Raw genomic sequence first — 72,089 nt, forward strand, 5'->3', positions numbered from 1 at the left:
GGATAGAGTTAATAAAAAGAAGAGAAAGTAACCAAACCTAGTTATAGTTAGTGAGAGTGGTGAGGATTAAATAGAAACTGTGTCACCCTTGGTTAAGAAGCCAAGGAAGCAAAAGAAAACTGAGCTGACTACTCTTGAGGGGAAGCTACTCAAATCCTCTTCAATTTAATTGGAGGTTTCTCATGAAGAAACAAATTCCCTCAAAACCCTAGCAGAAATTGCCTTGACAATTGAAGCCAGTAGTTCAATTTCCAATAATCCATCTATTAGGGAGGTAACTACTCAAGCACATTCAAGTGCCAGTTCCCTCCAAGAGGAACAAGGGTTTGAGGCCATGGTACATGAAAGTTGCCTGGTCAACTCCCCTATAATTTCAATGGAGGTTCACTTACCTAGTGAACAACATGTTGTTACAACCACAACTACAGCTGTGAGTTCTACTGTGACTCCAGTCACAGGAATTACCCTACCCTCAATTCCATCCACCTCAACCCAAACCACAACTGATCCTAACCAACCTTCAACTTCTACATAACCTTCTCACCTCTTATCACAATGACTGCAAGGTACTCAAACTGTAGATGAGATGCTGGTAGATCAAATTGAAGGGTTTGCTAATATTTCTCAACAACAGCTCACATCCAACATGACAAACCAAGACTACCAAGCCATTATTCTCACCTACAAGGAGGAAGTTGAAAAACAGCAAGATAAAATTATGGATGAAGCTGACAGGGATGGCAATGTCGATTCCTGGCTCTCCAACACATTTTCTATTGACATGGAGGAGGCACTAACTAGGTTTAGGGAGAAGTACATCATAATTTTTGGAAGTAATGCTAAGGTGCTCACTCCACAGGCAGAGTTTGATGCCATCGCAGAGGTCTATAAAGCTCAGCTAAAAACCTTTAATTTTATTGGCAAGGCTATAGAAAAGAGTCTAGATGGTCATCAACGTGAAGTTAAGAAGATGGTGAACAAGAAAATTGATGAATTGATGCCTACACTGAATGAAATAAAGATAAAATACATTAAGTTCTTAGACAAACTTCAAGCCCTCCACTCACTCCAGTTGAAGAGAGTATCCAGAAACTCAGGGACTCCTTCATTGCTCTGCACAATATGATTCAATAGCAAATCACAAACAACAATGATAGCAAGGTCAAGTTGGAGCAGCTATACAAAGCTAGATTTGAACCATCTGCATTTAGGGATGGCAATCGGGTCGGATCAGATATGGTTATATCCAAATTCATACCTGAAATTTTATACCGAACCCAATCCAAACCCAAAAATTACCCGAAAATTTATATCCAAATTTGATCCAATGGATTTCTGATCGAATATACCCGCAACTCGAATTTTTTTGGATTAGATTTGGATATACCTGAAACCCAATAACTGGAACCCGATACCCAAAAATCCAAAACTTTTAAAATTCACTTTTAAAGAAACACAACATACTGAATATGTAAAGTGCATGTCAGTAGTCCAGCTTAAATTATCAATTAAATCCATCACGATTTACAAATCATAAAGCAATAACAGGGCTACAAGTTTTACAACTCAGGAGACTAAATAAACATAAAACTAAATTCTTAGAAATGGTCCACAAAATAGTACATCAACATAACATTATGCAATCCTTCATCCTTACAAATATCATTTGTATGGATTTGCATATAGTCATATCTGATCTGATCCGACCCGATTGTCATCCCTAAATGTTACATAAGAAGTTGAATATAGTAAAGAGAATATGAATAACAAACAAACCAAATATTAAACAGAACAAGCCCTAATTTTAAAAAATTAATTTTAAACATAAAATTCACCACCGAAGTACAATTTAATAACTTCAGGTAAGAACAAGTAAGGAAATCTTGTTAATTAATAGTATATCTTTCACCTATTTTATTTCTTTTTTGTAATGTCGTCAATACATTGTGTTCATCTTATACAGTTAATGGTTTTAAAATTACCAGATTAAGCTTTAATTTCACTGATACTAATAGAAAGGAAGATCATACTGATGGTAGTTGCATTCGTGAACCAAACACAAACCTGGGAAGGTTAAATTGAACTTCCAGCACTGCTTGCATGAAGCATGAATATAGTTTATCAAATATTTTTAAAATAATTAATGTTTAAAGATAAACAACATAATATTTCTACAGACTGCATAGAAAAATGGAATGTATTTAAGCTCACTGTTAATCCTAATACCTTGTAATCATTTAAAATGCAAAGGAATCTACTAAACATTGACCAAATTGAGTTTATTTGCTTACTTTTGGTTTCTGCCTCTTTACATAAATGTCAATTGCCTTCGATTACTCAATATAATAGATATAAATAGCTTAGCTTTTAGAGGTATTTTAATTTTTTTTTATTTTCTGTTTTTATATTGATTCTCTCTTGAACCCAATCGATTGAAAACATCTATATACAACAAAGCAGTTTCAAGCATAAAGTAAGTAGAATTCCACCTAGTGGCACAATCAAGTTCTAATTTTTTAGTATTCATATTACGCAATTTTCTAGTCATTTCTTCACATTTTTCTTCCCTTTTAGGGGTGGATGTCCAATAAGCAACAGAACCTCTAAATTTTCCAACTCCAACTCTAATCACCTCTAATGCGTCTTTCACAATTAAATTTAAAATATGTGCATCACAACGCATATGAAACAAATTTTCATCGTCTATAAGTGAAGAACTATCCAACTTCCCTAACAGATTCTGAACCATGGCATCATTAGTTGTACAATTATCAACCGTGAGACGGGATATTTTTCTATCCAAATTCCAATCCATCAAACAGTCAAGCAAACTTTCACAAAGGATTTCTTTTGTGCGTGGACATGGAACATAAATAAACCTAAATAGAAAAACTGAATTACTAACACACAACATAAACTTACTAAATCTAAAATAAAAATAAACAACATCTTTATTCATAAATATACCTCATAATACGACTTTGAAAATTCCAAGAAGCATCAATAAAATATGTTGTGACTGCCATATATCCCTTCTCTTGGTTGCTAGCGGTCCATATATCAGTGGTGATGGCTACCCAACTCCTATTTCTCTCTAACAAACTCAAGGTCTTGACCTTCTCAAGTTCATAAATCTAAAATATCTCATTCTTTATGGTGTTTCTACACGGAAGTTTGAAAAGTGGTTGAAGATATGATTAATACCTCTTGAACCCAACATGGTCCACAATAAAAAGAGGATATTCATGTATAATTATCATCTTTGCAAGCTCTTTTTTCCCCTCAGGACTGAAATTGTAAGAGGCTAACACTGGATGATTTTTGTTAAAATCGCTTGATAGAAGCTTTTGCCTTATATTACTTTTACCCTTTTAATGATGCTTCATTTTGTTGTGACTATTCAAATAAGAAGTCCCCACATTCGAATCGTCCATAAGTTTGGCGCCACAATATTTATACACAGTTTTGATAGTACCTTCAATTCTCACTTTATCAAAGTACAACCATACTTCTTTCTTGCCCTTTTTCAGTTCTTTATCTTCAACCTTAAAATCATTATCAATCATTATCATATCTGGTTCTCGGATCGAAATACTTATTTTTTCATCTGGGGCTGATTGTAGCTCTGGTGTCGTCGATGGCTGAGAATTTGCATCAGGAATGAACTCGGAGTTAGGGACGGACTGTGAACTTGTCATGGCTGCAAAAACATAATAAAAAATATTATAAAGACGACCCATTTAACATATATATAACTGATTTAATCGACCAAAAAATCAATTACTGCAACATATTTAACAAAGATAAAGGATTAACGATTTTATACATGAAAGAATGCCTAATTAAATATGAACGAATCAAAGATTCTTGTTTTTGATACAAAGATTCGATGATAAAGTTTGAATGATTTACAAATAGATCGAGTAATTAATATATGATGTAAGTCGTTACCTATAACAGAGAATCTTTCACGAACAGAGAATCGATCAATCGAAGTCCGAAACTTACTGAATTGGGATGGTCGTGGAATCTTGCTGCTTGGTAGGCGCCAGTAGTTTTTTTCTTTCGACCTTTGGTGTTTTGTGTTCTAACTTCTAAACCCTAATAGCTAATATGTTATATGTGATGTGAATGTGAGTCGTTAGATGAGATTGTAACACTGATTCTATTTTACATTTTTTTAATTTATTAAACTTAAAGTGTTTGATAGATATTAAATTGGGATATTACACATTACATAAATTTCCAAATAGTATATATGCATATAGTATATTATAATATATATATATATATCGGGTTTTTTTTTAGATTTCGATTTCGGATCGGGTTTGGATCAGATTTCGGATTTCAGATCGGGTATCAGATCGGTAAACACTAGATCCAAATCCAAATCCAAAAAATTTCGGGTCTAAAGATCAAATCCAAATTCAAATCCATAAAATCAGGTTCGGTATATCGGAATTTTCGTGTTTCGGATCGGATATCCATCGGATCGGATTATTTTGTCATCCCTATCTGCATTGATAATGGAGGAAGTCAAAAATGCAGTGCTAAACACTCTTGGTACATCTCTTTCAACAAGCTCACAGATAGCTCCCTCCATGTCGACAAATCTTCAAATTCAATCTCTCTATCATCAAGTGACTGAGCTACAAGCTTCAAATGCTTCTCCCACTACTCAAGTTTCTCAACTCACTTCTCTAATCCAAAGTCAACAGCAGGATACCAAGTCCCTAATAGACTCCCAAAATTATTTTCAGATGCAGACCAATCTGTCTCTAGAAGCTATTAAAGGTGCTTTAAAAGTTCCACTTCAAGAAACACCTCAAATAGTATGGGTCCAGATCCCTCAATACTCAACCTTGCCTGCTACCAAGCCTAAGGGGGAGATGATGGAGCCCAAACTAAAATCCAGTGAATCAAGAAAAAGTGAAGATGACACTGGACTTGAAAGACTCAAGATGGAAGCTAAAGGCCCTTTCCTTGACAAGGAGTTTGCTGAAATTTTAGAAGTCCTGAGAGTCTCCCTCAATTTCAATCATTTTACATACAAGAAGGTTGTGGAAAAGACCATAAATTCCCTGAGGGTGGTGCTAGTGACCAGACAGAATTTCAAAGAAAAGAGAGTGGTTGTGAATGTAAATGACTCAAAAGTTGACAGGTGTATGTAGTTATCCCTTTCTTTTCTGCAATCAAGAAAGGCATTTGAACTGAATGTATTCATCAACAAAGTAAAGGTGATGTGTTCAGAGGACGCTCTTTTGCTCCGTGATCTCAAAAATGGTCAAATAGGTGCTTTTCCTGAATCCTATCTACAGCCAAGCAAATGAGTGGCCTACATCCGCCCCAATACTGGAAGATGCAAGCACTTGCAACTGCCTAAACACTGTGTCATGGGAAATAAGAAGCTGATGATAACTTTGGAATCTGAATCAAAGACCAAGAAGAACAAAACCAATGAATGTATGGAGATGATAAAGATTTTTGCTAAGTATTTGAAAAATGCAGACCCCGTGCTACAAAGGACACAAGTAAATTAAAAAGATGATGACTTGGATGATGAGCAAAAGAAATATGAGCATAAATATTTTGGCTCAAATCCAAGTCAATCAAACAAATGTAGTGTTAGTCATGGGGATGATAAGAAGAAGGGAAAAGATGACCACAAGAAAAAGAAGAAGGATGGAGGAGATGGAAGAGATACAAGGAACACACCCTTAACCCAAATATCCAAATCTTTGCCAATTCTAACTCAAAAACCTAGCCAAATAATATTTCAAAATATCCAAACCTCAAAGTCCAAGTACCTGTATAAACCTACTGCAAATTCTTTACTCAAAATTCATATCAAAGCAAACCAAAATTCCTTAAAGAAACTTTCCAAACCACCTTCATTCAAACCTCCAACCAAAACCCAGTTTAAGTCTGCAAGGAGAAAACCAAGAAAATTCAAGTTGAATCTGGTACACTTTGGGATTGCTTTAATCAAAATTACTTTCTATTTATCTCAGAATATATAACAGATGATGACTACAATAAACAACTAGCTGAAGGTATAGTCAAAGTTCGTGTTGTATCTTTGGAAGAAGTCATAATTTACTTCAACGATGGTAACTTCAATTTGTTGAATACAGAATTATTGAGAACTACTCAACTGCAGAACTTGAGAGGGTGATAAGTTTGATAAATGCAAGGGATGCTTTTACAAGAATGAGGAAGGCTGAGTTAGCTGAGAGGGTGAGAGAGAAATGAAAGACATGCAAGGGAAAAAGCTGAGAGAGAAGAAAATGAAAGGAAATATGCTCAGGAGACTGAGATGTTTGAGAAAAATTCAAATGAATTAAAGGATAAAGGATTGAGCAGGGTGTCTCATAATGGTGTATTTTTATACATCAAGACTCACAAGCTATCAAGGTACATAATAAATCATCTTGACAGTTACTCCTTAAGTTAATGGCTCGGGCTGGTAGAAGCTCTAAGAGGAACATAAATCATTAAAGAACTTGGGTGCCTATTCAGACTCAAAGATCTAGTTAGAGAACAACCAGGCTATGAGAAATTCGGATAATCATGTACTTCAATTCTGTATGTAACTGCAAGAATGTATAGAAGTTGTACTTTGTAAATTTTCCAGTCTTATTTTTTTAATGTTAGCTTGGGGTTGGTCTTGTTATCAGGATGGATTTGTGATAAGTAATCTTCTCATAAATTGGGGGTAATTGTTGTGCAAGACATGCCTGTACATAACAAGACTAAGTCATCTTGACAACCCTAAGGATAAGTTGTATGATAATCTAATTGTATTCTGAAATTATATTTCTTGAGTCTGTAAAAATGTTAAGTAGCTTAGACTAGAGGATTTTTCTATGAAAAATTATCAAGCTAAGGAATAAACTATGGAAGAAGATCATTCATGATCATGCCTCAGAGAAAAGTATAGAAGCTTGGAGTTGAATAACGGTGTTCTAAGAAAAATGTTTTAAGTCAGATATCGACAAGTCACAGATCAAGGAATATCGAGAAGTATGTTGAGAAGTCTAAAATGGATTGTAGAGAAGTGTTAGGAAATGAATAACACACAGAGGCGGGGGGGGGGCAAATGTGTTTTACTGTTTTTGTGCTTTTCTTGAATGTTTATGGTTGAACAAAGTAAATTAAATCTTATAGCGAAATGTGTTCATGCAGAATTTAAGCTTACAGAAAATAAAGAACACAGATCTTCAAAACTCACTTAATTTTATATTAAAATTAAGACTATTTTGCTACAAAATTTCTAGTCTATTTGTTGATAAAGAGCTTAGCTTCTCCTTTAAAGTGTTACAAGAAATTTGATCTAAATTGTTACCACTAAATAAAGGACAAGTGTTAACTTTATAACTTAGTTAACTGCTGGTTTACACATTATGTAATAAGACATGCTATTAGCTTTTCTTAACTGTCACTTGTCATTTCTATTTATAGAAAAGTAGATCTTCCATTTCTGGCTTAGCATATCTTTAGCATCTTGTGTTCACTTAGATCTTCCTTTGTCATTTAATCTTTACCATTGATCTTACACATTCTTCAAGCTGCTTTTTGTAGACCTGTCAATCTAGCTGGTTGGATTGTTTGTTGATTATTTATCTTGAATATTGAACTGGTCTGTGATTCTATACTTTGAGAATTTTAATCGAGATCTCCAGTTTAGGCACATAGAGATCTTGACATCTCGATAAGTATAATGACTTATCGAGATCTCTAATGCTCTGTAAATTTGACTTATAGAGGTCTCTGAGTTCTCGAATGAAACTTTAGCTTGTCGAGATCTCTCAGCATCATGTTTTCACTTTATCTTGTCGATAACTTAGAGTTCTCTAGTGAATTTTGACTTATCGATATCTCTGAGTTCTCTAGTAGACTTAGACTTATCGATAACTCATAGTTCCTTAATGAATGTAGACTTGTCGATAACTCTAAGTCCTCTAGTGAAGAAATGACTTGTCGATATCTCCAACCTTCATGTCTTCTTGACTTGTCGATATCTCTCTGAGTTCTCTTGTAGCTTTCCTGACTTCTCGATAAGTCATTTAGAGTTCTCGAATGACTTCTCTATAACATTAAATCTGTGACTTGTATAGATCTTGACTTAGAGTATTTTTCCTAAAATAGCTTTATTCAACTCCAAGCTTCTTTATAATTCTTCTGAGGCATGATTTTCTTGATCTTCTTCCAGATAGAATTCCTAGGCTTAATACTGTTTATAGAGAAAGGCTCCAGTCTTCTCTTTTGACATTTTTACAAACTTTAAATGTTACAAGTACACAATACAAATTAAGATTACAATACAACTTACTTAGGGTTGAAAAAATGACTTAGTCTTATTTAGATTCAGGCATGTCTTGCACAACAATCTCTCCCAATTGGTGAGAAGATTGCTTAACACATATTCATGCCTGTTAACAAGACTAACCCCAAGTCTAACAGATTATGAAAAGTACTAGTTCATTATTCTCCCTAAATCAGATGTCCATTTGGATATGCTTCACACTTTGGCCAGGGCCACTAATGATATTGTTATCTTCAGTAATCTTTGACATCATCACTTATATATTACAATCTCCCCCAACTTGTTCATTATGAAATTATGCACAAGTTCAGATTGATGATGTCAAAACTCTAGCTAAATGCAGAAGTCAATCTCCCCAGTGCATTTCGATTTACTCTTCTCTCCCCTATCAAGAAGAGAGTACTATTGTCTGGCAACATCCAACAGCTGATTTTGTATTTAGATATATTCTCCCTCTTTTTGACATTATCTCTAGGTGGAAGGATTCATCTAGATGCACATTGTTCAAGCTTTTGTTATTTTTCATTTAGAACAATATCTGCAGCTTCAAGCTTCAGTGATTGCTATAGTGATGAGTTCATCAAGTAGAATAGGAGTCTTTACTTAGACCTGCAGAAGAAGTCTTTCAGTAATAAAGGTCCTAAACTCTCTGTTCTTTTTACTAAGTAGTCTCACTACTTGTCACTGTACTAGTCTCATGACTTTTAAGAGTCAGAGGTGCCTCACAAGGATTACTAAATCTAGACACTCATCTACCTCTCCTTTTTCCAGGAAGGATCTTGCCTCTCTTATTTGCTGTTTTTCTTACAATCTTTTCTCTCATCCTCACATGAAAGGATCAAATGCTATTTGACCTACATAAATAAGAGGTGGCTGAGAAGAGTTGTTTGTGATCATATGATTAGGGGTGATCCATATAGGTCTAATCATACTCATTTCATCATAAGAGTAGGTATGCATTTTATACCTTGTGAGATTCTGAAGAAGTAGCTGATTAACTTAACATTAGTATACAGCTACATCTTTCATCAGTTTTAATTGTTCTCACAGTGTTCTCAGTGATTCTACCTTCATCACCGATTTGAGGTAATGGTTCTTGTGTGGCTAGAGATTTAAGAGTTATTGTATGACTTTGACATCCAGGTTCTTGTGTACTCTACTCCATTATCTGAATTCTGAGCTTCTGTTAACACTATTTATTATACAGTTGTGTCATGTTTTTCAAGAGATTCTTCCTTGTCTTCTATATTATGTGAAGTATAGGTTCTTGTGGAACATGGATCAGGAGATGATAGTGCTTCTATACCCCATTAAGACATAGGTTCTTATATGCATGATCCAGGAAGTAAGAGTCTTCTGATAGTCTCATCTATATGTCCAAGAGTAATCACCTTTACTCTCTTTTAACTTTGCTGTTGTAGGAACCTTTGACAGCTTCCCTTAACAAATCTTCCTTAAGGTTGACATAACAAGATTGATGAGCTACTGTGAAGACCATTATCAGATGAGGTTCTGGTCCTTTCTTTGGAGATGAATCAGAATAGCTTGTAGCAGTTTTGATTTAGTAAGCACAAGTATCCATTCATGAATTCTGAAAGTTTTATATAAGCATGAGGATCTTGGCTTATAGCATCCTTCTTTTCTCAAATAACAAAACAAGTGAAGAACATTTTGTGAGGTTTCTGTCCTTTTGTAAAACAAGTTCCTTTCAAGAGTCACCTGAGTGGGATTGTGTTTGAGTTTGTGTTGTTGTGCCTGGGTGAACTACAGTTTGGTTGTGAAAGATATATTAACTGTAGTTTAGCACAACTGCCTGTTGAGGGATCCATAGATCTCAGATATCTTGTAATTAACATGTTTCTTGCAATTTTTAGGCAAATTCAGAGAATTTTGCAAAAATTTGATTTTCAAAGATGTTGACATACAAAAGTTAAGAGATTTAAAACATAAATCAAGAGTGATTTTGTGTAATACTCTACTTTACTTATCCATTGATATGTCTGATGCATCAGATGAAATCAAATGTTTTATCTCTGCTTCGAGTGATTTGTCTGAGTTCCCTGTTGTTATCTTGAAGAAATTGTGTTTACCCTGTACTGCATTGAACATATGTAACTTTATGATGTTTAGTTAGACATATGCAGAGAGATTTTCAGTTGCATGCAATATTACAAGAAATATGATACTCAGATAAATTGTAAACACATAGCAAACAAGACACAAACAGCTTCAAAATAGAGAAGTTGAAATATTTTCATTAACATAGAAACAGATTACAGGAAGATTTAGATTTTAACTATTTAAACCTTAATCCTAACTATTCTAGTTTATGCCTCTTCTCTGCTTCAATCCTCCTTGCCTGCATTGTTATGCTCTGGACATGGAGTGTGCAAGAGAAATGATTCTCTCTTGCAGCTCCAGAGCGGCAAGGCGTTCCTGCTCAGCCACCAAAGCACATCTCTCTTGCTCCAGAGAGACTTCTCCCTCAAAAAATAGAAAGTTTATATGATTATTCCAAGAGAGTTTGTCAAAAACTTCAAGGGGAAAATCAAAAGGGCTACAAATGATCCCTTTGATATGGAATTGAAGCCCAAAGGGGTCATAGTAGACATGATTATCATCCAAATGAAGAGCTAGTAGATAAACGCCATTGTTAAGCTTGTATAAAACAGGAGTAGCCATTGGAGGGATTTGAACAAGATGAAGGTTTGGAGTTAGGATGTTTATTGAGAAGAAGAAATAATGATGAATAATGAAGAGAGAAGGATTTGAATTTATAGAGGGAGAAAAGTAGCCAAAGAGACACTTGAGTTTCCCGGTGAATAAGTGTTTTAACCACACACACTACGCGAATCTAGGCAGTTAAAAAGTGACTTAACTTTCTAGCTTATCTATTCCCCATGCAAGTACTCGAGAACACTTATATAAAAGGTTTAACTATTCCCCATACAAGTACTCAAGATCACTTCCTAGCAGCAAAAGATATTTTACTAGCTCATTGATTAAATCAATACTCCGTACTAAGAAAGATTTATTTTGAATAAATTCAAAAAAAACATAATTAGCTCACAGTCAAATAAATTCAACTATTATCAGTATTCTCAAAACATCACATATAATATACTAGTCTACTTACATTAGACTAATATATTCCACATTTGATCAAAAATATGCATAGAAGCATGTAAATGTGTCAATAAGTCTGAGTAATTATAGACAAAGTATGTTAAAAGTATTATGCTGAACATAATTTATGATTTAAATTAAATCCAGTTTTTCATACTTTTTGCTTCTTTTGATCTGTTATTTATTAACTTCATATATTTAGGATATGAATTAATAAATATACAGTTTACTTAGAATTTTAAAAAATTCCAAGTTAAAATATGTATCGAGAAGTCTTTGTATTTATAGAAAAGGTATATGACTTGTTGAGAACTCAAAAATAGACGTTTGGAGTTTGTCTATCGAGAAGTCATTTTAAGAAATGAAGTACATATCGAGAAGTCATTTTAAATTACTCTTTTAGAGAACTCAAAATTGACTTATCGAGAATAAAAATTAGAATAAATTTTATAAGAGTATTTTACCAAAATAATTTATTGATTTAAATTATCTCAGTTCTGAGTTATTGATAAGTCAACAATTGTACAAGTAGAGAACTCTGTAAACTATCAGTACTAGAGAACTCTTCAAGGACTTATCGATAGGTCATTGTTAAGCCTATCGAGAAGTCACTCGAGAAGTTAGTAAATTGACTTATCGAGGACTCACTAGAGAAGTCCTAAAATGACTTGTCGAGAAGTCAATTTCGACTTATCGAGAACTCAGTTCTCTATATAATTTTGTTTTTATAATTATGCCCTGTGTTAATTTTACATATTAAGGATGTAAATTAACAACTGAGCAGTTTACTTAGAATTTGAAAAATTCTAAGTTGAATTTGAATTTGAAAAAGAAATATGCAGAGATTTCTAAAATATTTATAATTCACATTTTAGTTAATTTCCAATAAAATTAAATTAATTTTTCTTTACTGGAGATTAATCTGCTGCAAAACATTAGCTGAGTTCTTGCCTTAGGAAGAAGAATTAAGCATTCCAATTTCACCTACAAGTCTAGTGAAAGTTGCTTCATCCAAAGGTTTAGTAAAAATGTCAGCTAATTATTTTTATGTTGGAACAAAAATGAGCTCAATGGTACCATTTGTAGCATGTTCTCTAATAAAATGGTACCTTACATCAATGTGCTTTGACCTAGAATGATTAACTGGATTAGCTACTATAGATATAGCACTACTATTGTCACACATAATAGGAATTTTGTGTAACACTAGGCCATAATCCATTAGGTGATTTCTAATCCAAAGCACTTGAGCACAACAACTTCCTGCAGCTATATATTCAACTTCAGCTGTAGAAGTTGATACAAATTGTTGTTTCTTTCTATACCAGGATAAAAGTCTTTATCCAATAAATTGATAGCTTCCACTGGTACTCTTTCTGTCAACCCTGCATCCAGCAAAATCTGCATCTGTGTAACCAACAGCTTCAAAACCAGTTCCCTTGGGATACCATAACCCCAAGTTTGGAGTCCCCTTCAAGTATATGAAAATCCTCTTTACAGCCATCAAATGTGATTCTTTTGGATTGGCTTGAAATATTACACATAGACATGTTGCAAACATGATGTCTGGTCTACTTGCTGTTAAGTAAAGCAGTGATCCAATCATCCCTCTATAGCTTGAGATATTTACACTTTTGCCCTTTTTATATTCATCTAAATTTATTGCAGTAAACATAGGTGTAGATGCAGGTGAACAATCAACCATACCAAACTTCTTCAATAGATCATTGACATCCTTAGTTTGGCTGATGAAGATACCATCACTTCTTTGACTGACTTGAAGTCCAAGAAAGTAACTTAGTTCCCCTATCATACTCATTTCATATTCACTTTGCATAAGCTTGGAGAATATTTGAAAAAGCTTTTCATTAGTAGAGCCAAAGATGATATCATCCACATAAATCTAAACTAGGATCATATCATCGCCATGTCTCTTGAAAAAGAGAGACTTGTCTATGGTACCTCTAGTAAAACCATGCTTCAGTAGGAAATCTGACAGTGTGTCATACTGAAAAGTGGATTTTATATCCACTTATAATACTTTATTACAAGCTTAAATTGGTGTTTTAGACTCAAGTTGTTGGTATTTTGATGTGTTTTTGTGTTATTGCATTCCACGTATCAGTTAAATGAAGAAAGAATCTTTTAAAGGAAATATGATGAAAAGTGATCAGATTTGGAAGCCAAGTCCATTTTCAAGTTGTAGAGAATCTCGTTAGCTTTGCGTGGGCAGTTGAATCACCTAATTCTGACGAGTAGAACTCAAGTTATGGCAAAAATAAGATTCATCAGAATTTTCCAGAAGCCGCCCACGCGGTCGCATCAGAAGTGCACGTGACCACATGCCGACCCGCGGCCGCGTCAGACCCGCACGCGACCGCATGCTGATGCGCGGCTGATTTCGCCGAAAAAGCATTTTTTGAGTGGAATTTGATAATTTTAAGGGTACAGGTCCACTAGGGGCTTATATATACTTAAAAAAAAAGGGTTTTCATCATCCTGGAAGATTGGGAGATCAAGCAGACCTAGAAGCACAAAACAACTCTGAAAAAGAAGATCTTGTTTTCTACTTGTGATTCTTTTAAAATAGTTGTAACTTTGGATGCTCATTTTAATTCTTGTTAAACCTAGACCTTTTTTATTCATACTTTGATAATTATTCAGTTTATTAAGACCTTGTTTTATACCATGCTTTCATTGGAACCCATGATGATGATGAGTTCAATTATGGGCTAATCGTTATCATGGGATTCTAGCGGATTTACTTATGGATTTCAATAATTAATTTATTTCGATATCTTGGTGTGTGGTGATTGATTGATATCCTAGTATTGGTTGTGCTTATTCATCTTATGTGCGTATCTAACATATAAGATAGCGTGTTAATCTCTATTGAAGCGACAGTGAATATAGAGGTTTAGAACTTGCCATGCTAGCATAGGTTCATGTATTTGTTATGCATGATTCATAGGTAATTTTAACCATCTTACTTGCCCTATGTAATCATGATAGATAACTTGCGCATTAAACCGTTATGTTTTCAATACTTATAGACATATAAGGACTAAGCATAATTGGTGTCTATTCAACTTCTCTCTCTTTTGTGGATGCTTGGTAATAGGGTATTCGTATAACGAAAGTTGGTATTTACTAGTTTCGTGTTATCTGATTAGTGTCATCACCATTACATGCTAAGGTTAAGAATAATAAGGCTATTGAATGAAGTATTTAATGAAGTTAGAATCCCATGTTTGTCATATATAGTAATTCAACCTCAATTCTCTTAGTTAATGTTATTTAGTATAATCTCTTAGTTTAATAAAAACCCAATTTGTTATTTGTCTTAGCATTGAGCGATAATCATACATTATTGCATAGGTGCACAAATTGAACTTAACCTAAACCAGTCTTTGTGGGAACAGATTTGATTTATATTTATACTACTTGCGAACGCGTATACTTGCGTAAATTTTAGCGCGTGTTTTCGCCCTAACAAGTTTTTGGCGCCGCTGCCGGGGACTCGGTGTTAATTTTTAGTTTATGTGCTTGTCATCAGTGGTCGTTAAAGTTCACTGACTTAGATTCTTTTACTTTCACGGTTTATCTGTTTGTGTTTCAGGTACTCATTACAATGGGAGATCCAGCAGCACGAACGAAAGCCTTGATGGATTTTTCTCAACCCAAGATCAATGACATTCAATATAGCATTATCAGGCCAGCTATCACAGCTAATACCTTTAAGATCAAGCCTGGCATAATTCAATGGGTGCAGAATTCAATCCAATTTGGGGGTTCTTCAACGGAAGATCCCAATATGCATATTAAGGATTTCATTGAGATCTGCGACACCTTCAAGTTCAACGGTATTTCTGATGATGCTGTGAAGCTGAGACTGTTCCCATTCTCTCTGAGGGACAAGGCTAAGAGCTGGTTACACTCTCTACCAGCTGGTTCGATTACCACTTGGGAAGATCTTGCTCAGAAGTTTCTTACTAAATTCTTCCATATGGCGAAGACAGTTGCACTCAGGAATGCTATTACTCAATTTACACAGCAAACGGGAGAATCACTATGTGAAGCTTGTGAGCACTACAAGGAGATGCTTAGGAAGTGCCCTCATCATGGAATGCCTAATTGGATGATCATCAATTGTTTTTATAATGGGTTGGGAGCACAGTCTAGACCCATGCTCGATGCAGCATCAGGCGGAGCATTATGGGCAAAGAGTTATGAGGAAGCTTATGATCTAATTGAACTGATGACTACTAATGAATATCAGTATCCAACCCAGAGATGTCCAAAGGGCAAGGTAGCAGGAGTTCTTGAAGTGGATACAGCTACGGTTATCACTGCTCAACTAAAGGCGTTGTCTATGAAGATCGATTCTATGGCTAACTAAGGTGTTAAGCAGATAATTAGTGTTTGTGAGCTGTGTGCAGGTCCGCATGTGACGGAGCAATGCGCTATATCTAGTGACTCAGCTCAGTTTGTGAGCAACTTTCAGAGATCACAACTGTTCCAGACACTTATCATCCTGACAACTGAAATATTCCTAACTTCAGCTGGAGCAACAATCAGAATACGATGCAACAGCCATTCTAGCAGTTTGGAAATAAGCTATTCAACCCTCCTGGTTTTTAGCAACAAATTACACCAAAACAACAAACTCTTGGTGCATGTCTATCTTCGAATGAAAAATCTGAATTGGAGGAGTTGCGGCTTATGTGCAAAAACCAGGCTCTTATATGCCAAAGCCAGGTTGTTTCTATCAAGACTCTGGAGAACCAAATAGGGCAAATTGCTAATGCCTTATTGAATCGACCACCAGGAACGCTTCCTAGTGATACAGAAACAAATCCAGGCAAGAGGGAAGTTGAAGAACAGGTGAACGCCATCACCTTAAGGTCTGGAAAGGTCGCAAGCCCCCAAATTCAGCAAGATGAAGAGCCTGAAAATCTCAAGTTTCAGAAAATACAGTTGTGGCTAAAGAAGAACTGCAGAAGGAAGCAGAGGTGGAACCAAGGAAGACTACTATGGAACACACTCCTCCTGAGGGAAATACAGGGGAGAAACAGATCTATCCTCCACCTCCTTTTCCTAAGAGGCTGCAGAAGAAAAAGCTGGATAAGTAGTTTGAGAAGTTTTTGGAGGTGTTCAAGAAACTTCATATCAACATACCTTTCGTTGAAGCTCTTGAACAGATGCTTAGCTATGCGAGGTTTATGAAAGGTATTCTTTCTCGAAAAGTGAAGCTCGATGACTTAGAGATTGTTGCTCTAATGGAGGAATGCAGTGCTAAATTGCAACAGAAGTTGCCTCCGAAGCTTAAAGATCCTGGAAGCTTCACTATTCCTTGCACCATCAGAAACTTATCGTTTGACAAGTGTTTATGTAATTTAGGAGCTAGCATCAATCTGATGCCCTTATCTATCTTTAAGAAGCTTGGTCTGCCTGATCCGAAACCAACATACATGTCATTGCAACTAGCTGACCATTCCATCGCTTATCCACGAGGTATAGTGGAGGATGTCTTGGTCAAGGTGGATAAACTCATCTTCCCTGCTAACTTTGTAATTCTTGACTTTGAGGAGGATAAGAAGATTCCCATTATCTTGGGGAGACCATTTTTAGCTATTGGCCGAACTATGATTGATGTACAAAAAGGAGAGCTTACGATGAAGGTTCATGATCAGAAGGTCACTTTTAATGTGTTCAAGGCAATAAGGTTATCTACAGCTAAAGAGGAGTGCTTTAAAGTAGAGTGGGTAGACTCTATCGTGAATTCGGAACTTGAGCAATTGCCAAAGTCAGAGACCTTAGAGAGATCCTTAATGGGGAAATCAGTTATTAATGACAAGGAAGGAGCAGAGTAACTGCAGGTTTTGAATGCACTTCTGTGGAAGAGGAAGTTGGATATGCCATTCGATTCTCTTGGGTTAGTAGAGCTGAAAATTTCTCAGGAGTGTCTCGAGCCGTCTACTGAAGATGTTTCCACACTTGAGCTTCACCCACTACCGGATCACTTGAGTTATGCATTCATTGGTGCACCACATGATAAGGGCTTGGGATATATCTTTGATGATGTAGAGGGTAGCCGAACGAACTCTCCAATGCCTACAGAAGGTTCTTCTCATGTGCAGCAGGTAGTTGATAGGACTGGTTTTGGTGATGAGTAGTATAGGTGAGTAATTAGGTGTATGAAAGCCATGCACGACATTCACCGTCATTTTGATGTAGATTTGACACAGGCTTTGGGCACTATCTTCCGAGCCACTGGTGTCAAGGTTGATTGGCCACCTGATCCTTCACCCGAGGAGGGTGATCTTGCTGACGACTAGGTATGCCTGAAATCCTTATTATTACCTTCAATGAGGAGATTGAAAATTTTAAGTTTGGGGGGGATAATGTAAGGATTAGTAGTGTGTGTGTGTCCATATAGATTCATATAGATTCATATTGCATGTTTAGTTGTAGTTCATTCATATTTTTGCATGATTGTTCATTTAGGACATATTTGTTTGTTTTTATGTGATTTCATATAGTTGCATTTGCATGCATATTTAGCATGATCCCTTAAGATGAATTATGATATTTGATAAGTTGATATTGATTTGAGTGTGGTCATGACGAATAGAGGGATGTTTAAGTCCTAATGAATTGATTTGCATGCCAGAAACAAATATTTTCACAAAGTCTTATAGGGTTGCTTTTGATCTAGATCATGATCATACTTGTTTGTTGTTGAGATTTAATCACTTGGTTATATTTAGAATTCGTGATATTCTCATAATGACGTAAAAACACTGATTTTTTTATCTGGGGAAAAACTTGGATTTCATTGCAAGGCTAGGCGTCAAATGGCTAGTAGCCGGCTCATATTTTTATGAGTAGTCTAGGGTTGAATGAGATGAAGTGAAACGCACTCATTCAGAAATTATTGGAAAAAAAAAGAAAAAAAAAAGAGAAAAAAAAATTATGTGTTTATGCATAATTGATCAAGAGTGAGCTCTTTAATACTCGAGTTATTAAGTTCTAGGGGACTTTGTGCCTAGTGACCTAAGGCTTTTATAGTATGGGATCAGCTAACCTAACGCTCGCTACATGGGTATTATTGCATAAGTCTTTTGGGACCTCATTCATGACACGGTCAAATAAACATCTTTGTTATGTGTTCAAAAATAGTGTGAATCCTTGTATAACTCTAGTAGAAAGGAGGTGTTGTGAGTCATAATGTGTTTATTGTCTATTCTGTTTATAAATTTTTGATTGTTTCAATGATAGATAAGTTATGGTTATTGATCTAGTATCGAGAGATATCTGTTAAGCATTCCACACATACACGTTTCTGGTTTGTGAGTTGGTTTGTGGGATTTATTCGAACTCTGTTTTAAGTCATTGCATTCTTAGAGGCATTGGCTTATTCATTTGGTTATGGTTATTCTAGGGGATCGATTGAATTATCATTTAGTTGCATTCACGTAGTTGCATTCATGCATTAGGTTTGTTTTGTAGTTTTGAGTCTGTTTATGCTTGAGGACAAGCATCGATTCAAGTTTGGGGGTGTGATAAGTGAATTTTAAATCCACTTGTAACGCTTTATTACAAGCTTAAATTGGTGTTTTGGACTCAAGTTGTTGGTATTTTGATGTGTTTTTGTGTTATTGCATTTCAGGTATCAGTTAAATGAAGAAAGGAGTTTTTAAAGGAAATATGATAAAAAAGTGATCAGATTTGGAAGCCAAGGCCATTTTCAAGTTGTAGAGAATCTCGTTAGCTTCGCGTGGGCAGTTGAATCGCCTAATTCTGACGAGTAGAACTCAAGTTATGGCCAAAATAAGATTCATCAGAATTTTCCAGAAGCCGCCCACACGGTCGCGTCAGAAGGGCACGCGACCACATGCCGACCCGCGGCCGCGTCAGACCCGCACGCGACCGCATGCTGATACGCGGCTGATTTCGCCGATTTCGCTGAAAAAGCCTTTTTTGAGTGGAATTTGATAATTTTAAGGGTACAGGTCCACTAGGGGCTTATATATACTTAAAAAAAGGGTTTTCATCATCCGGGAAGATTGGGAGATCAAGGAGAAGACCTAGAAGCACAAAACAACTCCGAAAAAGAAAATCTTGTTTTCTACTTGTGATTCTTTGAAAATAGTTGTAACTTTGGATGCTCATTTTCATTCTTGTTGAACCTAGACCTTTTTTATTCGTACTTTGATAATTATTCAGTTTATTAAGACCTTGTTTTATACCATGCTTTCATTGGAACCCATGATGACGATGAGTTCAATTATGGGCTAATCGTTATCATGGGATTCTAGCGGATTTACTTATGGATTTCAATAATTAATTTGTTTCGATATCTTGGTGTGTGGTGATTTATTGATATCCTAGTATTGATTGTGCTTATTCGTCTTATGTGCGTAGCTAACATATAAGATAGCGTGTTAATCTCTATTGAAGCGACAATGAATATAGAGGTTTAGAACTTTCCATGCTAGCATAGGTTCATGTATTTGTTATGCATGATTCGTAGGTAATTTTAATCATCTTACTTGCCCTATGTAATCACGATAGATAACTTGCGCATTAAACCGTTATGTTTTCAATTCTTATAGACATATAAGGACTAAGCATAATTGGTGTCTATTCAACTTCAATCTCTTTTGTGGATGCTTGGTAATAGGGTATTCGTACAACGAAAGTTGGCGTTTACTAGTTTCGTGTTATCTGATTAGTGTCATCACCATTACATGCTAAGGTTAAGAACAATAAGGCTATTGAATGAAGTATTTAATGAAGTTAGAATCCCGTGTTTATCATATATAGTAATTCAACCTCAATTCTCTTAGTTAATGTTATTTAGTATAATCTCTTAGTTTAATGAAAACCCAATTTGTTATTTGTCTTAGCATTGAGCGATAACCATACACTGTTGCATAGGTGCATAAATTGAACTTAACCTAAACCAGTCTCTGTGGGAACGAATCTGATTTATATCTTATACTACTTGCGAACGCATATACTTGCGTAAATTTTAGCGCGTATTTTCACCCTAGAACATACCAAGCTCTAGGTGTCTGTTTTAGTCCATATAGAGCCTTGAATAACTTGTACACAAAATTTGAAAATTCTGGATCTTTAAAGCCAAGTGACTGTTGCACATAAACTTCTTCTTCTAGCTCACCATTCAGAAAGGCACTCTTGACATCCATTTGATACACTTTAAAATTTGAATGTTCAGCAAATGCTCTGAAAATTCTTATTACTTCAAGTCTTGCAACTGGAGCAAAATTTCATCATAATCAATTCCTTCTTCTTGTGAGTAGCCTTTTGCAACCAACCTTGCTTTGTTCTTGGTAACTACACCATTTTCATCCATCTTGTTCCTGACACCCATTTTGTTCCAATAATGCTTTTATTATTTGGTGCAGGAACTAACTTCCAAACTTTGCTTCTTTCAAACTGATTTAGCTCTTCCTGCATAGCAGATATCCAATCAGGATCCAGTAGAGCTTCGTCAATTTTCTTAGGTTCTACTTGAGACAGAAAGCATGCATGTAGGCAATCATTAGTAGTTGCACTTCTAGTCCTCACACCAGCAGTAGGATCACCAATAATTTCTTCTCTAGTGTGACTTATATCCCACTTCCTCATATGAGTTTGTTGACTTGTGCCTTCATTATTTTCTTCATTATTGGTATGACTGTTGGATCCTTCTTCTCTTTCTCTCCCTGAGTTTGCGCTCTCAAATTCAGGTGTTTGAGATGAATTTCCATTTTCATGATTTTCCTATTGAGTAGTCTCTTCATTTAATGTATGTTGTGCATCAACTTCATCTTCCCCATCAGAATCACTATCAATGTTGAGGTTTTCAAATGCCAGGGCTTCAGCTTCATTATCATCAAGGCATTTCTAGCCTGGACACTTGTCATCATCAAAGGTCACATTTGTGCTCTCCATAATCTTCTTTTGATCAATCACATAAACTTTGTAGGTTGTTCTTTCCAGTGAATATCCCATAAAAATTGCTTCAAAAACCTTTGAGTCAAATTTTCCCACATATTCGGAGTTGTCTTTCAAAATGTAACACTTGCTTCCAAACACATGAAGATGCTTTACAGTAGGCTTTCTTTTAGACATGATTGAGTAAGGTGACTTGCCATGTGCCTTGTTAATGAGATATCTGTTCTGAGTATAACATGCAGTTTTAACAGCCTCTTCCCAGAAACTTGTTGGCAACTTGGCATCTTGCAGCATTGTCCTGGCAGCTTCAACCAATATTCTGTTCTTTCTCTCAACTACTCCATTTTGTTGAGGTGTTCTGGCAGCTGAGAATTCTTGAACAATGCCTTTGCCTTTGCAGAAATCACTCAATGTTGCATTTCTGAATTCTGTTACATTGTCATTCTCAATCTTTTCACACAATTATAATCTTCAGCCTATTTTTCTATCTTCCTGATGTGCTCAATTATGATGTGTGGAGTATCATCTTTAGAGTACATGAACTCTACCCAAGTGTATCTTGAGAAATCATCCACCATCACAAGTGCATATTTGTTTCTTGAAATTGATAAGACATTCACTGGCCCAAATAAGTCCATGTGAATAAGTTGCAATGGTGCACTTACAGAATTTACAGTTTTTGACTTGTGACTAGATCTTTTCATTTTCCCTTTTTGACAAGCTTCACAAACTTTAACTTGAGCAAATTCCAGTTTGGGCATGTCTCTTACTAACTCCTTTTTGACTAAGGTGTTAATTGCCTTGAATTTCAAGTGAGACAGCTTCTTATACCATAGCTTGCTTTATTCTTCTGATACCTTGGTGTAGAATCAGCAAATACCATCCTTATTTGTTGAGTCCAAGTCTACAACAAACAAGCTTCCTTTCCTTGCTTCTTCCAGAGCAACTTCACCAGTTTTTTTGCTGATAAAAGTGCATTCATCTTTGTAGAATAAAACTTCAAAGCCTTTGTCTGCAAATTGGCTAAACTGAGAACATTCACTTCAAAACCAGCTATAGTGCTACATCATCAATGAAAACATTTTCAGAAACAATCTTGCCATATCCCATTATGAATCATTTGTTGTTGTCTCCGAATGTCACCAATGGGCCAGCTTTCTCCTCAAACTGTGATAGCAGGGTCTTATCACATGTCATATGTCTGGAGCGTCCACTGTCAATGATCCACATGACTTTCTTCACTTTGCCCTGCACACAATGAGATTCAGGTGTGTTTAGTGACCCAAGCAGTGTTGGGTACTTTCTTCTTGTTAACCGATCTAGTAGAAGTAGAGTGAATTGTGTCAGATAAAATAGATTTCAAAGATTTTTGTGCATTTTCCCTATCTTATGTAGACCCAATTTTTATTTCTTTAAGGTCTACTCTCAATATGTGGCAACTCTTCATCACTTTCAAGTTGCAAGGAATGCAGTCAAACTTGTCACAGAATGAGTAGGGATCATTTGAATCTGCTTCATTGTATTTGCAAGTTCCTTCAGTTGGCTTGCTAACAACCTTTTTACAAAGATGAGTTAGATGCTTTACAACATAAGCAAAATTATTGCTTTTGTTTATCCCTGTTTTCCCTTATCTATTTTTCTTCTTCTTTCTTGCATCTTCAATCTTTATTTCTTTGACAAGAGTCTTGGTGCTTTGATTGTCCATGAGATTTTCTTTAGAATTAGAAGATTGAGTTGAGTTTGCATTTTTCTTTTCATTATCTTCATCTGCAATTTCTTATTTGATAATCAATTCTTCTTCACTGAAGTCTACTTCACAAGCCTTGAACACGGGTGACCAAACCTTTTCAGCATTGCTGGAACATTTTCATTCTCTATTGCTTTCCCTTTGTCCCTTATGTTTTTCTTTTTGTTATTCAAGGCATCATAATCAAGACCAATAGAAATGTTTGCATATAGTTTGTTTTTCTCATGTTACTGACCAACCAATTCAGATACATTCTTGAAAGACTTCAACTTTACTTCATTTTCTCCAATTTTTCCCTTAGCACAACCTCAATCTCATTTGCACACTTGAGCTTGTTCTTCAGATAACTATATTCTTGTTTCAGGGCTTCAAGCTCCACTATCAACAATTTAGTTCCTTGTTTTTATTCTCAAGCTTCTCATTCATTTTTGTCAGTCCGCTCACTTCTTCATTTACAGCCACCATGCTTGTATGAATGTGAAATATTTGTGTGCTCATCTTTTCAACAGTTTCCTTATATTGATTCACATTTAAATCAGTGGTGGTAAGAGTTGGTACCTGTTATTTAGATGAGGATGATCCTCCTTGCTCCAAGGCCATGAGTGCATAGTTACCAAGTTCTTCATCTTCATCATTTTCAGAGTCATCCCAACTTTTATCTTCTACAATATAAACTTTGTTTTGTTGTTTCTTCAGAAGAGCTTCATACTTTGCTTCAAGTTCAAGATAAGCTTTATTGTTCTTTGCCTTCTTGGGTTTCCTGCATTCTGTAGCAAAGTGGCCTAATTCATCACAATTGAAGCACCTTATCTTAGATCTGTCAACAGATTCAGTTTTGTAGCCATTCTTGCTATCAAAATTCTACTTCCTTTTTTCCTTCCACCTGTTGTCTTTATTGGAAGACTGTCCTTTTCTCTTGAAGTATCTTGGATTCTTTCCTCTAATGTTAAATAATTTTCTAGCCAAATAGGCCATTGACTGATCTAGCTCATCCAGTTCTTCAAGAGTATAGAACTCATATTTTTCCAATTCCAGAATGACTTGCTCCTGTGAATCATTTTTTTTGCTCACTTGTTGAGGCAACTGGAGTTTGAGATCTTGGTTCATCATTGGATATTGAACTTTCATTTAAAATTAAAGCACTTGAGCCATCCACAACATGTCCTTGACCAGATCTCAATGATTGCCTTTGAATCCTCTCTAGTTCATATATTTTGAGAATTCCATATAGAACTTCCAGAGTTATTCTGCTCAAGTCTCTCCCTTCCCTGATTGCTGAGATTTTCTGTTCCAAATGATCAGGGAGAGTAAGCAAGAACTTTAGGTTCATTTCTTCAGCTTCATAGTATTTGTCATGAAGCTGCAAGTCATTTATCAACTTGTTGAATCTTTCAAACACATCAGTAATGCTTTCCTTTGGCTTTTCCATAAAACCCTACTGTGAAATCAGTATTCTTCTTTGGTTTGACCTAACTTCCCCAGTTCCCTCACAGAGTATCTCAATCTTTTCCCATATTTTCTTGGCAGTGTCACAATTGATAATGTTGTTATACATCACATTGTCAAGTGACTCAATCAATATTAATTGCAAGCTACTATCCAGGGAGACTTTCTCCTTTTCAGAGTCAGAATACTCAGAAGGATCTTTTGGAGCAAAATGAGCTGGGATAACCATGTCTCCATCTGTAGATTCCTCAACTCTAACCATAGGAATGAAGGGTCCATTCTTGAGGATCTAAATGTAAAGTGGATTGGTCATCCTGATAAACAACATCATTTTCTTTTTTCAAAGAGTATAGTTAGCTTTGTCAAAGGTAGAAATTTTGATGTTGCTGATTTTATGTGTATTCATTCTTCCAAGATCTTGAATATATTTACTTCTAGATTTTGCTCTGATACCACTTGTTAGGAAATGAATAACACACAGAGGAGGTGAATGTGTTTTACTGTTTTTGTGCTTTTCTTGAATGTTTATGGTTGAAAAAACTGAATTAAATCATGTAGTGAAATGTGTTCATGCAGAATTTAAGCTTGCAGAAAATAAAGAAAACAGATCTTCAAAACTCACTTAATTTTATATTAAAATTAAGACTGTTTCGCTACAAAATTTCTAGGCTCTTTGTTGATAAAGAGTTTAGCTTCTCCTTGAGAGTGTTACAAGAAATTTGATCTAAATTGTTACCACTAACTAAAGGACCAGTGTTAACTTTATAACTTAGTTAACTGTTGGTTTACACAGTGTGTAATAAGACATGCTATTAGCTTTTCTAAACTGTCACTTGTCATTTCTATTTATAGAAAAGTAGATCTTCCATTTCTGGCTTAGCATATCTTTAGCATCCCGTGTTCACTTTGATCTTCCTTTCTCAGTCAATCTTTACCATTGATCTTGCACATTCTTCAAGCTGCTTTTTGTAGACTTGTCAATTTAGCTGGTTAGATTGTTTGTTGATTATTTATCTTGAATATTGAACTGGTCTATGATTCTGTACTTTGAGAATTTTACTCGAGATCTCCACTTTAGGCACATAGAGATCTTGACATCTCGATAAGTATAATGACTTATCGAGATCTCTAATGGTCTAGTGAATTTGACTTATAAAGGTCTCTGAGTTCTCCAATGAAACTTTAGCTTGTCGAGATCTCTCAGCATCATGTCTTCACTTTGTCTTGTCGATAACTTAGAATTCTCTAGTGAATTTTGACTAATCGATATCTCTGAGTTCTCTAGTAGACTTAGACTTATCGATAACTCGGAGTTCTCTAATGAATGTAGACTTGTCGATAACTCCGAGTTCTCTAGTGAAGAAATGACTTGTCGATATCTCCAACCTTCATGTCTTCTTGACTTGTCGATATCTCTCTGAGTTCTCTTATAGCTTTCCTGACTTCTCGATAAGTCATTTGGAGTTCTTGAATGACTTCTCTATAACATTAAATCTGTGACTTGTAGAGAACTTGACTTAGAGTATTTTTCTCAAAATAGCTTTATTCAACTCCAAGTTTCTTTATAATTCTTCTGAGGCATGATCTTCTTGATCTTCTTCCAGATAGAATTCTTAGGCTTGATACTATTTATAGAAAAAGGCTCTAGTCTGCTCTTTTGACATTTTTACAGACTTTAAATGTTAGAAGTACAAAATACAAATTAAGATAACAATACAACTTACTTAGGGTTGACAAAATGACTTAGTCTTGTTTAGATACAGGCATGTCTTGCACAACAATCTCTCCCAATTGGTGAGAAGATTGCTTAACGCACATTCATGCCTGTTAACAAGACTAACCCCAAGCTTAACAGATTATGAAAAGTAACGATTCAATATTCTCCCTAGATCAGATGTCCATTTGGCTATGCTTCACACTTTGGCCAGGGCCACTAATGATATTGTTATTTTCAGTAATCTTTGACATCATCACTTATATATTACAAGAAGTCCCAAGAGATATCGACAAATCAATCTGCATGTAGAGAACTGAGATATCGACAAGTCAAAAAGTCCATATAGAGAACTGGAGATATCGACAAGTCAATTTTTCATGTAGAGAACTAGAGATATCGACAAGTCAAATCCTCATATAAAGAATTAGAGATATCGACAAGTCAAAAGCTTATATAGAGAACTAGAGATATCAAAAAGCTATTCTACTTATAGAGAACTGAAGACCTCATTAAGTTAAAAATATATGTAGAGAACTCAAGATATCGATAAGTCATTTTATTTATCGATATGTGATATCTCTATAGAATAAAAGAGATCTCAATAAACAACTTCATAATTCATGCAGAAAACTTGAAGATCCAAGATTATCAGTCAACAAACAATTCTATCACTGAATTGGAAAGCCTACAAATGCAGCTTGAAGAATACAAGATCAAGGGCCAAGATGATCAGGACAAAGGAGGATCACATACCTAAAAGATCCTGCACAGATTTGCTAACACTGGAAATGGAAATGTGCAGAATAGCTTTAGAAATTGTGTTAGTCCATTTTAGTGCAACTTTTGTAAACCCATGCATGTTAATCAATAAAGCATGTCACGGGTTCTTTGTTTAGAAGTAATAAACAGATCTAGAAAATATCTTGTATTCTCTCAAGAGTAGAAGTTGTGTTTGTATTTCTAAGAAAACATATTTATAGCAAGACAAATTTGATTAAATATAAATCAAGTGAGTTTTTGATAATTTGCTTGTGTGTTTTGCATTTAGTATTTTATCAACTACAAGTTCATACAACTGTTTTATTCCATAAGCCTAAAGATAATTCAAAATCAAGAAAACACATGCACCCCCTCCTCTATGTTGCATTTCATACCTAACATACTTGAACCTTTGTAAGGTCAAGAGTGATAAGTTAGTTATTTACTTATTTTCTTGTGTGTTGTGCTTATACTTTATAGATCAACCAATTTACACACTCAATTAACAAGTTTCAATTATTTTGGTAGAAACATACTTATTCTTGAATTTATTCGTATAGTGTGTTTCGAAACCATTGTCAAAACTTAAGTGGTGAATAATCTTTTAAATCTTCACTCTTAATTATTTTCTACCTTCAATAAATGAATAAAGACTAAGTAAATCATTCTTGATTCGAACCTAAGATCTTGTATCTTATTTTTAGCTTAAGTGGTTTAAACTTGATCTTTAAGGATCAAAGAAAGTATACATTTAGTGCAACTTGTTATAATCCATTACTTTGTTATTAAATTAATCTTGAAAAAAAATTAAACAAGATAGACCACTTGAACTTGAAAGATCAAGCTCAAGAAACCATTCGGCCATTCTTATTCATATTCGGTGGAATACAAGTATACAAGCCAAGGTTGATTTTTGTTGAATCTTAAACCTTATTCCAAGTTCTTATGATATTTGTTTAGTCTTGAATATTTAATTTCATAACCTATACTTGGTTGAATGTATCAAGGACTTGAAGAAACAAGACTAGAGAACTTGTTTTTGAACAAAAACAAGCAAGTAGTTCCATCCAGCTTATTACATTTCTATTCGGACGAATAGACTACAACCCGAGGCAAACAAGTTTTGATACTTGTCTTGCTCATTTTTGTGTGAAGAGTCCCTTGTGTGAATCATCCCTAATTTTTTATATATTTTACGCACTTATATCTAATACATATTAGCGCGGTGACCACAAAATTATTTTAACGTGTAATAGTATACATATAATATATATCTCGAATATTTGTGTGATCGTAGCTTGTAATATATTCTTTGCAGGGAGGTAAAGTGAAGTGAGGTGATCCTTGTTCTAAGACCCAAGTCTTAGGCATACTAACGGGGAGTTAGTAGTCTTCGCACCATGAGAAAGAGTAAAGACTCGAGACCTGAGATCTAAGAACTAAGACCGGCAAAGAAGTAGAAGTACATAGTCTAAAAAAGGGTATGCAAGCGCTTGATGAGGTGACTAGGTTGTTACGCTCTGAGATAGTCTTATACATTGTATTTAGCTACTATGTGTAACAATTCGAGATAAATAGATAGTGAATTATAAAGTCTTCTCCGCATACTATAAAGGATGATCTTTATAGTAGAGAAAATCTCGAGTCCGGAGAGGAGCTCGGGGTTTAGACTAGGGGTGACTGGACTTCGCCACCGCGAACCAGGATAAAATCGAACGTATCGTACATTACTTTTTTCATATCTTTACTTCTTGCACTTGAATTAATTATTTTAAGTCGTCTAAGTAAACGAGGACAAAAGAAAGTTTCAAAAAGCTACGCTCAAAATTTTAAAAAAAGGTGGTAAGCTATCCAATACTCCCTTCTAACTTATCTTACCCTTAAACGATACCTATCACCATAAGATGGCACCACAATATATGCATGTGTACATATGTGGTCCAAAGTTCAACGACTTTTTGTAAACTGTTAATCACATATTGTCAATAAACATACCGACAATTAGTCTTATAATTATATTATAATAATTTTTGTAGATATGTCAATGATTTATTGTACACTGAGTAATATACGGGTATTAAATTGGTAAATAAAATAGAAGATAATTAACAGGAAGTTGTGAATATACCTATTAAGTCTAGATTTTATTTTTTTTGCACGTTAGGATGCAATGGCTTCCATTGGTGCGGTATCATTTATAACAACACATGCATTACAATTACGAATTTTTATATCATGTATGTATATATTTATTTATACTTATGTCATATGTGTATGTAAATAACTTTGTGGCACATAGAGATTTTTTATGGCATATAAGATAACATGTAATCTTGATAAGAATATTACCATTCATTTGAAGTGATTCCCAAGAAGTTTGAAGTTTGACATTACAATTTTAACTTTAAATGTTCCACTATAATGTTAAATTTATATATCGAACAAATGTCAAGGTACATAGTAGGGTGGATAAAGGTGCATCTTAGAAGAGGTTTGATTTTGCATTAAAAAATACTATACTTGCAGTTGTTTGTGCTGGTAAGTTTACATCCTTTATTATTTTATTTAAACTTTCTTGATTGTTACTCCTTCCGTCTCGGCCAATTCTTTACATTTGGTTTCGGCACGGAGGTTAAGAAATATGTATAAAGGAGTGGAAAAGAGAAAGAAAAGTGGATGAAGTGGTGGGACCCATTGATTTTTAATATATAAAAGGGAGATGGTGGAGTAAAAGTAATGTGAAAAGAGAGGAATAGTGAGAAAGTGGTGGGACCCATTGACTATTTTTGGTAAGTTTTGAAATGTAAAAAATTGGATGGGACATCCCAAAAAGGAAACTGTAAAGAAATGGTTGGGACAGAGGGAGTATTTCTATTATGGAAAGAGGTTCTCAATGAAAATAAAGTGTTCCTTGGCAAAGACTTTTGATTTATGATGAGTAATCCACTTGTATGTTATGTAGAAGTTAAACAAACAACATCATATTGGCGAAATTTAGACCATCATCAATGGATATAGAAAATCTAGGTTTTTTTCTTATCCGACCAAGTTTTGTAAGCACATATCCACGTTTAAATTAGAATAAATAGTTAGATTTAGAACATCTTCAAATTCAACTATCTTTTCCTCCAGAAGTTCAATCTTGTGCAGTTGTATCATATTAATCAGTTATTGTAAAAAAGAGTATATGTAAAGAAAACCAAATTGTAAAACATCAATCAATTTAGGTGTACAAAGAATAAAGAATATATTTGTACATAAAAATAATTGTGAAAGGTAGACAAACAGAGAACTAAAGTAATTGTTAGATTTTTATAAATAAATGATAATAAATAAAAAATAAACTAATAGTAAAACAAAAGTAAAGCAGAACAAAAACTATTTTATTATCTGATTCCATTCGTACAAAATCATAAGCCTTTTGTATAAGCTAAACATATAATAATACACCTAAAATACATGTAATCATAACCACTAAAATCTGATCACCAATTTAAAAATTACATTATCTAAAAATTATTCAAAAACTACTTCTAACAACCTATTCAAAAAATCATTCATATAATTTTGAATTTTTATTTCTAACACTCTATTTTAATTCAATTTTTTTTTTAAATTTGAGTGACTAATGATGTACTTCTCATCACCACCACCATTGTTGTAAAGCACTTCTCTCCATAATTTTTTCAAGGAGCACTTGTCTCCCTAATTTTTTGAATGATCACTTCTCTCCCTTTTTCATGTTTCAAGGATTACTTATCTCCCTATTTCATGTTGATGTACTTCTCACCAACTTACACGTTCTTCAATAATTTCTGTTTGTGCATATAATCATCAATAACTCTATGTTGCACATGACCACCAATAAATTGAAAGATATCTATTTTTTATAAATTAAGACACGTTATTCATGAATCTCTAGCAGTAATACCATTCATTGTTTTCCATTTCTTCATTCATACGTAGCTATTTTTTGACGCCCAGTTAGTTACTCAATCAAACATAACTATTATACATTAGATTTTTATAAATAAATGATAACTAATAAAAAGTAAACTAAAAGTAAAATAAAAGTAAACCGGAACAAAAACTATTTTATTATCTGATTCCATTCGTACAAAATAATACTTTTGTAAGCCTTTTATATAGGTTATTGGAGTCAAGTTCTATGAAGACCACATTTTCGTTGGAAACCTTGGAGACCACCTATGTTCTTCTTATTCCCTAACAATACAACAAGAATTATAGAAGAAGGGTTGAATGTAATTCTGGCTATTTTTCAAGATTTTAAAAATGTTCTAACTTGATAAATATAACAGTGTTTGATTAGCAATGGTGCGAAATAAAAAAGTGATAGAAATCAAAATACTAAGTAGTAAAAATACAAGTTTTTGAAACTTTCTGGTGGATTTGAAAGTATCCCCCAGATATATATATATATATATATATATATATCAAATAAGAACCCTGTTTAGCTTTGAATAGCTCACAGCTGCTTTACAAGTTTGAACAAACAAAACTACAGAGGAATGCTTACGGAATACAGCTTGATATGTTTCTCTGGAAAATGTATTTGCTTAGTTAATTGTTCTACTTGCTACACTTGGTTTATATATCACCAAGTTTACATGACAATAAGACAATATAATAAAATAAAACATATATAGTCTAACTCCATGCTACTTCATTACTCTATTCCAGCATCTTTGAATATCTTCACAATTGCATAAAAATGGTAATGCTTCTTTGTTCTCGAAATCCTACTTAACAGGCTGCCACATTCCATTTGCAAACACCCAATGCATGTGACTGTGTTGTCACTGTCAATAACTATTTGAATTTGATCATCCGTCGAGACTATGTTTGTCATCCGTCGGGAGCTTTGTTGATCATCCGCCGGGAGTCTTGTAGATCATCCGTCGGGAGTCTATCTGCCACTTGACTCTATTTCACTTATACAGAATTACAAGACATCTCATATTTACAATTAATCAACCTATTCTGCATATCCAACTAGTAGTCAACATCACTTAGAAAACCCTACGCAATCTATTTGACTAATACATGTTGTTTGCAGAAATGTGCTACAGTACTTATTTGTTACATAAGCTACTCACTCGATGGATGTCAATTTGTCATCCGTCGGGACTATAAAGTTCATCCGTTGGGACTATATTAGATTATCCGTCGAGTGCTACAAATTTCACTAAGTTAAATCTACTAAGATGTTTTGTTTACTTATCATCAAGTTCACAACATATTCCTAACAATTTCCCCCAATTTATGTCTACTGGAATTGTAGCCATAAATTAAGAAAGACTTGAAAAATAACAAAACACCCTAAAAATACAGATTAAAAAGTAGTAGATAAAATTGATAAGTGCTACAAAATTTATTGAAAATTGAACAAAGCAAAGTGTACAAAGAGTTATCACGATCATTTTCAAGGTGCTCCTCTAGCCTGAGCAGATGATTCTATTTCCTTGATTGTCTGGATTTCTTCCCAAGCTTCCTGTTGTTTTCTTCTATTTGATTCTGGAGTTGTCTGTGGAATTCAAGTTCATCAGCTTCAGATAGATCCAGCATTTCTTGCATTTCCAATAGAGTCTCATTTCTAGAGATACTCAATTGATCATCCAGTCTGAAGAATCTTCTTACTCCCTTATTATCCATGAATTCCATCAGCCAATAAGGCCACAAATGCACTCTCTTTCCTGTCAAGGGGATTGTAAGAGTTCTTAGAAGTGCATTCTTGGCTTTATTACTCCTCAGTTCTTCTATCTTCTTTAGAACCAGTTTCCTTGCAGTTACATTGAACCCAAAGTTCTTCTTGAAGGATGAGAAGACTTTTATCAGAACAGATTGGCTTTCTTGAAGAATCCTGTGAAGTGGCCATGTGATTTCTCTCCCTCCCTTGTACTTGAACACCAGTCTTTCAGGAAGATGTCTGTGAGCATCAATCCCTCTTACTTCTTCCAATTCATCCAAGTAGAGGTTTATTTCAGAGAACTCCTTTATGTCACAGATATATAAAAGATCTCCCTTATTGACTGTAGATTGAGATTTGGTTAGGGTCTTGGATCTAAGAGTCACAGGCTTTACTTTATTGATTACTCTAGTCTTTATTTTCTTTGGCTTGTTGAAGATAGGTAAGTTGAGTTCAGGAATTGGCAAACTTTCCCAGTCTATTGGCTCATCCTTGGGAACTATGGGCTCACCATGAAAGTTCTTTATAGGATCTACCTTGAATTCTTCATGTACCACTGGTGGCTTGGATGACTGAGTTGTAGATGTAGACTGTTTGGGAATGTAGTCTTCCATTTCCTCATCACTAAAGTCCAATTTTCTCTTGATTCTTTGCTTGTACCTTGGTTTCTTTATCTGTTGGGGTGCATCTTGCACTTTCTGTTCTTCAGCTTCAGTAATCGCATATGGTTGTGTAGAAATCTCTGTTGTAGTCTTCACAGCTTGAAGTTTGGCCAAGATAGCATCTTGCTCCTTCTTTTGTTTGAGCTTCTTAGCATCTAGAGTAGCCTGCTTCTTTTCTTACTTGATCCTTTCTTTTTTCTTCCTTCTTAGCTTCCACAAACATAGTGTGTCCAGCCATCACACAGATTTCCTTACCATTTCTGTAGATTTTGGCAATTCTTCTTTTAAGTATTGAATCAGTTGGATCCTTAAAAAATGCAATTGACCTAGCCAACAACTTCTGTTCATCTGGTCTAGGTATCTCAAAACAAGATCCACAAGATTTTTGTCTGAGAACTTTGAGTAGTTTTTTTAGGCTTCAAGACCAGATTTGCCTTTGGAGATTTAATGCAAGAAGTTTGGCCTTTTTCCAAGTTGCCTAGACTCATTTCATGCACTGAGATGTGTTTGACTTGAGAATGGTGATGAAAAGTCTTGTCTGGCTTCTGTAGCTAATCAAATTTCTCCTGAATAGCTGCATCAATCTTCTTCCATTTCTCCTCTAGTTCCTTCTCAAAAACTTCAACATCAAGCATCTTTGACTCAAGTTTAGCAGCTGCTATTTGGATCAGATCAATGTTGTCCAATACTGATGGCTTTGGCAGAGTAATTTCTGGAACAATTACTTGACTGATTTGAACATTTACCACATGCTCCCCCTCACTGGTTGGCTCTGCTTGATTGACTTGGATTGTTGATTCTTTCTCCCCCTTTTTGTTATCATCAAGTAGAGTGGAGGTAGAGGTTTATGCAGCCACCAGCTTTTGCAGCAACTGAGTTTATTGTGCTTAATGAAGATGAATAGTTGTTAGAGAGGCTTCCATTTCAGTTAGCCTTGCATCCAGGGAATCCACTTTGGTGACAAGATCAGAATTCTTCCTCAGCTGTCTTTTAATATCAAGCATTGATGCATCTGAAAGTTTAGCATCCAATCTTTCAGAGACATCCTTCTTTACTTGGTTAATCTCAGTTTTGATAGAAGTGACATCCTGATTGTGTTGAAGAGCTTGGATTTGATGAAGCTGCAGAGAGTTGAGATGTTCCTGTAGAAGCTTTTTGGTGCTAGCATTGGTAGTGGCTTGAAGAGCATTGTTTGTCTGTTGTATGATGTGAAAAAGAGTTGTCTTGAAATGATGCTCATCACACTCTTTATAAAACACCCAAGACTGAATATTTGATCTAGAGCTAGGGCCTGCTCTCCCCCTATGTCCATGAGCTCTTCACTATCATCACCATCATCTCCAAAGAAATCCGCAGACTCACCAGTACCATAGTCAACATCATCACCAGCTCTAGGTGGCATGGTTGTGCTGACATCCTTTGCTCTTTGCATTGATTGAGTAGTATGCACCAAGTTCAACATCTTTTCTGCATTTTCATTGCCCTGTCCAGCCAAAAGTTGATATGTTGGAATAGGATGAGTAAATGTCTCAGCATCCAAAGAGATGGAATCAATGACAGCTTGATCATGCTGAGATAGTTTATCTCTGTCTACATCATTGACATTCATTGACTCACTAACAATGATGTCCATCCTTATTTCTCCTGTACCTGCATTTCTCTCATTTTCTCTCTGTTCTTGCATCAAGGGCTCCCCTTGGCTCACCACCCTCACACCCTCACCTTCACCTACTAAGGTGGAACTCCCCTCACTCACTTTTTCTAGACCTGAAAAAATGGTCTGCATTGGTTCACTCCTTTCCTCTCCTTTTGCCTTTGAGAAACCCAGCCTCTCACTCAATTCACTCCCTGCCCTCAGTCCTAAGAGTGATTGTACTAGTACTAGATCATCTGCACTTATAAAATTTTTTGGGATTTGAAGTTATGCAGAGAGTAACGACGGATGAGGAACATCCATCGGGATAGTAATTAGGCTAGCCGACGGATGACTGCTGTTAGGCACATCCGTCGGGATACAATCACTACCCGACGGATGAACAATATCCGTCGAGATAGAAGAAATGAATGAGTTTGGAGTGGAGACTACTGTTGCATCTATGGTGATTGATTTGAGATTTGGCACAGATGTTTGAGTAGACTCAGAAAGAATTGGCAAGTGAGCCAACAAATATCATCTAAAAGATGATGCTCAATTGCTTGGATTTTTTGCTTCTCCAATAAAGTTAAAGATGGAGAATTTGGAAATGATGTATGAATCATGTCTACATCCAGTGAGTGTGTGGGTGAATTTGGTGTTTCAGGTGCTTCAATTGTTAATGATTTTGGCTGTGACTTCACATTTATTGGAGCCACATCAAGCTGACTTTGAGATGGTACAGTCTCTGAGTCTTTAGCTCTAGTTTGCACTGTGGGTGTTCCCTATGCATCCCCAAGGGTTTTAGATCTTTTCTTTCTGGCATAAGTCTGTGGTGAACTTGTGTCCCTAACCCTCTTAGCATGTGCTCCTGGTTAGGAGCTTGTTTCAATAGTAACATCCTTTTGGGAGGATGAAACTAGAATTGAGCTGATTTTCTTATTAACAACTACAGTTTGTTGGGAAACTGTGGTGTGTCTAGGCTTGGGTACACTAATCTCACCAGCCTTATCCTTAGGGTTTCTTTGATTTTCACCCTGTCCCTCACCTAACTCACTCTCATTCACACTCCCCTCTTTGTGTTTGATAGTTTTTGCAACTGGTTTCTTTTGAGAGAAACTAGAGGGGGCTTTCTTAGCTTTAGATTTTGAAATTGTTGTTTTGGTAGCTTGGGTAGGCATCTGTTGAGTCATTAACACGGATGTCATAGCTACACTTGAAGGCAAAGAAATTTGTGAGGTTGGAAGAGCAGAGACATTGGTGCTTACCTCACTTACCTGAGGTGTCCCCCCATGATTGGAAAGTAGAAGAGGGGCACCTCTTTGTGGTGACTTACTCTGTTGAGATCTGCAATGATTCTCATTTCTTAAACCCAACAATTCAGTTTATTGGTTGGGTTCTCAACAGCAATATTCTCAATAAGGTGGTTAGCAAGTATAATAAAGAATCTAGCATAATAGACACTTTTACCTCTCTTATTAAGTTCCCCTAACTTATAACCTAACTCAAACATGATCATGTCACTGAAATTAAAGTACTTATCAGTAACTAGCATATAAATCATGTTAAGCATGGCAATGTTAACAGAATCAAAATTACTCACTTTACCAGAAAACACTTTGGTAACTACATCACTCAAATAACTCCACTCTTTTCTAAGACCTAGCCTCCTAATCTCACTTAATTTAGAGGTAGAGAGAGCATAGCCAATAGAATTAAGCATGGTAACTAAATTAGCATCAGTGTGTGGAACAGTAGTAGTGTTATCTGGAATTTTAAAGAGTGAAAGTTATGGTCTTGTCAGTAGACTGGTACACAGAAGTTGTCCATATCTCCTTGTTCACAAGAGCTACGAAGTTGTTCTTTTCATAGATGAATCCAGAATGGGACATGATTTTGACTACTGGTGCCATTGTAGAAGTATGGAAATTTGCAGAGAGAGTATTTGCTTTGGAGAAGAAAAGAGTTAGAGCAATTGATTTGAGAATGATAAAAGAAAATAGTGAAAATGAATTTTGCTTTAATATTATCTCAGAAATAAACTGTCAAAAATAATAAAGTGAAATAAAGTAACCAATCAAAATAGCCCAAAATAGTCATTTAAAATAAATAAACTGTCAAAATTCTGTCAATTATTCGTCGTGTTATACTTACAAACTGTAAGTATACCTGATGGATAATGTTCAGAGTTTTAACAGCTAAGATTGAGAAAATTCGACGGATGGGAATAAAACAATTATCCGTCGGGTTATAAAATAATCTAGAAAAGTAATAGATTTTTATTAATAAATATTATTCCGACGGATGATCAAACCTGATGGATAATGAGCATCCGTCGGGATGTAAATTTTGACTTAGCCAAAATTTCATCTAAAACGGAAAAAATCAATTAAGTTTCTGGCTGCATTATAAATTGCAAAAATATATGAAATGATTCAAGAATAATTAAGCATACCTAACTCACTTACCAACCTTGAAAAAGTGGATTCATCAAGTGGTTTGGTAAAGATATCTGCAAGCTGCTTTTCACTTGGAACAAAATGAAGTTCCACAGTACCATTCATCACATGTTCCCTAATAAAGTGGTACTTGATGTCTATGTGCTTTGTTCTTGAATGCTATACTGGATTTTCAGTGATGGCAATTGCACTTGTGTTATCACAGAAAATGGAAATTCTGCCCACTTGTAGACCATAGTCCAACAATTGGTTTTTCATCCACAAAATATGTGCACAGCAATTACCAGCAGCAATATATTCAGCTTCAGTTGTAGAAGTAGAAACTGAATTTTGCTTTTTACTAAACCAGGACACAAACTTGTTCCCTAGAAATTGACAGGTTCCTATTGTACTTTTTCTCTCTATTTTACAACCTGCATAATCTGAATCTGAATAACCAGTTAGATCAAAACCAGAATCTCTAGGGTACCAAATGCCAAGTTTTGGTGTTCCCTTAAGATATCTGAAAATTCTCTTTATAGCTACCAAGTGAGATTCTCTAGGATCAGCCTGAAATCTAGCACAAAGACAAGTAACAAACATTATATCTGGTCTACTAGTTGTTGAGTACAGAAGTGAGCCAACCATGCTCCTATAGCTTGAAATATCCACAGACTTTTCAGTAGTGTTTAATTCAAGTTTAGTTGCAGTGGCCATGGGAGTTTTTGCATATGTACAATCCATTAGATCAAACTTATTTAAAAGATCATAAATATATTTAGTTTGACTAATGAATATTCCATCACTAACTTGCTTAACTTGTAAACCAAGAAAATAAGTTAGTTCTCCCATCATGCTCATTTCATACTTACTTTGCATCAATTTGGCAAACTTTTTGCAAAGTTTTTCATCTGTAGAGCCAAATATAATATCATCTACATAAATTTGAACAAGTATACTAGAGTCATTAACATTTCTAAAGAATAAAGTTTTATCAACAGTACCTCTTGTGAAGTGATTTTCCAAAAGAAACTTTGATAAAGTGTCATACCAGGCTCTATATGTTTGCTTCAGTCCATAAAGTGCTTTCAAAAGATAGTAGACATATTTTGGAAATTTTGGATCTTCAAAACCAGGAGGCTGACTGACATAGACTTCCTCCTCCAAATCTCCATTCAGAAAGGCACTTTTGAGATCCATTTGATAGACCTTGAAATTGGCATGGGCTACATAGGCTAAGAAAATTATGATGGCTTCAATTTTTGCAACAGGAGCAAAAGTTTCATCAAAATCTATTCCTTCTTGTTGACAGTAGCCCTTAGCAACCAATCTAGCTTTGTTTCTGACCACTATGCCATTTTCATCCATCTTGTTTCTGAATACCCACTTGGTGTCAATTGGATTCTTTCATTTAGGTTTGGGTACCAGCTTCCATACCTTGTTCTTTTCAAATTGGTTTAGATCCTCCTGCATAGCTGAAATCCAATCAGGATCCAACAAAGCTTCTTCTACCTTCTTTGGTTCTTCCTTAGAAAGGAAGCTACTATATAGACATTTTTCTTGAGTTGCTTTCCTTGTTTGAACTCTAGAAGATGCATCACCAATGATGAGCTCAAAAGGGTGATCTTTAGTCCACTTTCTTTATTGAGGTAGATTGACTCTAGATGAAGAGGCCTCATTATTGTCTTGATGTGTGACTGAGTTTTGATTATGAGAAACTCCCCCTGAATTTGTGAATCTTTGATTTGAGAAAGGGGTACTTTCGGTAGGTGATCTATTCTGACTCTCGGCTTCTCTCATTGTTCCGACGGATGATGCACTTTGTATCTCGGCGGATGAAGCTGATTGTCTCCTGACGGATAAGGCAGATTATCTCCCGACGGATGAAGTATTTTGTAACTCAACAAATGTTGAGTTATGTGCGTCATTAGTTGTAGATTTTTCTGCATTATCCTTACTCACTATTTCTTGATCACTTTCATTATCACTGTCATCACTAACCATCTCCACATTATCAAACTTGAAGCTTTCATGGAAATCCCCATCTTGCAGTCCTTCAATCTTTTTATCATCAAACACAACATGTACTGATTCCATAACAATGTTGGTTCTTAGATTGTAGACTCTATATGCTTTTTCCACAGCATATCCAACAAAAATTCATTCATCTGCTTTAGCATCAAACTTTCCATGTTGATCATTTTGATTACTTAAGATATAACATTTGCAACCAAAGATATGAAGAAAATTTAGAGTTGGCTTCCTATTCTTGAACAATTGGTAGGGTGTCATGCACTTTGCTTGATTAACCAAAGAGATATTCTGAGTGTAGCAGGCAGTATTCACAGCTTCAGCCCAAAAATATGTTGGTAACTTTGATTCTTCAAGCATTGTCGTTGCAGCTTCAATAAGAGATCTATTCTTCCTTTCCACTACTCCATTTTGTTGTGGAGTTCTTGATGCAGAAAACTCATGCATAATCCCATTCTCTTCACAAAATGATCTCATCACAGAATTCTTGAACTCAGTTCCATTGTCACTCCTGAATCTTCTTACTTTAAAGTCAGGATGATTGTTGACTTGCCTTATGTGATTGATGATGATTTCACTAGCTTCATATTTAGACTTTAGAAAATATATACAAGAGAACTTTGAGAAATCATCTACAATTACTAGGCAATATCTTTTTCTTGAGATGGACAACATATTGACTGGTCCAAATAAATCCATGTGCAACAGTTGCAAAGGTTCTTCAATTGTTGAATCAAGCTTCTTTCAGAATGATGCTTTGATCTGCTTTCCTTTCTGGAAGGCATCACATAATCCATCCTTAGTAAACTCCACTTGAGGAATACCTCTAACCAGTTCTTTCTTGACAAGCTCATTCATGGTCTTGAAGTTTAGATGGGACAACTTCTAGTGCCATAGCCAACTTTCATCTTGACTTGCTTTACTGAGAAGACAAGTGATTGATTCTGCATTTGATGAGTTGAAGTCAGCTAGGTACACATTTTCTTTTCTCACTCCAGTGAGAACTACTTTGTTGCTCTTTATGTTTGTCACAACACAGGCTTCCGAATTGAAAGTAACTGAGTTGCCCTTATCATAAAGCTGGTTGATACTCAACAGATTATGTTTGAGTCCATCCACTAGGGCAACCTCTTCAATGATGATATTATCCTTGGAAATCAAGCCTTATCCCACAGTATAACCCTTGTTGTCATCTCCAAAAGTGATACTTGGGTCAGCTCTTTCCTTGAACTCAGTGAGCAGGGTAAAATCTCCGGTCATGTGCCTTAAGCAACCACTATCCAGATACCAAAGATTCTTTATGTTTCCCTGCACACATCAAAATCAAATCAAGTTGATTTTGGTACCCAAGTTTCCTTGGGTCCTGCCTTGTTAGCTTTCTTCTTTGGTTTCTTAGGTTTGATCTCATTTAACTTAGGAATTTATGATTCATCCTTAGTCATTTGAGTTGGACCTTTGAAACCAGTCATTAGAACAGAATTATCATGCACATTTTGATTAACAGGAAAAGGCATGCTATTTGCAAATATGTTATTCTAATAAGGCATGCTAAATGGCATTTGAGGCATATTAAATGCAACATAATAAGGATTAGGTGCAAATGGCATATTAGCAAATTGTGCATTCATATTCTGAGTAGACATAGCATTCATAGGCATGGTAGGCATGGCAGTCATGTTAGGAAAAGAAGATGATGCAGACATGGAAGTAGGCATAACAAGTTTGCAATTAATAGACAAGTGATTAACACTACCACACTTAACACAGATTTTTCTTGGTGCATATTTATAAGGTGTGTAGTTGTTATGTTTGTTAATTCCTACTTTCCCATTTCTATTGTTTTTTTTATCTTTCATTTTAACCTCAATCTTTTCTAATCTGTCATTCAATTGCTTAATAGACAGATGACCAATATTAACTTTCTTTTCCTTCCTGACTTGACTAGATTCTCCTGGAATAAAGTTTTTAGAAACTGATCCATATTTCTCATTTAACTTGGCTATCTTAGCTTCACTAACTGATTTACTGACAGTCGACGGATGTGGCTCCTTGTCACTCAACATATAATCCTTTTGATTATCCGACGGATGATTTTCATCATCCGTCGAGTCCACATCTGTCAACAATCCTTCAACCAAATTGGACTCAAGCTTCTCTTTACTCTTCTTCCAGGCTACATCACAAAAGGACTCAATACCTTTAACTTTAGTGATTCGAGCATGAACATCTCTGGATGATTTTCATGCCTTAATCACTTCCTGTTCTCGTTCAAACTGCTTCTTTAAAATCTCTTCTATCTTCAAGGAATCGGTTAATTCATCCTTAGCAATCTTACACTCAATTCTCAATTTTTCAAATTCAATAAATTGAGACTCTAGAAAATTATTTCTCTCACTTAAAAACAAATTATTTTCTTTAATTTTAGCATTTTCCTTAGTGAGAGACTTAAGTGTAACACGCAGGTGATATAATCCTGTAGACATGTCATTTATTGCATCATTACACTCAGCTTTAGATAAATGTGCTAGGTTAGTGGTGATTACCTGATTGCTTGAAGAACTTGTTTCTGTTTCATCAAATTTGGCCACTAGATTGACATAGCTTGTTTCTTCATCTTCATCCAATCCATCTGCAGCCCGGTCATTCTCCTGTGTGATAAAAGCCCTTTCCTTTTGTTTGAGCGACTCAAAGTATTTCTGTTTATAATCAACAGGCTCAAACTTCTTTTTGCTGGAATCAGACTTTCTACATTCACTGGCAAAATGACCCGCCAAGCCACATTTGAAACATTTAAATTTTGACTTATCAACCATGTTTTTGTTTGGCTTAACTGCTCCAAAATTCTTTTTGAATTTGAGCTTGGAAAATCTTCTGGAGAGGAATGCTAGATGTTCATCAATATCATCCATGTCATCTTGGCTCATCTGATCTTCATTTTCAGCTACCATCCCTTTACCCTTGTTTTCACAGACCTTTGATGTAGACTCAACAGCTTCCACCTTCATCTTTTTCTCCTTCTCTAACTCAGCAACCAGTGCTATGGACCCTCCTTTCTTCCTTCCTTTCTCCATCCTTTCATCTTGCTCTATTTCAAGCTCATAGGTTTTCAGGATATCATACAGTCTCTCCAAGGCGAACTCCTTGTAATCCTGTGAATTTCTAAATGAGACTGTCATTGGATTCCACTCCTTTAGAAGAGATCTAAGGAACTTGAGGTTAGAGTATTTTGTTTGATAGACTTTTCCATGCAACTTCAGAGCATTTAGTAGCTTTTGAAATCTACTAAAAAATCAGTGAGAGACTCACTTTCTTCACAGTGGAACTGCTTATATTGCTGAATTAGTAGCTGCATCTTATTCTCCTTTACTTGCTCATTACCATAAAAAATAATCTAGATTGTGTCCCAAACCTCTTTGGTTGTTTTACAATTAATGATGTTGTCAAGCATATCACCATCAACTCCATTGAACAATATATTCATGGCCTTCTTGTCCTTCCTGACTTGTTCAATGTCAGGATCTGACCATTCATGCCTAGGTTGTGGAACAGATGGTTCATTGCCAGTTGCAGCTCTCATTGGTACATGAGGACCTCTCTCTATGCATTCCACATAGTCCTCATCTTGAGAGAGAAGATGTAGGTGCATCTTCACCTTCCAGTGGTGATAGTTGTCTTTGTCCAGAAATGGATTCTTCACTCCAACATCCTTTTTGTTCATCTTGTTGTTTGTTGTGATCTTTATACTCTTTGTTCTTCCAGAGCTTGCTCTGATACCAATTGCTATTCCCTAACAATACAACAAGAATTACAGAAGGGGGGGGGGGGCGGTTGAATGTAATTATGGCTATTTTTCAAGATTTTTAAAATGTTCTCACTTGATAAATATAACAGTGTTTGATTAGCAATGGTGCGGAATAAAAGAATGATAGAAATCAAAATACTAAGTAATAAAAACACAAGCTTTTAAAACTTTCTGGTGGATTTGAAAGTATCCACCAGATATATATATATATATATATATATATATATATATATATATCAATTGAGAACCCTGTGTAGCTTTGAATATCTCACAGCTGCTTTACAAGTTTGAACAAACAAAACTACAGAGGAATGCTTACAGAATACAGCTTGATGTGTTTCTCTGGAAAATATATTTGCTTAGTTAATTGTTCTACTTGCTACACTTGGTTTATATATCACCAAGTTTACATGACAATAAGACAAGATAATAAAATAAAACATATCTAGTCTAATTCCATGCTACTTCATTACTCTACTCCAGCATCTTTGAATATCTTCACAATTCATGGAAATGGTAATGCTTCTTTGTTCTCGAAATCCTGCTTAACAGGCTGCCACATTCCTTTTGCAAACACCCAACGCATGTGACTGTGTTGTCACTATCAACAGCTATTCGAATTTGATCATCCGTCGGGACTATGTTTGTCATCCGTCGGCAGCTTTGTTGACCATCTGTCGGGAGTCTTGTAGATCATCCGCCGGGAGTCTATCTGCCACTTGACTCTATTTCACTTATACAGAATTACAAGACATCTCATTTTTACAATTAATCAACCTATTCTGCATATCAAACTAGTAGTCAGCATGACTCAGAAAACCCTACGCAATCTACTTGACTAATACATGTTGTTTGCAGAAATGTGCTACAGTACTTATTTGTTACATAAGCTGCTCACTCGATGGATTTCAATTTGTCATCCGTCGGGACTATAAAGTTCATCCGTCGGGACTATATTAGATCATCCGTCGAGTGCTACAAATTTCACTAAGTTAAAATCTACTACGATATTTTGTTTAACTTATCATCAAGTTCACAACATATTCCTAACAGTTCTGCAACTAAAATCTTGCATAAAAACATTGCAAAACGTATTATCTCGCGATTTATGTTCTTTAAAGATCATTATTTTATTCAAAATTTTGAACATAATCCATGTACTGCATGTAGAACATTAGAAAATGTTTTATCGTACAAAACATGTTTAATTTGCAAAACATTTGTTCAAATTGCAGAACTTCTACATTATATTTATTAAACTTAAATGATCTTCAACCATTTTAATAAATTAGTGATATTGATTGAATATACCTCACAAAATAATATATTTTATAGTGTTTTGATTTCAAAACATATAAAATCCCCTTAATTTTTGCTTTTTTACTTATAAAATTTTTGGATTTAAAATCATATAAATGTAAATTTAAATCCAATAATCCGACAACCCACTTCAATTTAATCTCACCGTCAAAACCACCGCCGTAACACAAACCCCGGCAACCCCCGCCAGCACTCCACAGCCCCATGACGCGCCGCCGTATTTCCCTCCTCACTCTCTCCCTCTCCCAGCCACTGAAAACCCCTCAAATCCTTTCCTCACATTTCTCAACAAAACCTCCTCTAAACCCTCCCCAAACCCCACTTACTCAAAACCCTAATCCCAAAACTAACTTCACAACAATCACTGACCTTCTCGCAAACCCCAACATTCCACCAGGCAAGCCCCTGGAAACAGCATTGGAACAAACAGGGATCAAATTGACCCATTCTCTGTTTCTTGAAATTTTCGAGCACTTCGATTCGTCTCCAAAGCCTTTGTTTGCTTTGTTCCGATGGGCGGAGAGGACGAGTGGTGGGGAGTTTCCGTTGACTGTGTTTAATTCTATGGTTAATGTTCTTGGTAAAGCTAGGGACTTTGACTCTATTTGGTCTTTGATTCTTGAAAGGAATGGTGGTGTGGAAAAGCCCGATTTTGATACTTTTGCTATTCTTATTCGACGATATGCCCGTGCAGGTATTGATTACTTACTCGCTTGCATCCACATTTTGAAACTTGATATATTTAAAAGCTTATTATGATAGTAATGGCGATATGTAGTTTACATTTTCATTGTATTTTAGGAGAGCTTGTGGGGAGTTTTGGGTTTCTCATTGTGTTCTTGAATGCAGACTTATCTAAATTTTACATTATGTTAATTAGAATTGTAAAGGCTTAAGAGAATTTTTGTGAAGGAGTCATTTCTAAGGTTGATTGTGTTGTGTTACATATAGGTTTTGTCTCCGATAATCGATACTATAAGTACAACTAGGTGTTGTACTTTGATTTGTGATTTTGTTGTTTCTGATGTGTAATTTTACTTCTGTACACTCAATTATTGTGATTATTGTTGTGCTCGATGCTCCTAGGAAAAGACTGCAGTAAAACTTGTCTAGAAATTCATATTCAAATGAATGAATTGTTTTTGGTCCATACTTCTAACATATTTGAATTAATAGGCTGATACAGAAGTACATTTTTTTTTTGCTAAATGACACAGAAGTACATTTGAATCTACTTTGTATATCAATTTATGATTAATGCCGTTACTGGATTCGCAGGTATGCTCTTACCATTGATGCGAACATACGAATATGCTACTAATCTAGAATCAGTATCTCATTCAAAATCAGATGTGAGCTTGTTTGAGATTTTATTAGATTCTCTCTGTAAGGAAGGACATGTAAGAGAAGCTTCAGATCAATTTGATAGAAAAAGAGAACTAGACCCTAGTTGGCTTCCCACAACAAGAGTTTACAACATTCTATTGAACGGTTGGTTTCGGTCAAGAAAACTTAAAAAGGCTGAGAAACTCTGGTGTATGATGAAAAAGATGAATATACCGCCGACTGTTGTAACTTATGGTACACTTATTGAAGGATATTGTCGAATGCGACGAGTCGATATTGCAATTGATCTGGTTGATGAAATGCAGAGAAAACAAATTGAGCCAAATGCAATTGTCTACAACCCCATAATTGATGCCTTAGGAGAAGAAGGTAGGTTTAAGGAGGCATCAGGGATGATGGAGCGGCTTACAGTTTTGGAATCAGGTCCCACTATTTCCACCTATAACTCTCTGGTCAAGGGTTTTTGCAAAGCTGGAGATCTTGCAGGTGCTAGTAAGATCCTAAAGATGATGATCAGTAGAGATTGTGTGCCAACTTCTACGACATATAATTACCTTTTTAGGCACTTCTCAAAATTTGGAAAGATTGAAGAGGGGTTAAACCTTTACACAAAGATGATCGAGTCTGGATACATTCCGGATCGCCTCACTTACAATCTGTTGGTTAAGATGCTATGTGAGGAGGAGAGGTTGGACTTGGCATTACAAGTAACCAAGGAAATGAGAGCCGGGGGATGCGACTTTGAATTAGCAACATGTACCATGCTAGTTCATTTAATGTGCAAATTGCGTAGATTTGAAGATGCTTTTGGATTGTTTAAGGATATGATTCGCAGAGGAATTGTTCCTCAGTTTCTTACATATCAGAGACTGTATGATCAGCTGCAGAAGGAGGGAATGACTGATATGTCCAAGAATCTATCTGATATGATGGCCTCTGCACCTCATTCAAAGAAGCTGCCAAATACTTATATGGGAGATCGTGAGTTGTCAGATGAAAGGCAAATATCTACAATTCAGAAAGCTAAAGTAATGTGTAAAATCTTAAAGAATCCAAGAGATACTATGAAACAGAGAAGTTCAGTGAAAGATTATGTGTCACATGCGAAGCTTTTGATAGATGATATCAGTAAAAGAGTTGATTAAAGTTAATATTGAGATAAATACATCACCAGCAGAACAAAGTATATTAATGGATTCCTCTCTCGTGGATGGCGCAGGTATTGCTAATTAAAAATTTACCGCGGCATGTTTTATTCTGAACACCCTTTCATTTTGTCGAACTAGCTGCACTTTTTCTTTTTTTAATTATTCTAGCTATGTATATACTAAAGGACATATGTTCAACCACTCGGAGGATAATTGAAGAGAAAGTGAGGGGAGAACAGTCACTTACCTCAACATACAAGTCCTAGAAAGATACAGCACCAGCCTAACATCAAACAGACAATAAATTCCTGACTAACTCAGTAGGTAAGAAGTAAAAGAGTGCTATCTCCTAAACAAATTACTAAGAACTTTAAATCACATTGTTTGCTTAATTTGCTCCACTAAATGAACAGAAGAGTGTGGGGGTTCTGCAGTGCCTTTGACCATGCTCTTTTCATAACAAATAAACTGCAGTCGCTAGTAATGAACACAAGGCATTGCATTTTAGAGGTGTTGTTGACATAGCACTCAATTGCTATATAATGTTTTCCCTGTCCAGAAGTTAAAAGAATGGCGAGGACTGAATATCGGAAGAAGAGTAGGAGTAAGGATAGGTGATCTTGAATCTCATTATGGCCATTACAAAACATACAAATTTGATTAACTATAAACCTAAAATGAAGTCAGCTGTGAAGTTTTTTTTGATTAGCTATTTAAAGTAAGAAGGAGAATCTGGAAATTCTTAAAGGGTGACAGAGTACTCTATTCCAAGATACTGGGCCTCTTCCAAACTGTAGAAAGATTGACAAAACTGTTACCATCCTTTTTTATTACATTGCGTCCTAAAAGGAGTAGCTGCGTCAGAAAAATTTGACTATGCTAGTATTTGATTTAACTAAAACAGGTATAGATTATTTGTCGAGGACTTCTAACGTGTCATAGAGATAAATCTCAGTGTTGTGTATAACTTTAATCTTCATATCTTCTATCATTTGAAACAAAAATAATGTATTTGGACAATAAATAGCTTTTATATATTAGTTATTTAAAAGGCGACCAGCATGGGTTTGGTTCTATTATTAAGGGGCGTTTGGTTTTTTGATGAGTATGAGAATGTGGAACGAGAAGGGGAAAATTAAGAATGTAAATTATTTGGAATCTTATTGGGCAAGTGAGGAATCTTTTACTCAATTAATGGATGTGAGTTCACAATTAAACCTTTCAACGAAACATTATCAGAGGGAAAATAACATTTCCGGTTCCCCTAAACCGGGTTTTAATACCCCTAAAACAAACAATTCCCAAGGTTTATTGTACCAGTATAGATATTGGTAGACTAGTTATATATCTGTAAGTAGTAGTTAAATTTGATTTCTAAATATTTTATGTTGGGTTATTTTAGAAGGTTTTTTGATAAATTTTGTTTGCTATACATGTTTTACAGATGTCACAAATCCTCAGGAAGCACATCTTTACCTAGTATATCAAACGAAAGCCATCAACCCAACAACAAATTTGAATAAGAGAATGATCTCTGGTCAAGCCTTCAGCCATCTTTGTCAACTTTGCCACTTAACTGAAGAGAATGAGGTATGCGGGGAAGATGTGTCCATTCAAGCTCCAAGAACGGCATCTTGGTACATCAGTCAAAAGAAGTATCTCAGCATAGGCCAATCCAGCTGAAAACCCCAGGAGAAAAACCTTAACTCTGTGGAGCAAATTACAAGGAGATCTCTATTTTATTTTATTTTTTTAAAGGAAAGGAGATCTCTAAATAAGAAAACCAATCCAAACCATCAGATAATTTTGTAAATCAAATTAGTCGCTAGCATGTACTTGCACTTTTTTATACACATGCAGAACACTTTCTAGACATAATTCAGTTGTTTGGATGATTGATTTAAGGAACATGTTATGCAACGAAAATCTTTGCGAATTTACAATGTAAAGTCCTATTTGAGACGTGGATATTTTTTTTTTGTTATAGTTATGTTGGTCATTTTAAGTCCCGTTTGGTACTGCTATTCAACAATAATTTGTTAAATTTCACAACCAGTTCTTTTTTCATTTTTTAAAGTATTTTCGGCATTAAATTTACTTTTGATATAAACAATTTTTCAATTTTATTTTTGCAGAAAGCAACTGTTGATTTCAGTATCAAATGTCACTAATTTTTTTTATGTTTTAATTAAACATAGGCACAAATCAAAAAAATTACCATTTAGTTGTATGATTTTTAGGTGTAACCCTGGACAAAACTAGTATTTAATTCTCTACCTCGTGACTTTTTTAATTTTTAGAAAATTATTGAACTATTAAGACAAAAAAAATATTATAATTCAGCTCTAGTCTAATATAGAGACTTAGAGTTTAATTCAAGGTTCGGGTTAAGATTTTAAATTTATTTTCGATCAAGGTCGAGTTTCTGATAAACCTTATAATCCTAATGGGGCAAATTTGTAAATTTAGCACAAAACCATCCTCTTATCAGAATTGTCAGGCAAGTATTTTTTACACTTTGGACTTGAGCTCTAGTATTTGTACTCAAGGATTGGGCTGGTTATGATCTAAGTCTGGTTTCTTTGTAGGCATATACTTCGGCCCAATTGTCAGAATTCAGATAAATACTTAAAATAAGGTAATCATTTTGTTGGGCTTATTTTTTCGCTAAGCACTTTTGGGCTTTTTAACTTTACTGCTACAGCATTCTAAAAAGGAGAAACACTTCTTATTTTTTTCTTAAGCTCTGTTTGAGAGTGCTGTTGAAAACTGCTGTGTTGTGAGAAAAAGTGTCGGTGGAAAAAGTGATGTTAGGAAAATTAGATAACTGTTTGGTAATTTTTTTAATTTATGCATATTTTGAGATATAATATATAAAAATAATATTTTTTAGAAGGTTTGATGGTGAAACTTATAACTACTTCCTGCAAAAGCTGAAAACAACTTTTTCCAATAGTACGGAGGGGCATACTTTTGTTAACAACAACTTTTAGACCAAAATCGCTTTTCCAGACAGTAGCTTTTAGAATTTATCAAACACCTTTCTGAAAACTTTTCAGCAAAAAGCTGCTCTACTTGTCTGCAACAACAATACCAAAAGGAGTCTTAGGCATGGCATTGGCAACTAAACTTAATGATTTTACTGAAAATTGGCCAGTTGGCTATTTTTGCATTACTCACAAATATTACTTTCTTTCAACATTCTTCAAATTTACAATTCAAAACATGATTCAACATAAGATTTCTATACTGAGATGCAATACAATTCAAGAAGTAATAATTCTGAAAAAAATATGTACAAATAATCTAGTTCGTCATCGTGTGAGGCGTCACTAGATATTAGTCAACACAGGGAAATTAATTTTAGACCAGCTAAAAATCTATTCGAAATTACTTGCACCAATTATATTCTATGAATTGGGCTCTCATCTTCTTGAGCTGCTTTTTTTCTAATTGGTTACACACGCACATGCAAGGAATTGAATCACCGGCTATATTCGATGAATTAGGTTCTTATCTCATTGAGATATTTTTTCTAGTTGATTACATATGTACATGTTAGTCTCAAAACACACGCTAATATTCCACGCAAGTATACGAGTTCGCAAGTAGTATAGAATCTTTTCTAGTTCGTTCCCACAGAGACTGTATTGGTTAACTAATTAATTCATGCACTTAAGCAACAATGTATGGTCATTATTCAATGCTAAGACGATAGCAAATTGAGGCTGTTATAACTAAGAATTACGCTAACTATTATAACTAAGAGAATAAGATTGATTAAATTAATATATATGACAAACATGGGATTCCAACTTCATTAAATACTTCATTCAATAGCCTTATTGTTCTCAACCTTAGCATGCAATGGTGATGACACTAATCAGACAACATGAAACTGGTAAACGCCAACTTTCTTTGCACGAGTACCATACTACCAGACATCCACAAAAGAGATAGAAGTTGAATAGACACTAATTATATTGAGACCCTATATGTCTATAGAATTTGACAACATAACGGTTTAAGCACATATCTTGATTACACAAGGCAAGTAAGATGGTTAAAATTACCTACGAATCATGCATAACAATAACATGAACCTATGCTAGCATGGCAAGTTGTAAATCCTTAAATTCACTGTCGCTTCATTAAGAATTAACACACTATCTTATAAGTTCACGACGCTCATAAGACAAATACGCACAACCAATACTAGGATATCAATCAATCACCACATACTAAGGCATCGAAATAATTTAACTAAATAAATTCATAAATAAATCCGTTAGAACCCCATGATAACGATTAGCCCATGATCGGACCCATTATCAACGTGGGTTCCGATGAAAGCATGGTATAACACACGTAGTCTTTATAACGAATAAATAAAATCAAGTACACAAAAAGAGTAAGGTTCACAAGTAAGAAAACTAGCATCCAAATATAACTTAATACAAAGATTCACACGTAAAAACAAGATCTTTTTCGCCTTCGTTGAATTGTGCTAAAAACGGTCTTCTTACGGCTCTTCTTGCGCTCTGGTATGTCTCTCCTCTGAAAACGTTCTTATTTGAATATATATAGCAGCCCTTTGCAATCTGGAAGTCTCCCCACTTAGAATTGAATTAGAATCAGGATTCTTTAATTTCGCACCGGCGCGGCTGCGCGCTATCACAGCGCGGGCGCGATGCCTTTCTGGAATCCTGGCGCGGGCGCACCGTCCTTCTGGGAAAAAATCAGATTTCATCTTTTTCCTTGCTACTTCGAGCCAGATTTCCACGAGCTTTTATTCCAACACCACATTGACACCAAATTAGCACCAAAACAATGCTAATTCACCTAATTCACAGAGTAATGCCTAAAATACAAAAACACTAGAAAACACGTTAAAACACTAGAAAACACGTTAAAACACTTAACAACTTCAATACAAATGCATAAATTCAAAGCTTATTAGAGCATTATAAAGTGTCATAAATGCCACTCAACATACCCCCAAACTTGAACCTATGCTTGTCCTCAAGCATAAACAGAGTCAAAGAACAAGAGAATAAAAATGCATGAATGCAACTAATATGAATGCAACGATCCCAATAGAATAACTAAACCAATCGACAAGCAACATATCAACAAATACAGTTACTCGTATAAAGACCAATTAAATCATACAAATCAACTTACAAACTAGAGACGTGCGTGTGTGTAGATGCTTACAGATATACTATCGCAACTAGATCGACAATCATGACTCACTACTTATCAAGACAATCGCAAGTTTATAAATAGAATAAAAGCTAGACTCAAAATAACTTATAACACTTCAATTCTATATCGAAGTTTAACATGGATTCATACTTTTATTCAAAACAAAACAAACACATATGCTTATTTGATCGTGCAGTGAGTGAGGTCCACAAAAGACTTATACAATAGTACCCATGTAGCGAGCGTTAGGTTAGCAGATCCCAGACTATAAAAGCATTAGGTCACTAGGCACAAAGTCCCCTAAGAACTTAATAACTCGAGTTAAACACGCGCTAATATTACACGCAAGTATACGAGTTCGCAAGTAGTATAAAATCTTTTCTAGTTCGTTCCCACAGAGACTGTATTGGTTAACTAATTAATTTACGCACTTAAACAATAATGTATGGTTATTATTCAATGCTAAGACGATAACAAATTGAGGTTGTTTATAACTAAGAATTATGCTAACAATTATAACTAAGAGAATAAGATTGATTACATTAATCTATATGACAAACATGGGATTCTAACTTCATTAAATACTTCATTCAATAGCCTTATTGTTTTCAACCTTAGCATGCAATGGTGATGACACTAATCAGACAACACGAAACTGATAATCGCCAACTTTCGTTGCACGAGTACCATACTACCAGACATCCACAAAAGAGATAGAAGCTAAATAGACACCATTTATATTGAGACCCTATATGTCTATAGAATTTGAAAATATAACGGTTTAAGCATAAGTTATCTATCTTGATTACACAGGGCAATTAAGATGGTTAAAATTACCTATGAATCATGCATAACAATACATGAACCTATGCTAGCATGGAAAGTTCTAAATCCTTAAATTCACCGTCGCTTTATTAAGAATTAACACACTATCGTATAAGTTTGCGACGTTCATAAGACGAATACACAAAACCAATACTAGGATATCAATCAATCACTACATACTAAGGCATCGAAATAATTTAACTAAAGAAATCCATAAATAAATCCGCTAGAACCCCACGATAACGATTAGCCCATGATCAGACTCATCATCAACGTGGGTTCCGATGAAAACATGATATAACACACGTAGTCTTGATAACGAATAAATAATACCAAGTACAAACAAGAGTAAAGGTTCACAAGTAAGAAAACTAGCATCCAAATACAACCTAAAACAAAGATTTACAAGTAAAAAATAAGATCTTCTTCGCCTTCGTTGAATCGTGCTAAAAATGGTCTTCTTACAGCTCTCCTTGCGCTCTGGTATGTCTCCCACATGAAAACGTTCTTATTTGAAAACGTTCTTATTTGAATATATATTAATGCCTGAAATGCAAAAACAGTAGAAAACACGTTAAAACACTTAACAACTTGAGTACAAATGCATCAATTCAAAGCTTATTAGAGCATTATAAAGTGTCATAAATGCCACTCAACATACCCTCAAACTTGAATCGATGCTTGTCCTCAAGCATAAACAGACTCAAAGAACAAGAAAATAAAAAATGCATGAATGCAACTAATATGAATGCAACGATCCCAATAGAATAACTAAACCAATCAACAAGCAACATATCAACGCATGCAGCTACTCGCATAAAGATCAACTAAATCATACAAATTAACTTACAAACTAGAGAGCTGCGTGTGTGCAGATGCTTACAGAGATACTATCGCAACTAGATCGACAATCATGACTCACTCCTTATCAAGAAAATCGCAAGTTTATAAACATAATAAAAGCTAGACTCAAAATAACTTATAACACTTCAATTTTTATATCAGAGATTTATATGGATTCATGCTTTTATTCAAAATAAAACAAACACATATGCTTATTTGATCGTGCAATGAGTGAGGTCCACAAAAGACTTATACAATAGTACCCATGTAGCAAGCGTTAGGTTAGCGGATCCCAGACTATAAAAGCCTTAGGTCACTAGGAAAAAAGTCCCCTAAGAACTTAATAACTCGAGTACTAAAGAGCCCACTCGTGATCAATTATACATAACACTTATTCTTTTTTTTTCTTTTTTATTTAACGAATTTCTGAATGAGTGTGTTTCGCTCCATCTCATTCAATCCTAGACTTCTCATATAAATATGAGCCGGCTACTAGCCATTTGACACCTAGCAATACAACTAGCAATGAACTCTAATTTTTTCCAATTTTTTTAAATATCCATGTCTTTTATTATTAAGAGAATATCTTAAATTCTAAATATAAACAAGCGATTAAACCTCGACAAAACAACAAACCATGACTATGATCTAGCACTCTAGCAACCTATAAGACTTAGTGAAATACAAGTGTCTCTAGCATGCAAATCAACTTAATACAACTTAACATCTCTAAACACGACATCACTACACTAGCATCAATATCACAAGTCAATCGGAAAATCATCTAAGGGGTCATGTTATAATGCAAATGCATGAAAACTATATGAACAAAATAACATAAAACTACCAAAAATAAATAAATAAATAAAAAATATATGGCAAAATATGTAAATTATATTAACTAAACTATCATGAACATGCAACTATATGAGACTCATACAAAATTATATTCCTTCAACTACTACCCCCAAACTTAAAATATTCATTGTCCTCAGTGAAGGTAATAGTAAGGAATCAGGCATACCTAATCAGGATCAGAATTTTCTCACCCTCAGCGGGTGGAGTGTCGGGTGTGTCCGGAGGTGGATACACGGAATCCTCACCAAAAACTGACTACTAGATATCAACACCGGTGGCTCTGAAAGTTATCCCAAGTGCCTGGGTGAGATTACATGCGAACCTGCTGTGGATGTCATTCATCGCATCCATCCTCCGTGCCAGACGCCTGTACTGCGTCAAACTCATGCCAGCTCCCATATCAACTCCTTCCACCTCCTCACGCGCCTGCTGCGATGGTCATGCCTCATCTCCTAGCTGAGATCTCCATACAATCCTGCTCACCTGAGTGGCCTCAGCAGCCAGCCTCCCACCAGGTAGGTGGTCAAAAGTATAACCAAGCCCCTTCATATCGGGCTTACCTTCATCTCATTCTTGCATCATAGCCAAAGTAGTGTTGTCAATAGGAGCACTCGGCATCTGCAACTGCTCGTGTGCGGGCCAATGAACACCAACCGGCATGCACAGCTTCGTCACCACGGATGAATATGGAATAGACCCCGTAGTACTCCCCCTCAAGAACTTCAGAATCCCCTGATAAATCATGATAAGTGGCATTTTATACCACTTAGAACTTCTTATAATGGCTTGAATTGATGTCTTGAAATCAAGTATTTTGTGTATTTGATGCGTTTTTCTAGTGTTTATGCATTTCAGGGTATCACTTACATTTGTGGAGAGATTTCATCAGGAATAAGCCTAGGTATGTGCTTGACATTACAAGTGGGAAGTTAGGAGCAGAACGCAGCAGAAATCGGCAGCAAAATAAGCATTTTTCCAGAAAGGTCTTGGGCGCCCGCTCAGCCTGGCTGGGCGGCCGTTCAGGAAGCTGGGAGCCCACTCAGGATTGCTGGGTGGCCGCTCAGGGTCGTAAATTAAAACAATGATTTTTAGAGTTCTATTTCTGTTGAACATCTGACTTCTGAGATAACTGGGTCTTGTGGGGCTTCTATATAAGTAGTTTTCAGAGATGTTTCATGTGTGATGAATCGTGGTATCAATCAAGAAGCAAGGAGACAAGGAAGAAGAACGTTTTAGCACATCGTGACGAAGAAGAGGAAGCATACAGTTTCTTGTGATTCTTTTATTCGTTGTATCAGTGGATGCTAGTTTTCTTTACTTTGAACCTTATTACTCTTGTGACATACTCTGGTTTTAATAAGTATTTTATTTAGTTTATCTTGTGTGTTATTATCATGTTTTCATGTGAACCCATGGTGACGATGAGTTCTATCACGGGCTAATCGTGATCATGGGGTCGTAATGGATTTACTATGGAATTCTATAGTTAATTGTTTAATACCTTAGTGTGTGATGATTGTATGATATCTAGTATAGGTTGCGCTTATTCGTCTTATGTGCGTCGCGAACATATAAGATAGGGTGTTAATCTCTTGTGAAGCGACGGTGGATCTTGAGGTTTAGAACTTGCCATGCTAGCATAGGTTCATGTATGTGTATGCATGATTAGTGGGTAACTCTAATCGTTTTACTTGCCCTGTGTAATCATATAGATTAACTTGTGCTTAAATCGTTATGTTGTCAAATTCTGTAGACATATAGGGTCTCAACATAACTAATACCTATTCAACTTCTATCTTAATTATGGATGTTTGGTAGAATGGTATTAGTACAACGAAAGTTGGCTTTTATCAATTTCGTGTTGTTTGATTAATATCATCACCGTTACATGCTAAGGGTAATAATAATAACTATTGAAGGAAGTAGTAATGGAGTTATAATCTCATGTGTGTTTAATATTGTTAATTCAAGTATCAATTAAGTGTTTAATTCTTGTAGTTAATTATAATAATTAATTAGTTAATCAAATCTACGTGTTATTGTCTTAACGTTGAGAAGTAATCATACATTGGTGAGTAAGTATTAATTGAACATAACTAGTCTGAGTCTCTGTGGGAACGAACTAGAAATTATTCTATATTACTTGCGAACACGTATACTTGCGTGAGTTATTAGCGCATGTTTTCGCCCTAACAAGTTTTTGGCGCCGCTGCCGGGTACTCAATGTATTTGTTTAGTTTATGTACTTACCATCAGTGTTCGTTAGGACTCATTGATTAAGACGTGTTACTTATTATTTCCGGTTGTGTTTCAGGTACTTTAGCGAGCGTTTATGAAAACACGTTCTCGTACTCGTAAGAGGACTTTAGATACGGATGAGGAGACATACTCAATTCTTGATATTCCGGAGAAGATAGATTTTGAAGATTCGGATAAAGAGAGTGAGCAGAAAAAACCAATAATCATGGGTGATCATATAGTTCCGGCAGATCCAACTCTTATGGACTTTTCTCGGTAAAAAATTGATGACATTCAGTCAAGCATCCTTCATCCGGCTATTCAGGCTAACACTTTTGAAATCAAGCCGGGCACTATTCAGATGGTGTTGTTTCTTTCGGAGGTGCTGCGACTGAAGACCCCAACATGCACATCAAGAATTTTGTCGAGATCTGTAGTACTTTCAAATATAATGGTGTGACTCATGAGGCTATCAAGCTGAGGCTTTTCCCATTCTCTCTGAGGGATAAAGCTAAGGACTGGTTACATTCTGAACCAGCTGGGTCCATCACTACTTGGCAAGATCTTGCGTAAAAGTTTCTAGTAAAGTTCTATCCAATGGCAAAGACTGCAGCTATGAGGAGTGCTCTTACTCAGTTTGCGCAGCAACCAACAGAATCTATGTGCGAAGCTTGGGAGCGCTACAAGGAGATGTTGAGAAAGTTTCCACATCATGGTATGCCTGACTGGATGGTTTGGGGGCCCAATCTCGGCCAATGCTCGATGTAGCAGCTGAAGGCGCTTTGTGGGCCAAAAGCTATACTGAGGCTTATAATCTTATTGAAACTATGGCTGCAAATGAGCCTCAAAACCCAACTCAAAGGATGATGCTCGGGAAGGTAGCAGGTATTCTGGAAGTTGATGCAGCTACATCTATTGCAGCACAGCTCCAAGCGCTGTCTTTGAAGGTCGATTCTTTAGCCACCTATGGAGTCAATCATATAGCTATGGTCTGTGAGCTTTGTGCAGGTTCTCATGCTACGGATCAGTGTTCTCTTGTTAATGAATCTATTAAGTATGTGAACAATTATCAACGACCGCAGCAGCCCGTGCCAGCTACTTATCATCCTAATAACAGAAATCATCCCAATTTCAGTTGGAGCAATAATCAGAATGTTATTCAGCAACCATATCAGCAGCCTATCAGTAAGCAGTTTAATTCACCTGGATACCAGCAATCACGTCATTATGCTCAAAGGCAATCATATCCTCAACAAGGAGGTGCTGCTCCACCTTCTAGTGCTGATTTCGAGGAACTCAAGCTGTTGTGCAAAAGTCAGGCTGTTTCTATCAAGACCTTGGAAAATCAAATCGGTCAAATAGCCAATGCAGTGCTCAACCGTCAACCTGGCAACTGAAAGGAATATGTCCTAAGTCCAATCATGTATGAGGATTTAGGAATAACTTTTATGTAATCTGTTTTGATTTCATTTATATTAATAAAAGACTTGTTTTGTTTTTATTACGGGCTTTATCTATTTAAGTATTTAAATAAGATATACCATAGTTTAGAGTAAAGCTTTTTATGGATTATGATGAGATCATAATAGTGAGACCTAAAAAGATGATAACTCTAAACTTAAATAGTTCCTGGTCATAGGATTACTAACTGGTAATTAATAATCCGCAAAGATCGGTACATACTATGCTTGCTTCATTATGAAGGATGTCTGTTCTCATAGACATTTGTGTGGTGACACTATAGCTAGTATATAGGTGCTTATTATAGAATAAGTTCACTGAACATGACTCGCACAGCTGAACAACTGATGGAGTTCACTCACGTGTCAGCAGTTGTTCACATAGTGATAGTTGTACAAGTATCCTTAGACTTGAGGTCATCATAGTCATCTTGTGTACACTGAACTATGCTTTGGTTTAGTTCTTAGTCTCCAGGGACAATTATTAGGGCTCTACTGGGTATAGGAATTTGTACATGAAGATAGTGTATGATCAATAAAGGATCTACCCCTTCCAGTGAAGGAAGCGAATGTTCAAGGCTGATCCACTTATGCTAGTTCAGGAATCTCTGGCCAGAGTAAATGAAATTAGAAAGGAGTTTCTAATTTGCTTAGAACTACGCATAGTAAATGGTAAGAAAGTGATTAAATTAGATAGGCTTGACACGAGATCCATGCCTTGTATTTAATCGGGACATTGTAGGGTAGAAGGAGTTTATTGTACGGTAACTATTCACTGACAGGTTCTTGGTATTCTAAGCAGTGAATTCATATTATCCGGATAGTCGCGATATGTTGAGAAGCATCACTCACGATGTAGAATAAATGTGATTAATTAATTAATCATATTTAATAAATTAGAGAATTTATATAAATAATGATAAAATAGTTTTATTATTATTTATTTCTACTACCGGCTTAATATTGAACCTACAGGGTCACACCATAAAAAGAGAATGATTTAATGGTGGAGGAATTAATTAATAATGGCTAATAATTATTTATTTATGAAATAAATAATTAATTGGCAAATTTAATAATTGGTTAAATGAGATTTAATGGATTATAAATTAATTAAGAAAAGTTCTTAATATTATTAATTAAAGGATTTAATTTTTGAAAATTAAATCAAGAGAGAGAATTATTTCTAAAGTGTTTAGAAAAAGGATTAATGATTAAAAGGTGTTTTAATTATTAATGAGAATAATAAATGGGATAATAATAATAATATTTATGGGAAAATTTCAGCTGAAAATTTTGCCCATAAATACACTATTATAGACCCTAATTTTATTCTAACCTCGAAATCCGAAAACCCAAAAAAGTTTGGAAAACCCAATTCTCTCCACCTCCTTCCTCCTCTTTAACATCATTTTCTTGGTGGATACCGGTGGAGTGCTTCACACTTGAGGAGCAACTACTAAGGATCTCTGATCGTTGTCTTCGAATTATTTTAAAGGTTAGATTCGATCCCTCAAATTTTTATTCACGATTTATATGCTTTTATTTGGATTTTATATGTGTAAAAGTGTTTTGCCATGCCCCCGCTGCGTTTAAAATCCAACAATAGTATCAGAGCATAGGTTGTATGCATATAGATCTGTGGTAAAAATTTCAGAATTTTATATGCTTGTATGAATTAATTATGATTTTTACAAGTTTTATCATTGATTAATTTTGTCTGATGAGAAATCGTTTCTCAGAATAATTTTGAATGTTGATCTGGGTTCTACAAGTGTTGTAGATCGTCTGGGTATTTTTTTCATAATTTTAAGATGTATAGATTTTTTATTATGAATTTTTGAAGTTCTTGTAAATAAAATTCATAATTAAATAAATCTTATATATATATATGTATTGCATGTATGTATATATCTGTATCTGTTGTGCTGCTTGTCTTCTACTGTTACTGATTGCACGGATAGAAAGAGAAAGAAGTCAGGCGCTGTCAGGCGCGGAGTCCGAGACAAAAGCTGTCGGCTGCTGAAAAAAAAAATTGGGGTGTCACGCATTCCGGGAATGCGTTACACACCTGTGGCGCATTCACGGAATGCGTTACACCTTTTAATGGCTTAAAAGGGCTGTAACGCATCACCGGAATGCGTTACAGGGCTTGTAACGCGTTCCTGTAATATTAAAATTGATTTTCTGGGAGTTTCGTAACTCCGTTTTAGGCGTGCAATATACCATTGGATTCGTTTTTCCGAGGCGGATCTAATGGAGTGATCAATTTTAGTTTATATAAAAGTTTTGAACTGTTTATATTTCTGAAAGTGTTTTAAAGCTCTTTTTAACTGTTTTTAATTGCTTCATGTGATACATAGAGATGTATAATGCTTAGACTAATGTGCTAGATGATATAACATGCCTACCTTGATGTTTATTCATGTTGATATATGTGATATATGCTTAGTTTATCATGCGATGATAGATTTAGGTGAACTTAAATGAACATAAGGCGTTTGTTAGACAACCTAGTATAGTGAAATTGTTTCGTAACCTTAATAACAATATTATGAATACAATCATGAGATTCTTGTGTTTATGAAACACGTAATTGAATATGAATTTTCGATATGAGAGAAAGGATGATTCTATCAACAACAGATTTTTATCTGTAAGAAAGGGTTATTAAGTGACGCCTCTTGACAATGCTCCACCCGATCTGGGAATCATCTGATTATTGATTATTGATTTGAAATATTTAATTTAAAAGGAAGAATCTTTTTATAATATGATTATGATTGTAACGTAATATAATCCCTCTAAAATTTAATAATATCAAGTAGTAATTGGCCAATGATACAACGGGCTTGTGTCGGTCATAGCCTTCTAACATGATAGAAAGTAGTTCTTATTTTTGAATCATTGTCGGTTCGTGCTACAGCCGAGGGCTTTGATTTTGAAATAAGAAATACTTGTCTATTACATAGAGATGTGTAAATTGAATAAGAATCTAAAAGTCGGTACGTGCTACAGCCGTGGGCCTTTGGGGACTGATTCAACTGTACGGAATGTTGGGTTAGACTTGACTTAGAATATTGAGTTTATCGTGCTACAGCCGAGACTCAATTATTCAAGAGGCTAAAGTTTGATTAGGTAATAACATAAGATGTAATTGACAAGAGTTGTCTGCCTATTGAACATTACATGGCGGTTCGTGCTACAGCCGAGGTCGTGTAATGGAATGTAGGATCTCTATTCCCACTAGCATTATGAATGCTTAATTTTTCACGTAGGGGGTTGAATAAATTAGATAAACTAGTGGGAGCCACTTATGAATAAAGACCCGATTCATATAGTATTTTAAAATGAAATCGAATATTTGCTAAGTATTGTTATGTGTTTATCATTTACAGATTTACTTTGTACATTATGTCTTCTACACTATCACTCAGGAGCATACTGGATGCTCACAAATTGACTGGTCCTAATTATGCTGACTGGCTTCGAAACTTGAGAATTGTTCTCAGGATTAAGAAGCTGGAATATGTAACACCCCCAAATCCGGGGTCGGGGATCCGGGTTGTCACGAGTTCCATTTCCCTTAATAACACCCAATCTTAATAATTACTCAACTACTCTGTACTGTGACCCCACAATAAACACACACACCACACGTTATAGTCTCGGAGATGAACATCCAAAAATAACCACAAGTCATTTTATTCCACAATTATATGCCAATACACCTTAAACAGGTTTCTGAATAAATTTACATTTCTTTGCCATTATTACAATTCATAAATATACATAATCTGATACATCAAAAGTTGAAAGCCTAGCCTATTGGTAGTTCCTACCTCAGCTATGGCGGCATCAGTGCTTCTAGAAAACTGCGGAACGTCTCCTAACCTCTTGCGAATTGGGAGCTTGGTCCGGTTCATCTTGTCTATCTGATGTTGTCTGATGAAAGAAGAAAGCAAGGGTGAGCAGCAAGCCCACCAAAATAATATGTATAATGATTAATAGTATATGAGCCTTCTCTTAGTACTCATGAAAGTCTTGGTCAAAAGAAATGAACCAAGTTGATATCTTAATGCGATGAAGTCGCAAAATATTCAGTATATATATATACATATATACTTTTCAAAATATTGGAAGTCCTCTTCCATGCATAATATACACAAAGTCCCAGTGTATAACTGTATAAAAAATATCGTTGCAAGGTGATCTCATATATCTAACCTTGTCTCAATGTTTTTCTGAAAGTCTCTGTCATTCGTAAGATAATCATTTACTAGATATAAGTTTAAAAGATAAAGTTACAAGATACTCCAATATACTTATATCTTTTCTAAATACTACTTGAACTACCACCGTTCAAGTTATAATTAGTTCAAAAGTTCATCACATAGATGAGACTACAAGACCAGATTTGAATAGATTAAATCTTTAAAATATCATCAAAATAAAATGAAGTTACGAGATACTTCATTTGATGCAAACATCATTTTGAAAACTTGACCCTGTCAACACTCAACAATCGCCCAACCGTAGCCTTTCTATCGAAGTGCTCTGGGTAGTGTTGCAGAAATATCCAATTGGATGATGAACTCATTACGGGAGTTTACCGCGCCAGGAAGACCACTTACGATGATCAGTCGTAGTAGTGCAACCCCACCATTTTCTACATGTAGAGGAGAACCTGTCGGATTTACTTGTCAACCGAACACTGAACTCCTAAGGAATGGACCGCCTTAGCGGAACTTCCAGGCCATTTGGGCCAATATAATAAGGCTGGGCCGGCGCTACTCGACCACTTACGCCACTCCTAGTTCAGATGAAATCCATGACTCTGAAACGTAAAGCTCGTCCCCCCTTTCCCCAAGTAGAAACTTGTTGATACGGCTCCACCAAGAAGTCGTATCTAGTTGGAAAGGAAAACTCACCGATATTTCCCAGGCGATGCCTGTTAATGGATTAACTTGTTCCAAGAATTTTACTTCCCGAGTATTGGGTAAGTAATCAAAAACTCTTTTATCAAGACAGCAACCTTGTTGCGAATATAAAACACACCACAGAGCCGGATCCCTCAGGTTTTGAGCGAGTATTTAAATCCCCTTCGAAAGGAGGATCTTAAATATAAAAATGAGTTTTGGGATCCGCTCTAACTTTTAAAAATCATTTTGAAGACTCGCAAAACATTTTTAAGAATGTTTGGAGTGATGCTGATTTAACAAAATAAATCAGTCCCAATATATTAGAAAATATCTGAATATTATTATTTAAATAATATTCCCATAAAGAATAATCTTTATAAAAATAATTGAAGTAGAAGTATTAAAACTTATACTTGAAACGAGTAGCAAATAATCAAAGATATACTTATACGAAAGTAATATCTTTATTTGAATAATCAAAAATAAGTTTGATTATCGACACCTTATTCTTTAATACAATAAAGAATATTATTAAGTAATAAGCGGAGTCATAATACCTCGAATGAATACTATAAATAATATTCATAAAATAAAGGAGTCATACATCCTCAAATGAATATCCAAGTAATATTCAATAATAATATAAACTGAGTCATAAGCCCTCGAATGAATATTCAAATAATATTCAAATAATAAAATAAACTGAGTCATAAGCCCTCGAATGAATATTCAAATAATATTCAAATAATAAAATAAACTGAGTCATAAGCCCTCGAATGAATATTCAAAATAATATTCAATTAAGTAAAATAAAGGTATCGAATAAACCTTATTCGATCAATATTTTTAAAAACTATATCCATATATATATATATATATATATATATATATATATATAATATACTCAGGAACATCGACTCCCGGTTTAGAAATATGTTCACCTTTTATCCCCTATACTAAGGGTATACGCAACTACTTGCTTATTTCTAGCATAGGTATTATGCAACTATAAGCATTGAAATCAACATATAGATAACCAGATTATGAAACAGACATGCATATATACCATATCAGCATGCTCCAATATATCGCAAAATTTGCTAATAACAATCATGCAATATCACAAGATAATGCATATACATATATTTACATCACAACAACAGTATAACGGGTAGAAAACTTGCCTGAGCGACTGGGGGTTACGAATGGCTCGGGACGAGTCTGGTAACCTATAAGCAACAAGTAAGTTGGAATTAAACCAAAGTCACTTGTAAATCTATACTCTAACCGACTCAGACTCTAACGCTCGTTTTGCGCTTAACGATTTACTTAAGTCGCTCGAGTACCCTCGGCTCCACCATTTTTAATAATTTACCCATTACGAGTTTTAAGGCGATTCTTTCGCGAGTGTCTTATCAACTGCCTAACACACTCTACATAAATGTTTCATGCTCCAATTAGTCATTTAAGGGCCTTAACCAAGGTTTCAAAGTAAGGCGAGGGGTAAAGGTTCGTTCGCGAAACACCATTACGTAAAACGGTCGTTTCTCCTAAACCGTACATCGGATTCAAGCAAACCACATATCAAAACGAAGCTTGAAACATAACCTATCTAAGCATGGAAGTGGTTAGTTTATAGAAGTGGGTGTTCGGGTCCAACAGTTAATCACAAAACAGTTTATAGAAAATCGGGCATTACGACGGCTATAACCTAACGATTTCCAAAGTTTAAACTACACCAAATCATCACCAATTCAACAACAATCCAACATCCATCAACATCAAACTAAACCCATTCATCTAAGCACTATTATCATCCAAACAAACCAAACTTAAAACTAAGGGTTCAAGAGTTTATACCTTCCTTGGAGAGTGGGTAGTCACTAACAAGCCTCTAGGAACCTTGATCTATGCTTAATCAACCTTAAGCTTTCATGAAAATCAAGAAAATCAAAGTAAGTTACTATTCACTACTATTCATCATCATCTTTGATGAGTGGATTAGCTATGCAAAACATGGAATCTTGATCTTAAACTCATGGTATAACTAAGTTATGAAATATAGGATCCAAGGAAACAAACCTTGTAATTTTCCATGGCCTAGAACTTGAGTTTTGAAAATCTATTTCTTTATTTCTTGAAAAGGCCGAATGGAAGAAGAAAGAAATGGGGGAGAGATTTTGCTTGCTTGTCTTGCCTTGATATTTGTGCAAAGAATGCATGGTTGTGGTTAATTATTGGCTAAATATCTTGTTTTCACTTGCTTATGTCATTGCTTGCATCACTACTTTGCCACATGTCTCATTCTTGTGGTGTGATGATGTCACCTTGCTTCTAACCACATGTTTTAGCTTATATTAGAAGCTTCCTTCTCATGTTACTTGCATGTGCTTGCCCCTTGGACGTTTATTTGTTTTACGGTTCGCTTAACTCTCTTTCTCGTTGATCGTTTGAGGAATCGTACCCGGGATCTTATTACTTGGGTTCCCTTAACCTTTCTCAATACATTATATTCCTTTTTATAATCCTCTCTTATAATCCTTGAATTTAAATCCCTTTAATCATGTTACCTTATACTCAATTCTTTCGGTATCTGGTGGATTTTCGAGAAAAATCAAAGTGTTCGGAATTGGATTCTGACGATCATTACATACACTTATTTACTTTATGGAATACTAATACGATCTTAGAATATCCATAACAGAACCCCTACATAGTGTGGCATGAAAAGTTTTCTCATTCAGCAAAAACACTATTCATAAGGGTTTCAAAAATTTCCAAAAATTGGGGTTATTACAGTCTCCCCTCCTTAAAAGGATTCCGTCCCGGAATCAAATAGAAAATGAATAGGGATACTCTCTTAGCATTGCACTTTCTAACTCTCGAGTAAATTTTCCCACATTGTGGTTCTACCACCAAACTCTGACTAGTTTGATAACCCTTCTCCTAAGCACTTGTCCCTTTTCGATCTATAACCCTTCCTGGTTGCTCCATATAGGTTACTTCTGGTTGCATGTCTATGCACTCATATGCCCCTATTTATCTGGCATCCGAATTACATTTTCTTAACATTGATACGTGGAACACGTTATGAACTTGCTACATATTCGGGGGTAGGGCTAGCTCATATGCTATCTTCCCAATATGTCTTAATATATCCAAGGGTCCAACAATTCGTGGACTTAGCTTCCCTTTTTTTCCGAACCTCATCCTTCCTTTCCAAGGGAATACCTATAACAACACTAGGTCCCCTACTTCCTATTCTTTGTCCTTTCGTGTCAAATCAACATACTTCTTATGTCCATCTTGGGCTACTACCAGCCGTCCTCTGATTAAATCTATTAAATCCTTGGTCCTTTGGACCACTGCTGGTTTGAGCATCTTGCGCTCTACAACTTCATTCTAACATAAGGGAGATCGACGTTATCTTCCCTCAAGGATCTCATAAGACGACATCTCGATACCTGACATACGATCTATTGTCGTAAGAAAACTCAATCCGTGTTAAGTGATCATTCCAAATTCTTTCAAGTCTATTGCACAGACTCTCATTATAGCTTTAACATTAGAGCTTTTGCTTCTCAATACCCATTCTTTTCCAGTTCGTAATCACTACTACCTTCCGTTCCTAATATTATACTGGTTATACTTTTGCTCGTTAGCGTTCTATAACCTTTTAATAACCATGCCAACCTTAGTATCACGAATGTGTTTCCATTTCGAATACTACCACAACTTTATTACTCCTTTTTCAGCTGTTTCTATTTTCGAAAGCTTGATCCTTCATATAGAAGTAAAAGAATTTATTGAGAGATCACTATGATTATGAACACTTGTTATATCACATTGTTAGTACAGAAGGTGGCCAGCCTTTAGTACTTGACAAGCAATTAAACAATAGCTGGTATCCTACTAGGCTTCTATCACACAGATAGATAGTCATTCGGCAATACCTCCCCTTTCTGGAAGGGTTGTTCTTCTCAGCTTACATGAAATGAAAAGAAGAGAAAAGAACAATTTGAAGAGAATTGTATATATGAAAAAAATATACTGCCACAAAATATCTGGCTTGGAACCTACCTCTGAACTATAGAGGTTTGTCATAGGAGAACAAATCATATACGTATATAAATCAACATTAAGCATTATAGCCTCGTATTTCCCATGCCTAAATATTTTCGCTATCCCGTCCATCATTCTATGGACCCACACTCTTCCTCGAGCTTATACACAATCACCTTTGAAACTCCCTCGACATCGAAAATCGAATCTGGGATCTCATTCTAGACATCATCATTACTAGAATTCTATGCTTGCACCGCAACCTTCCTCGTATAATAATACGACTCTCTATTGATAAGAAAGAATAATTATTCACTAGGTAGATACTCTACTTAATTAGTCTATCAATGATAACTTATACACTACCACGACCCGATTAGTGGTACTCAATCTCAACACCCATTCCAATACAACTCTCACGGTTGTAATCAGCTCAATACTCGCAGAATCATTGCTGCCTTACTATGGTCCACCACTGACCTACTGTCGTCATTCATTTTCCATGAAGTCTTAATAGCTAACCATACGGAGTCCATACATGTCGTATCAAATCCTTCTAAGGAGGTAACATAATCACCATTCATGATTCATGGAGTACACTCCTGATCCTGACATACATACATGACATGAAGCATATAAAATTGCAGAAGAGTTTCAATCAAAGCACCGATAGCAGGTTAATACCATTCTTAATCATATGCCTTCAATAGAAGACTTAACTCAAAGGTTTGTTTGGTCCTTTTTGAAACATGGTCCTGGCTTATCTCAAGATAGGACTTTCTAAGATAGATAGCCCGTTCATGGCGATTACAAAAATTAAACCTTTACCAACTACTATTACGGTTGGGTATTGCACAGTCATCAGAAGGAATGTCAATCTTTCAAATCATAATACAATCTTCACGGCTTTAACCATTATCATTGTATTCTCCTGGCACGAGCGCCGATAATTATCTTTTTACCTTTAAAGTGTCGGCCACCTCTTTGGCCTTTCCTGATAGTAAAATTTCCTTATAGTCAATGTCATTTTAACCACCTCCAAATAATTTTCTATCTCATTTCAATCGCAGCTTATGTGAAGATGTTTTCTTTAAAGTCTGATGAGTAAAAATAAAAAAATTATCACCATTTTTCCATAAGTTATTGCCTCAGTCTTTAGAGGTTAATCACTGTCACGACTGACTTTTAATCATACTTAGAACATCTTTTATCTTAAGTCCTAATTTCCCTGAATAATTTCGACCATTACTGGTTCGATCCATACCTTCTCGTGGTTTAACACGTGCCTCACTTGGCATCATTATAATTACGTCATATTTCCTTTATCAACATTTCTATTCTTGAGAATTTTGAATATTAACCTTCTCCTTGTAAAACCTCTAAGGTTATCCTTGAATCGTTCCTCCTGTATTCCTTAGATACAGGGCATATCAAGATACCATTTATTAATACCAGAATCATTGTCTATATACTTCTGAAAAAATTTCTCCATTGATTCTTAAAGGTTGTTATTACCTTAATCCTTTCCAATTCATACTGTCAAAACTCATACTATCCCTATTAAGGGTGAAATGCCAACCTTTAGGCATTCCCCTAGGATTCGTTTTAAGTTACCGATGTTCTATCCTTAATTCCACCTTTAAAAAGGTACAAGCATCCTTCCATGGATAAATAAAGTCATATATCCCTGATAGATTATCATATTCATCATTCCCACCTCGATAGTCTATACCTAACTTCATAATAGCATCCTTATTCATATTGAGGTCAATCCATATGGCCTCCAAAAGATAACAACGGTTATCCGCTTGTCTTGCCTAATTTGGTAACGATAACAAGGATGTTCTGGAAGATATTGGTCGTGTTCAACGTGAACTTCTTCTTAATAATTCCTTATTTACTTTTATTGTTTCTCAACAGTCACCTCAATGTTGGGATATCTCTCATACCTGGCGTCTCCCTTTCTGGGTATCAAGCCACCGGTCTTACACTTCACATTCTTGAAGGTCACTTCCTTCATCCAATTTTCCTAATTTCTTACTTCCTTGTCTCCTCAGTCTATCCGCGTCTCATATTTAACCTTCGAACTATCTCAAGTTTTCCTCAAATCCTCCCAACTTACAGGGGATAAAATATATGTATCTCTTATGCCTTCACCCAACAATTTTAACTCATGGTGAATCACCCTCATCCTGACGATTACATACTTTTTCTATTTCTATTGCTACGAGTCTTTAGGGTTTCCTCATACCCAATTCCTTTATCATTCCTCAAACTCTATTGCCTTTATATTCCTTTCCACTTCAGTTTCTTTTTATTTTCCTTTCTCTTATCGTTATTTCATGGACCAACACAACATAAACATTGATTTCAAACATCCCGTCATTCTGGATTCGTGTCCTCAGAACGAATCTTGACAACTTTTACAACTTAGATTCATAATTTATCATACTCGTCTGCCTTTGTTCTAGCTCCAAAGCTTTTACACTATCTCCTTATCTTTGGGAATTACTTTCCCGAAAACAATTGACTGAACTTAAATCAGTTTATTCTAACCTCTGGCTCCGTGCCTTTCTTGGTCTTTCACCAGCGGGTGGTCTCTCTCTTAGGAGGGTAAGTGACAAAATAGTCTTTTGTGGTTCATCAATCATTTAGAATCTCAAATGATTCCTCTATTTCCTTTAGCCAGGCTCTTGCCTCGATTGGGTCAGCTTGTTCCTTGGAACTCTGAGAGCTTAGCGACTTAGAGGTCCTGAAAGAATTTCACACCACATTGTTTCCTCAAGGTGGTGGTTGGGGATAATAGTCTAAGTTCTGTCTAGACAGGTCCATGAATTGCCGTATAGGAGTACCATCTCGGGTCTCCTTTCCTTACTCGACTTTCTGTTTCCTTAGTATGAAATGTTTCATCCTACTCCCCATAATTGGGGTCATCTTTTAATTTAAAATCCTCATTTTCCACTTCATCATGTTATGGGTTCCTTTTTGTCTTGGTGGCAACCTCCCTGACTATCACGTTCAGGGTTTGCTCTAACTCTTATTCCTCAAACTAGCTTTCATCTAAGATTTCATCTTTAAGCTCTTAAACATTTGGAACCCAAATTCTGTGGGAATACCTCATTATTCCCTTATCATCTCTCTCGGTATTAATCTCATATCTATTTGTTGGCTCTCTGCCTTCATTCATCACTTTTACTGGCACAATATGTTCTTTTCCAATAATTCGGGCTGTATTGCTATCTCAAACAGCTTTTCGGTACCGGCTCCGGTTACCTTCACTACTATTTCCATTTTCTCAAAATCTCTTATAAACTCTCCAAAAGACATTATCATCTTGAGTCTCTCCTTTTTACTAAGGGCATCAGCCACCATATTGGCTTTCCCCGAATGATAAAGAATCTCCCAATCATAATTCTTGATTAGCTCTAACCGCCTCCTCTGGCGTATGTTGAGCTCTTTCTACGTAAAAATGTACTAGAGCACTTATGGCTTAGGTAATTCTCGCACTTCTCTCCATACAAGTAGTGCCTCCAATCTTTAGGGTAAACTATTGCCACGAGCCTAAGCTCATGAGCGGGGATATCGAATTTCATACTACCTTAATTGTCTTGACATGTACGCGATTACCTTACCGTGCTGCATAAGCACGCACCCTAAGCCCTTGTGCGAAGCATCACTACACTTCACAAAATATCCTTTTCCATCCGGCAACGCCAGCATAGGGGCCATCACCAACCTCTGCTTCAGTTTTTGAAAGCTGTTCTCGCATTTCTCTGTCCATTCGAACTTCTCAGTCTTACGAGTAAGCCGCGTTAAAGGGGCTACTATCTTTACAACTTGAACGAACCTCCGGTAGTGACCGGCCAATCCTACCTCTAGTAGTCGACCAAACCATGGTCATCAATTCATCAGTGGTCCTTTATCCAATCCTGTCAGGATCTTCCATGGGATCCTCCTCAACAACTATCCCTTCTAGGACAACATCCTCAACCGCTAATCCTCAATATCAACATCATCCGGTCCTGCATTAGGACACTCTATCGGATCCACAATCCGATCTCCAATTAGTAATAAAATATCTTCGCGATGTTGCTCCTCAACCTTAGGGTTCGGAGTCCCGCTACCATATACGATAACGAACTACGCTCCTATCACGATATTTATAAGGGTTCCCATAAGGGTTTTAACTGTCAGTGCTACGTTAGGTAGCCCGACTATGAACTTGGCAAGAGTTCTTATTATCTTAGTTAACTTATTATCTTAACGTCCCATCATCTCTGAGGTTTATAACGCTTAGCTCTGATACCATTTCTGTAACACCCCCAAATCCGGGGTCGGGGATCCGGGTTGTCACGAGTTCCATTTCCCTTAATAACACCCAATCTTAATAATTACTCAACTACTCTGTACTGTGACCCCACAATAAACACACACACCACACGTTATAGTCTCGGAGATGAACATCCAAAAATAACCACAAGTCATTTTATTCCACAAT

General features: G+C 35.6%; 1 protein-coding gene and 1 non-coding gene across 2 annotated transcripts; one reads left to right on the plus strand and one right to left on the minus strand.

Annotated features, from left to right (window-relative positions):
- Nucleotides 1-15,473: 15,473 nt before the first annotated feature.
- On the minus strand, nucleotides 15,474-15,580 carry LOC141676144 (small nucleolar RNA R71). The gene has a single exon (XR_012556750.1). It is a non-coding gene; the product is annotated as a small nucleolar RNA R71 (small nucleolar RNA).
- A 29,239-nt stretch (nucleotides 15,581-44,819) lies between these two features.
- Nucleotides 44,820-49,167, plus strand: LOC141670543 (uncharacterized). Its single transcript, XM_074476437.1, has 3 exons — nucleotides 44,820-45,374; nucleotides 45,959-47,246; nucleotides 48,620-49,167. The coding sequence occupies exons 1-2, from the start codon at nucleotides 44,885-44,887 to the stop codon at nucleotides 47,170-47,172; spliced, it is 1,704 nt and encodes a 567-aa protein (XP_074332538.1). The 5' UTR covers nucleotides 44,820-44,884; the 3' UTR covers nucleotides 47,173-47,246; nucleotides 48,620-49,167.
- Nucleotides 49,168-72,089: the final 22,922 nt, after the last annotated feature.

Source organism: Apium graveolens, chromosome 7 (genome assembly GCF_009905375.1).
Source record: "Apium graveolens cultivar Ventura chromosome 7, ASM990537v1, whole genome shotgun sequence".
In the NCBI taxonomy this organism is placed as follows: domain Eukaryota; kingdom Viridiplantae; phylum Streptophyta; class Magnoliopsida; order Apiales; family Apiaceae; genus Apium; species Apium graveolens.

Bases quoted from the DNA above. Each gene is read 5' to 3' on its own strand.
- LOC141670543 (XM_074476437.1), top strand. From the start codon at position 44,885: ATGACGCGCCGCCGTATTTCCCTCCTCACTCTCTCCCTCTCCCAGCCA. The intron at 45,375-45,958 runs GTATTGATTACT...CTGGATTCGCAG, and splicing joins TCGACGATATGCCCGTGCAG to GTATGCTCTTACCATTGATG.